Source organism: Amborella trichopoda, chromosome 7, assembly GCF_054954075.1.
Source record: "Amborella trichopoda isolate Santa Cruz 75 chromosome 7, AtrichopodaSantaCruz75HAP2 v2.0, whole genome shotgun sequence".
In the NCBI taxonomy this organism is placed as follows: domain Eukaryota; kingdom Viridiplantae; phylum Streptophyta; class Magnoliopsida; order Amborellales; family Amborellaceae; genus Amborella; species Amborella trichopoda.
Window position 1 is genome coordinate 5,471,148 of NC_142342.1, and position 72,089 is coordinate 5,543,236.

Here is a 72,089-nt window from a genome sequence, read left to right on the forward strand (position 1 = left end):
TGGGTAAGGGCCTATTTTCCCTATTAATTACCCCCAAAAATATATATATATATATATATATATGAAAAGAGAGAGTTAAAGTATATACCAGTGCGTTTTGTACAAGGGAGAGAGAGAGGAATACCTTGAACTTTCCAAGCTTCTCCCAAGGCCATTGTGTGAGAGGACCAGGGTTGAATGCCATTTTCCCTGGACTGATCCTTTGCTTGTTGGGCACATAACATTTTCTTTTTTGATTGAGGGGTATTTAAAGTTGCCTGCTTTCGATTTGGACCTAAGTATTTGGTAACGGAGCATGTTCCTAATAAATTAATAGAAAATGTACCGAAAATACCTAGTGGGCTGATAGATATAGTGGTCCCCTTTCCCAATTTTTCTACGTAATAAGGACACCCAATTACTGGAATTCCATCCATTATTGTGTATATATTTGGGTAGATCCACAACAGGTCACTACAAAGATAAATAGAACAAAACATTTCAATGATATATAATTATGTGGTCCATCCCAAACGGGTACATCAACGGTCTCGGCAAGTAGAAATGTATAATCTCAACAAAAACTATAATCTTAAGTTTCAAGCAGTGCCTATGACTCAACCGCGCCCACTCCGCCTAACTATGAGTTTGGGGGAGAGTTTGGTACCAATTGTTCCCTATAAAAAAAAAAAAACCCCAATAAAATTTAAAAAAATGTTAAAAATCCAAAAAAATTAGAAATCAAATATTACAAAAAAGAAAAAAAAAATATCCCGACTCATGAAACTATGGGTTTTACTCCTTTTTCGACCACTTTCCAATCACCTGGATCTTTTTCTAGAGATTTTCTACCCCATCTTTCATTTTTTTTAGCGTTCTTTACGATTGGTTTTCCCAAATTTAGGCGAGAATGAATCAATCCTTTCTTGTAACATATTCACTAATTCTAGCGATACTATCCCTCGAGTTCTATCTCCCTCCTTGACACCCCTTCGCATGACCTCAAAAGGACTTCGAAGTTTCAGTATTATATTTTTATTGACCCTCTTGTACAGAGATCATTGTAGTTGAAGTTTCAGTATTTTATTTTTATTGGCCTTTTTATATAGAGATCATTATAGTTTTTTTTTTTCTCTAAAAAACCTATTTTTCCTTTTTATCAAAAACTGTATAATACCTTCTATCTTTTGGGAAAACAAGGAGTTCGCATGGAAATCTGGGTGCAGCAGGATATGGTGGGATAATTAGAAATTCTAATGGCGAAGTTCTCGTGTTATGGTGGTGCCTGTGGGGTGGCAACTGCGAATTGTACGGAGATGGTGGCTGTGCTTAGAGACATGCATATTTTGTTTAAGCAATTTAGGCCTTCCAGTGTATTGTTGAAGAGGATTCTATAAATATTATGAATTGGTACACAAACGAACCGAGATCACGATGAAATTTAAGGAGCAAGTTGATGGAAGTTATGGATATTAGTAGCCAATTAACAGTAACTTTCCAGCATGTATGCAGGGAGGCAAATGCAATTGCAGTCGGTCCCGTAAATAAAGGAATTTATTTGGGTGATTTGTTGATTGCCGAATATCTTTTTCTGTTATACCTATGTACATTTGTAATGCTTTTCAATTATTAATGAAGTAATTGTGCTTTTTCAGAAAAAGAAAAAAAAAGGTTGGCGATTTTGGCTATTACTCTACCTAACAATTTGGGATCTGAAGGCGATTTCATTCCTCCCTGATTCAACATATGCATTTATTTCGACTCTCTATCAGACAATATCCTTAAATAACCCTTAAAAATAGTCTTTTATGAACTTGTTAAGCGCATGAATAGATCTAGCTTTTCAAAAAATCAAAATCTCCTTTTTTTTTCCTTTCGAATTCTTCGGATGGTAACAATAAGATAGTCCATAAAATTTGGGGTTAAATACATCCCCGTAAAAGATCAATCTAACACAAATTTTTTTTTTCCAAAGATAGATCACCCATATTAATTATATCCTATCACTCAAATTATGTAATATGTTATTCCTTCTAACAGTACAACACTTGTTAGGAGATGTGAGTTAGTTCAAGTGGAAGACTAAAAAAAGGTAAAGGGTAAGCCCAAAAAGACATAACTGGAAGCAGTGATACAAGATACTGGTACTTATGACCTTACTAAGGGTATCACATTTAATAGAGCATAACGACAGACCATGATTTGTATAACCGACTCCAATTATTTGAGAAAAGGCTCTGATGATGATGATGATTTGGGCAAATGATGAATTGTTGAAGGGAAACCTTATGACGGTTAGAGAATCTACTTTTTCATTTTATGAACCTTACAAGTAGATTAAATGCGGTATCTCGAATTCCATTTAATGACGAGGTCTTTAGAAACGAAAAGAAATAAATATTGTAATTTGAACAATAAGAAATATAACGAGGGTTTAAACATCATATTTTCTTAATATGGAAGAAGCCTACGGGCTTTCCAGGAGCCCAAATGGTTATTCAGGAGTACGATTTTGATAAGGGAGTTGGCCATAAAATCTTGGAGCACAACTCAGATAGGAGACTAGTTTTTGCTACGCGATTTTCTATGAAGGGTATCAGGTTTCTCTTAAGAGATTCAATATCTATTCATCAATATGAATACAGAAGCTTGTCTTAAATAAACAAATACAAATGATAATAATAAAAATAAACCACAAACACCTATACTACATCTATAATATACCTAAACTTACCATAAAATATAAGATATTGTATTTATCGTTCTCATATATACCAATACAATATACACCTTCCAAATTGATCTGATAGACAATATGTACTTTCTTTTCACATATTAAATCTTCGAGTTCAACTCAAATAGGAGACTAGTTTTCTTCTACGCGCTTTTCAACAATGCACAGGATATTGACAAGCACTACGTCCTCCTTTAAGCAGGAGCATGAGATAGTGATTAATGGAGAGGTTTACCTACCTAACTGCCTAGTTATTAGTTTGTATTGAAGAAAAGGAAGCAAACGAGTACCAGACTTAGAAAGTGACAATTATTTGCACTCTCTTTGTTTCTAAAGAGAAAAATTGGAGTGGACAGGTACAACTTTTACTGCGTGTTTTGTTACGAAATAAAGAATAAACCTACCTAACTGGCTACTTATTGGTTTTTGTAGAGATCAACAGGGAACCAACTTAGAAAGTCACAAGTATTTGCACTCTTTTTGTTTCTAAAGAAAATCTAAGTAGAATTGGCCGGTAGAGCTTTTAATTGGGGCAGCTCTATGCACCAGTGTTAGAAACCACGAACCAGGAACCTAATCCGAGTAAGCCGGAACTGTTTCGGGTAACCTGCCCAGGCAGGTCCTAGCGGTGCAAAAAGGGGTTAAACAAATCCTCAAAAAATATCCAAAAAAATAGAAAGTATGTTTAAAGTGTAATTGAATAAGAAATTAAAAAAGTAGTGAACAAATGGATTTAAAAAAATCAATTTGTGCTTAGGAGTATTTTAGAAATAACCCAAAAAAGACAAAAAAAAAGAAAGAAAAGAAGTAAACATGAGTATTTAGGCCAAAATACTTTTAAATATTTTCAAAACAATTGAAAATATTAAAAAAAAAAAAGTTTATATAGAGCCAAGACCCTAAACTATAGTTTCTAAAACTCGATATGGTTTTTATCTCTAGTTTCTAAAACTCGATGTGGTTTTTATCTCTAAAATTTTAATATGTTTTCTCTCACCAAAATTTAAAATTTGAGATAGTTTCTATCTCTAAAAATTTCGAGATAGTTTTTCTTTCTAAAAATTATTAGGTACTTTCTCTTTCTAAAATTTGATATAGTTTCTCTCTCTCTCTTGATTTTTAACATACTTTGTCTCTCTAAAAGTTAAAATTTTGGGATAGTTTCTCTCTTTAAAATTTTTGAGATAGTTTCTTTTTAAAAAATTTCATAGGCTTTCTCTCTTTAAAATTTTCATATTTATCAAATGTGAAGTTTCGGATTGAGGGGGCCAACGAAATTAAAAACAAAAAAAGAATAAAATAAGTTTTGGTGTGGAAATGAAATTGTATAAAAGTTAAGTAATTTTCCACGATTTAATTTCCATATAATTTTAATATCCTAGCCATTGAGAAAATCAAGCGGTGTATTTCAGTACGGAAAATTTTTTCATGCGGGCTGGACCGCATTTCTACCTATGCGGTCCGAAAAGTTTAAAGAATCCATCTTAATGATGGTTCCAAGTAGGTGTTCCATCTAAAAACATTGGAAACTAACTGTCCAAACGTTTTCTTACTAGAATTACTATTTCTAGTTTTTAAAATTTATTTATATTTTTATATTCATGATCTCCATGTTAGAGATTGCATGTCCTTAAAAATTAATTCTTAAAATCCACCACAAAATTAGATTTATTAAGAAGCCCGTATTTCTACATATGCGGGCTTGGCCGCATAGAAACCGGGTCCGGATTATCTGAGATATTAAAAATTCATCCCCCAAAACCCATGTGCCCAAAACCGGTCTTAAAGGTTTTCTTATTTATCTCGGATGATCATGGATATTGACTTTGAGGCATCTGCCACCCTAATCACCAGTGCCCCAATACCTTTCCCTGGTCCAGTAATTTCACATGATAGAAATCATCCGTATACAAAAGTCCCCCTCAGTTAGACCACATGTGTATCAAATTCAAGACCATGTATACAAAGTGGTCTCATGAGGCCTCACTAGCTGCCGTCTTATTTTCATTAAATAAGATTCATATCACTCTAAAGGCTTGTTAACAAGAAGTGTATTTCTGAAAATGGGAACTTACCCAATACTGTTCATATTCTATGTTTGATAAAAAAGGGAAGTTCAATAGGGAACTTCATTTTATTGTTCATCTTCCCATCTTCGCGTGTAAAACAAGTTCCAACCAAAAGGTCGGAACTTGAAATTGGAACTTTTTTTAAAACCTCACCCTCGATAACCCTAGGTTCTTCTTCTTCTCTTCTCTTCTGCTCTTCTTCGCTATCAGCCGCTGAGCACCCCTCTCTTCGCACCACGACCCCTATCTTCACACTTAGCCCTTGCTAGGGTTTACTTATCTATCAACCGAAAGCCGTTGAGCCACCCCTATCTTGATGCAGCCATGCCCCAGCCGATAGTTCTTGGCTGGGCAAAGAAAGGTCATAGGACCCAAGAGGGGGCAATGATGTAATAAGGGGGATTATTAGGGTTATTTTAATTTTTATGTTATTTTATTTGTTTTTTAAAAATAGGGAGTGTGTAGGGAAAATTAAGTGGGCATGAGTTTATCTTGTGTTTGATATTGATTGATTGGGGTCGTTAGTTTAGGAATGTAAATAGGATAAGGTTAAATCTAATGAGAGTTTTGAATGTAAATAGGATAAGGTTAAATCTAAGGGAGTTTTATCTTTTGAAAAATAGGAAGGCTTTGGATAAAATGGTGGGAAGCAAATCTTTTTTGTACGTGAGGTTAAGAGATAGGGATGAGAGAGAAAATAGATAAAATAGAAAATATTTATCTTGTTTTTTTAAGTCTATTTAAGGGAGATCTCCCTTCATTGTAAAGCAGTGAATGAGTTGAATAGAATTTCGTCTCGTGGATATATAGTTTTAGGGTGGATTTCCATGCAGATTTTTGAGAGATGGTATATTCTCTCAACCTTTTTTTTTTAATTGTTAGTTAACTGGTTTTATTATCTCCTTACATCAATTGGTATCAAAGCGGGTTTCGATGGCTTCAAAAGAGATACCCCTCGATAGATTAAAGTTATTGACTGAAGTAGTTCAAGCCCTAGCAGAGAGAGTAAACAAATTCATGCGCGTAGCTGAGAACGTAGATGAGTTGTTGCAAAAATTTGCTCAGTTTCAGGATGGAAGGAATTTGGAGGCTGGTGTTGTAACTCAAAGCAACAGAGATGAAAGAGGTATGCATCTAGTTCTTAACCATCCTTGGGTGGGCCCAGTTAATGGCGAATTCAATGAACAAATTCTTCAGTTGTTGGAAAGATAAAGAGAACCTGGAACAAAAATTGATATTCCAGAGTTCCATGGTCGATTGCATGCATATAATTTTCTTGATTGGCTAAGTAAAGTAGAGAAAGTGCTTGAGTACAGAGATATTGCATGTCACAAAAAGGTAAAATTAGTAGCCACAAAATGTTTTGGCCATGCATTGGTTTGGTGGGATGATTAAATGTAACAAGATAGTCTTCGACAAGCCAATTAAAAAATTAATTCGTGGGAAAAGATGAAGATGAAGATGCGTCGAAAATTTACACCAATAAATTTTGCCCGAACTTTGTACTAAAGGTGTCAAAACCTCAAGCAAGGTGAAAACTATACTGAAGAGTTCTATATTTTGGCATCTAGGGCATATTTACAAGAGTATGAAGATAAAAAAATAAGTCGCTACTCGAATGAGCTAAATCAAGTCATTCAAAATGAATTGGCCTTCAAAGATGTCTATAAGATGTCTGATGCCTATACTGTGACCCTCAAAGCAGAGGAAATACTCAATTTGGGCCTTGGGAGAAACAACTTAGTGACAAGAGACACTACTTCAACACAGGGGCAACAAGATTTAACCTTTAGAAAACCACCTATGGGGAGTGGAAACCAAAACTCTCAGAGTTTCCCAACTAGGACAAACCCTAATAAGGGGAGAGGTGGTGTTGGGAGAGGGCTTGGAGCACCTAAAAGTCCTCGTGATGATACACAAATTGTGTGTTTTAAGTGCTAACAGCCTGAGCATAGAGCATTCAATTGCCTTTCACGTCAACCTCTTGTCAAAGTTAACTTAGCAGAAGAAAATTATGAAGTTGAAGTCGATGAAGGATGCACCTATGAACGTCAAGATGATATTAGGTCAAACACTTATTCTTCTATAAAACTGGACCAAACACTTATTCTTCTATCAAGGATGACCCTATGAAGTAACTTTCTACACCCAAATCCACTAAAGAGGAGGGGTTCAAAGTTGCTTAATATGCAAAAAATAAAAAGGGGCAGCAAGGATATGGATGTGATTTATGTGTTGCTTGCAAAAGAAAATTTTACATCGATTATAATTCTTAGGTCTCTTGAATCAAAGGCATTGAGAAATATAAAGATTTGATGCTTGAAGAATTACCTGATGGTCTTCCTCCAATGAGAAATATTCATCATCACATTGACTTGGTGCCTAGTTTTAGCCTACCAAATTTGGCCCATTATCGAATGAGCCCCATGGAACATGAAGAGTTGCATTGACACGTTGTTGATTTGCTTAAGAAGGGATTGATTTCAGAAAGCATGTCACCATGTGCTGTCCCTACATTACTGACTCCAAAAAAAGATAGGTCATGGAGGGTGTGTGGGGACAGTTGAGCAATTAACAAAATTATAATCAAGTACCGATTTCTTATACCCAGGCTCAATGATATTTAAGATATGCTTAATGGAGCCTATGTTTTCTCAATGATTGATTTTAAGAAGTGGGTACCATCAAATTCGGATTTGTCCTGGGGATGAATGAAACATCGCATTCAAAACTCGATATGGACTATATGAGTGGCTTGTGATGCCATTCCGGCTTTCTAATGCACCAAGCACATTCATGCACCTAATGATTGAGGTACTTTGTTCTTTTATTGGTAAATTTGTTGTGGTTTATTTTGATGATATCTTGGTTTTTAGTTCTAACCCACATGCTAATCTTTACCACTTGGAACAAGTTTTTGATGTGTTAAGGAAGGAATCATTTATTGTGAATTTGAAAAAATGCTCATTTAAGACGGTCAATGTCGTCTTTCTAGGGTATATTGTTTCGTCTGAGGGAATTAAGGTGGATCAAGAAAAGGTGAAGGCCATAGTTGAGTGGCCGGTGCTAAAGTCACTCACTAAGATGAGTTCGTTTCATGGCCTAGCAACCTTTTATCGTCGATTTTTCAGAACTTTCTGCACTTTAATAGCACTCGTGACTGATTGTATGAGGGTTGAAAAGATTTTATGGAGTCTTGCTTCTTAAAAGAACTTCAGTCTAATTAAACAAAAGATGATGCAAGCACCAGTACTTGCCTTACCAAAATTTTCTAAGGTGCTTGATGTTGAAACCAATGCATCAAATGTTGTCAAAGGGGTAGTTCTAAGCCAAGAGGGGAGACCAGTGGCCTTCTTTAGTGAAAAGTTGAATGAAGCATGTAAGAAGTATTCGGTCTATGACCTTTAGTTTTATGCAGTGGTGCAAGCCTTGCACTACTGGAGGCACTACCTGATTCATAGAGAGTTTGTTCTATACTTAGATCATGAAACACTCCAGTATTTGAGTTTCAGAAGAAGTTGAATGCACGACATACTAAGTGGATGTCCTTCCTTCAATAATATACCTTTTTATTAAAGCACAAGGCTGGAACTCAAAATAAAGCAGCTGATGCTTTAAGTAGAAGGGTAGTGTTACTTCGAACTTTGTCTATGGAAGTGTTGGGGTTTGAAGTGATAAAAAACCAATATAAAGTTGACTCAATTTTCAGCAAGCTCTTTGAAAGGTGTGTTGATGGGCGAGACCCTATGGGTGATTATCTCATGCATGATGGTTGTTTGTTTAAAGGTATGCGGTTATGTATACTTGATGCTCCCTAAGGGAGAAGATAATTATGGAGCTCCATGGTGGAGGCTTAGGTGGGCACTTTGGGAAAGACAAAACTATGACTATGGTTGGAGAAAAGTATTTTTCGCCAAGCATACGAAGGGATGTTAATCGATTTGTGATCCGATGTCGAACTTGCCAAGTATCTAAAGGTCACACACAAAATACAGGTCTTTATACACCTCTTCCTGTTTTAGATGCCCCATGGGTTGATATCTCTATAGACTTTGTACTTGGACTTCCACGTACCACACAAGGTATCGACTTTATTTTTGTTGTTGTTGATCTATTTTCCAAAATGACACATTTTATTCCATGTAGAAGAACTATGGATGCTGCACATATTGCTTATCTCTTTGTCAATGATATTGTAAGGCTACATGGTGTTCCTCAGTTTATTACATCTGATCGAGATACAAAATTCTTAAGTCATTTTTGGCTCACTTTGTCGAAACACATAAGAACTGAACTTCAATTTTCTAGCGCTTACCATCCTCAAACAGATGGGCAGACTGAAATAGTGAATAAGAGCTTTGGTAATCTCTTGAAGCTTATTGTTGGTGATAACATATCTCAGTGGGACCTCGTTTTGCCTCAGGCTGAGTTTGCTTACGATAGGTTAGTAACTCGGTCTACAGGAAAATCTCCATTTGAGATTGTCAATGGGCGGACTCCTGATCATGTGCTGGACCTAGTGCTACGTAAGATCAGTGATGATGTCAATGCTTTTGCTGAGCATATTCGAAATTACAAGCTCAAATCAAGAAGAAAATTGAGGAAAACAATGCAAAGTATCGAAAAGCCTTAAATGAGCATAAAAGAAAGATTTTTCAAGGAGGGTGACCAAGTAACAGTGTATTTGCGAAAGGAGAGGCTTTCATTGGGAACCTATAATAAACTCAAGTCTAAGAAAGTGGGCCTTTGCCGCTTTTGAAGCAATATGCGAACAATGCATGTATGGTGAAATTACCAAAGGCATTGGATATCTCCCCGAAATTTAATGTTGCTGATTTAGTTGAGTTTGATAGAGACCCTCTAGAAGTCGAAGAAGAAATAATTGATATAATGAAGCAATTACCAAGAAACAAAGATGAGGAAATTAAGCAAGTTTTGAAGACTGAAAGCTTTCAAACTCGAAAGAGTTCTTATTGCCAATATCTTGTCAAATGGAAGGGTAGGTCATACTTTGATAGCACATGGATTTTGGAGCAAAAGTTCAAAAGGGTGGATCCAGACTTATACCGCATCTATAGTGAAGCCAACTCATTGGAGTCAAGTTTCTTTCAACTGGGGGAAATGATGTAGCCATACCCCAACCAATTGTTCGTGGCTAAAAGGGCCAAGAAGGGTCGTACGATAGAAGAGGGATCGGCTGGGCCAAGAAGGGTCGTAGGACCCAAGAGGGAAAAAAAGGAGCAATGATGTAATAAGGGGATTATTATTTTAATTTTTTAATTTTATTTGTTTCTTAAGAATAGGGAGTGCGCAGGGATAATTAGAAGGACATGAATTTATCTTGTGCTTGGTATTGATCTAATGCTATTTTAAGAATGTAAATAGGATAAGGTTAAATCTAATGGGAGTTTGGAATGTAAATAGGATAAGGTCAAATCTAAGGGGAGTTTTATCTTTTCAACATTAGGAAGGCCTTCATTGTACAACACTGAATGAGTTGAATAGAATTTGATCTCATGAAGAGATTATTTTAGGGTGGATTCCCTTGCGAGAGGATATATTCTCTCGACCTTTCTTTTTTTTTAATTATTATTTTTCGGATTTTGTTTTCTCCCTGCATCATCTCTTTTATTCTTCGCTATCACCGTTGAGCCACCCCTCTCTTCACACTATCAAGCAGACCCCTCTCTTCGCACTCAACCCTCACTAGGGTTTATTAAGCTCTTCTTTAGCTCTTATCCTTGCTATTGAGCTCTGATCCTGACTATTGAGTATTGTACTTCTCTTCTCTATCACACTGGAGGGTCCAAGAAGATGGAGGAGGAAGCAAAGAGCTCTTATTCTTTCTATTTCATTCATCTTGAGGTATGCTATTGAGCTCTGATTTTCTTCATCTCTCTCTCTTTTCCTTGGATCTCTTCCTTGAGCTCTGATCCTTCCTATTGAGCTTTGATATGTGTTCTTCATATGTTTTTGAGGTATTTGCGTGCCCCCAACTTCCCTAACCACAGAGAAGAGACCATCTTGCACCTTCTCTTCTTTGTGCCTACGAGCCTCCTCACAAAGGTATATCTCAGTTTTTTCTCTCTCCGCTGGTTTTTTTTCTCTCTCTATTTTTTTCTGTATCCCATGGTTTTTATTGCTCTCTGATTTTTTTCTCTAGGTTCTGAACGTGGTAAAAATGGATACCAATTTTTCTCTATTTTTACAGATTTTTCATAAATGTTTCTATTTTTTTTGTGTTTATTTGGCTCATTAGGTTACTCAGCATAGACTTTGATGAGTTGATTATGATTTTTTTGAGTTGCAAAGGGGTGAGTTCTTTCTCCTGAGCTCCATTTTCAAACATTAGTCAAAGTAAAGTGATTCGGTCTTGTGAAATTTGTTAATAGATTGCATCTTACTTGAGTTAGGCATTTCATGTTTTTCTTCTTCATTTTCAAACATTTGTGAAAGCAAAGTGATTTGGTCTTGTGAAATTTGTTAATAGATTGCGTCTAACTCGAGTTAGGCATTTCATGTTTTTCGTCTTGGCGTATTTTGAGTTAATTTGCCGCATGTGTATTAAAATCAAAGGTTCTTGAAATGATTGCATCTTACTGAGTTATTTTGAGTTCCTTCTTGGCATGATTGCATCTTACTGAGTTATTTTGAGTTCCTTCTTGGAATGGTTGCATCTTACTGAGTTATTTTGAGTTCTTTCTTGACATAATTGCATCTTACTGAGTTATTTTGAGTTCCTTCTTGGAAGGATTGCATCTTACTGAGGGATTGCATCTTACTGAGTGAGTTATTTTGAGTTCCTTTCTAGCATAATTGCATCTTACTGAGTTATTTTGTGTTCCTTCTTGGCATGATTATATCTTATTGAGTGATTAGAGGTTCTTGTTGTTCACTTTTGTTTTTTTTTTTTTTTTTTTCTTATTCTTTCCTGCAAAGTGGCCATATAAAGATTCTATTTACAATGACTTTAGTTCGACTGTTTTGAGTAAATAGATTGAATATAGGATTGGTTTCAGAAAAATGACAGCAATTGATTTCTACTTGTATAAGAGGTTTGGTTTTCTTGGTTCTGATATATCTGTCAAGAAGGGAAAGTCCTAACCGCAAGGGGAAGGGGAAGGAGAAGGAGATATTTTTAAATCTCTAAGGGAAAGGGAACTCTCGATCCCACGATTATCGCCCTCCACCGAGACCATAGTGGAGGGAGGGGTATCACGGTGAGTTATCCCCCATAGTGGAGCGAGGGGTATCACGGTGAGGAGTGGGAGGGAGAGGGGGAGGGAAGGGGAACAACCTTGCGTTATCCCACCGGTAGAGGGAGGGGGAGAGAGAGGGGACGGGGAGGGGAATAACGTTCTCTTTAAAATTACAATTTAATTTTTTTTATATTTGGAAAAAAATTATATAAGGTTGCAACCTTAAAATGTAGAATTAATACACCTCGAATATCCATCATAAAAGGTTGTTTGGATGTTGGAAACCCTTTAATTGATCATCTCGACGTCGAGATGTATGAATATGAAAAGAAAAAAAGATTTTGAGTCCGCGAAATAGTGTATCTTACAAAACATTATCTAGACCATCTATTTTCAAGATTTTCATGTGTTTATGGATCTATTTGATTTGAACCATTTTTAGCGTTTAAAATTTTATAATAAGAGATAAAAATGGATTCTCAAGCATGATAAAATTTAGAGGCGTGCCTTAATTAAATTGCTTAAGGTTGCGCCAACCTCGCCCTTTATATTTTGATAGGACTGATCTTTAACTTAACCGATTTCAAAGGAAAGTTGTTTTATTACTTTGGATTTTGGATTTTAATGGTGATGATGACCTCTTGTTATTTCAGGAAACATTAGGCTATCATGTCAGAGACTATCTTGTCAGAGACTCAATTAGGCTATCTTGTCAGAGACTAAATCAAATCTTAAAAAAATTACTTCAAAAGTTACTGCTACTGCTAATATTTAAAAACACGCTCCGGCGCAATCAAATCTTAAAAAAATTACTTCAAAAGTTACTGCTACTGCTAATATTTCAAAAAACGCTCCGGCGCCGCGCCTAGGGAATCCACGGATTTAAAAAAGGCTAGGAACGCTAGGCCAACGCCTAACCTTAAACACTCCGTAATTTAAAAAAAACAAAAAATATCTATAATTTTTAAAAAAATATATCCATAATTTAAAAAAACAAAAAATATCCACCCAGGTACATCTGCTTAAGTGGGCACTCCGTAGTTTAAAAAAAAAACAAAAAATATCCACCCAGGTACATCCTGGCTGTGTGGGGGCCCCGTAATTTAAAAAGCTCTGAAATTTAAAAAAAAAACTAAAAATATTCTCCCTGGCCCACCCAGGTACCGTCGATCATCTAGGTACATCCACCCCGCCCAGGTGCCCAAGCGATACCTGGCCGACCCAGGTACTGCCTGGGCGCTCGTCTAGGTACATCCGTTTAGTTCAACTAGATACTGCCAGGGCGCTCGTCCAGGTACCCCCAGATCACCCGTCCAGGTACATCCGCCTGGCCCACCGGGTACCGCCTGGGCGCCCGTCTAGGTACATCCGCCTGGCCCACCTAGGTACCGCCTGTGGGCCCGTTCAGGTACATCCGCCTAGCCCACCCAGGTACCGTCTGCACGCCTATCTAGGTACATCCGCCTGGCCCACCCAGGTACCGCCTGGGTGCCCGTCCAGGTACATCCACCTGGCCCACCTAGGTACATTCTGAGGACCCGTCCACGTACATCTGCCTGGCCCACCTAGGTACCGCCTTGGCGTTCTTTCAGGTACATCCGCCTGGCCCACCCAGGTACCGCCTGGGCACCAGTCCAGGTGCATTCGCCTGGCCCACCCAGGTACCTCCTGAGTGCTCGTCCAGGTACATCCGCCTGGCCCACCCAGATACCGCTTGGGCTCCCATCCAGATACATCTACCTAGCCCGTCAGGCGCCTGTCCAGGTACATTTGCCTAGCCTGCCGGGCGCCCATCCAGGTACATCCGCCTAGCCTGCCGGGAGTGTCCAAAATCCGCCTGCAGACGCCGGGTGCCACATCCGCCTAGCTCGCCGGGTGCCCATCCAGGTACATCCGCAAGCTCGCTCAGTGCTCGTCCAAGTACATCCGCCTAGCCTGCTGGGCGCTCGTTCAAAAATCCACTTGCGGATGCCAGGTGCCACATCCGCTTAGCCCGCTAAGGCGCTTGTCCAGGTACATCTGCCGAGCCCGCCTGGGCACCTGGCGTCCTAGCCGGCCGGGCGCCCATCCAGGTACATCCGCCTAGCCCGCCTAGGCACCTGGCGTCCGCAGGCGGATTTTTGGACGCTCGCCCGCCAAAAAATCTGCCTTGCCCACCTAGACCCAAGGTGGATGGGTCTTTTAAAACATGTGGATTTTTTGACGCCCGCCCACCTAGACCCAAGGTGGATGGTAAACATTGGTTACTGCAAGCTCACTCTATCACTCTTTTAAAACAACACACTCTCTAACACACTCTATCACTCTTTTAAAAGACTCTATCACTCTTTTGCCCGCCGCCTAGACCCAAGGTGGATGGGTCTTTAAAACATTGGTTACTGCAAGCTCACTCTATCACTCTTTTAAAACAACACACTCTCTAACACACTCTATCACTCTTTTAAAACAATACACTCTATCACTCTTTTAAAACAACACACTCTATCACTCTTTTAAAACATTAGTTACTGCCAAGCTCACTCTATCACTCTAACACATTCAAAAGCTAAGCTTTCATAGGCGTGCCTTCTTACCATCTATGCAAATTCATTGTCTTTGCACATTTAAGCCCTTAGCGCTTAGTGCGTAATTTCTTCTTACCATTTGTGCAAATTCACTGTTTTTGCACATTTAAGCTCTTAGCGCTTAGTGCTTAATTTCGTTTTTTGCATATTTAAGCCCTTAGTGCTTAGTGCTTAATTTCTTTTTTTGCATAATTTCTACGCTTATGGGTTTATGAGAATGGGAACAACATGATATGATTTATTATTAGGGATTTATTATTTACACATTTAATCCCTTAGCGTTTAGTGCATAATTTCTTCTTACCATCTGTGCAAATTCATTGTTTTTGCACATTTAAGCTCTTAGGACTTAGTGCTTAATTTCATTTTTTGCATATTTAAGCCCTTAGCGCTTAGTGCTTAATTTCTTTTTTTGCATAATTTCTGCGCTCATGGGTTTATGAGAATGGGAACAACATGATATGATTTATTATTAGAGATGGAATGCTTGATGGAATACACTTAAAGGACAAAGGCTTAAGGCATAGATTGGGAACAACATGATATGATTTATTATTAGGGATGGAATACTGCTTATGGATTTAAACTTAGGGATGTGAGTGTCTTACCTCACATCCAATGAGTCTCTTGGAGAGAGACTAAGAGAGCTACTTGATATTTTGATATTTTTGTCCAAAACTCGTTCCTGAACCGTCATACCATAACCAAATTTATGTGTACTTTTTTTCCGATTTAGTCTATGCAAATATCTCAATTAACTCCTCATTTTTATGGACTTTCCTGCAGTAAAAAATACCGTGCTCATGGAAGCCAGCGAGGTTGATGCTGCTACTAGATTCCAACTTGATGCTGCTAGTAGATTCCAACTTGAAACAACCGGTTGCGTGGATCCCAGTGTAAATTTGGGAAGAGACATGAGAACAAATTATCTTCAATTTGTGCACAACGCAGGCTTGGGCAGAGAGATGAGAAGTAATGATTCTCAAAACATGTTTAATGCAGCAAACATGATTCGTGAAAACCCAACCACCAATAACCTTCAATTCATGCACAACACGGGCTTGGGCAGAGAGATGAGAATTAATGATTCTCAAAACATGTTTAATGCAAGCATGATTCATGAAACCCCAACCATCACAGGACAGACTTTGCCTAGATGCATTAAAGTCCCACCAACCCTACACATTCCACCTCCAACTTTGGCTATCCCCAACTTTGAAGTTCCAACAAATGGTACCCATGGGTACTCTTATTCGTACTCAGGCTATGGTAAGAGGGTCGAATCGAACCATGCTAGCAGTTACCACATAAACCATCCTGGCAGTGGGGCCCATGCCACCTATGGTGGAAGCAGGACCCACTCAAGTTTTCTAGACCTTGCCGGTTAAGACCACATGAGCTATGAAAGTGGAGCCCTCACTGCCTACACTAGTGGGGCCCACCAAGCAAGCTACAGTGGGGAGTCAAGTAATTATGAAAATGGTTTTATGCAAAGTTATCACAGAACGGAGGAAGGAAACATGGGATACTCCATGATAGGAAGCAGGGGAAAGTTCTATGGCGACAATGCAGCCCACAGAATCTACACCAATGGGGCCCACCAAGCAGACTATAATGGGGCACCAGGTAACAATGAATGGTCTCCAATTAACAATGGAAATCATTTCACTCTAAAAGATTTTAGATGGAGGAAGGAAACAAGGGATTATTGTATAGCCAGAATCCTATGATAGGAAGCAGTGGAGACCTAGGTAGCCAGAATCCCATGATAGGAAGCAATGGAGACCTGAATCCTGTGATACCATTATTTGAAAATGGCTCTGTGAAAGCCGAATTCGTCCAAGGAGGTTCATTTGGATTTCCTCGTAACGACTCACTCGATGACATTTGCTCTGGGATGCTTTATGATCAGGATGAAGATTTCAAGATTATGTGAATTGAGCACAGTTGTTATTGCAATTGGTCTCATTCTTTTCATGGTTAGATTCATTTTAATGGTGGGTTTGTGATTCTAGGGCTTTTTGAAGGTGGTTAAATTTGTTAGTATCTAGTGTTGCATCAAGCAGCCCTTGAATAACCCAAAAATGGAAGTCTTTATTTAAAAGGGAGTTTCATCCCAAAGATTTGATGGGTTTGGGAGTTTTACATTCACAGACATTGACAGGGCTATGAATAAGTTGTTCTGGTATGAATATCTTCCAAAATTGATAGTTGGAAGGCCGAGTAACACCGAGTTGTGTATGCAACTCAGGGTATATATAGAAAAGAAAAACTTTTAAAATTAAAAATTGTAATATGCTATGTAGTTTTTTTTCATATGATTTGGATGTTTCTAGCAAAGATTAATGAGTGGATGTTCTAGCAAAGATTAAAGAGTGTTTTTTCATAACATCTATTTTTCTAGATTGTGAACAAGCCATTCAATTGATCCTACTCATTAATATCGTATATACTAAAGTACAAATATATCCAAGTATACATATAGAATTTAAAGTACAGCTACCTCTCAACATCGCAAATAGTCTAACCATTCAGTAAACATATCCTAGTATACACATAGAATCAAAAGTACTGTAGGTAAAATTGAAATTTTTACTTAAAAAAAAATAGAGAGAGCATCACAAATAGCCTAACCATGAGAAGCAAACATATCCAAGTATACACATAGAATTAAAAGTACCCAATCCATAAAAAATAATAATAGAGAGAGCATCACAAATAGCCTAACCATGAGAAGCAAACATATCCAAGTATACACATAGAATTAAAAGTACCCAATCCATAAAAGATAAAACTGAAATTTTTATTTAAAGATAGAGAGAGTTGTGAACAGTGGATTTACTAGTTTTGTAGTATTTTTTTTAAAAAAAAACTATTTGTTTTTGTGATATCTTCATCATTAAGTAAGGGCAATTTTGTAAATATCACTACAAGACAAATGGTATGTTCGTCATCTCTATAAAAGGTAAAATTGAAATTTTTAATAAAAGACATTGTCACTTTACAAATAAACTTTCAGGACAATAACTTCCAAAATGTCATTGTACTTTTGTAAAAATTTCAAATTCGCCCTTACTTAATGGTTAAGAGACTTAACCATTAAGTTACCTATTAAATTAAGCAAGGGCATTACAAAAGTACAATGAAATTTTGAAAGTTAGTATCTTGGAATTTTATTTGTAGAGTGCCCTTGTTTTTTAGTAAAAAATTCAATTTTACCCTTTATGGAGATGACAAAAGTACCCATTATCTTGTAGTAATATTTACAAAATTACCTTTACTTAATGATGAAGCTATCACAAAAAGTAATTTTTTTTAAAAAATAGACTACATTAAATCTACCTGTCACAGCTCTTTCTATCTTTAACCTTTGTAATGTGAATGGTTGTGAAGTTTAGATTATATATATATATATATATATATATATATATATATATATATATATATATATATATATATATATATATATATATATAACATGACATTTAAATATATGTATTTTTTATTTTTGGGTGGGTTCAATCTGGTCTGGGTCTGGATTTTGATGGCATAATTGTTTTTCATAATTGTTTTCAAAGCCGGACCCAAACTCGACCCGACCCATTGCCGCTGCTACAAAAAATCCAAGATCTAAGGCCCAAGGGTCAGGCCAAGTCCAATAATCCATGTGCGGTCAACGAGCAGGTCCCACCCAGCCCTTAGTCTTGGTAGCCTGATCCTATAGGCCCAAGGCCCCACAGCCAGGTTATAAGAGCCATGCGTTGACTTTTTAATTCTAGGTCTCTTAGTAAGGGTAAGGGGTTTGATGAATTAGCCGATGAAAATTGCCAGAACTGATCTGGTCCTTCTTTATTTTCAATGGACATGCATCATTCCCTTTTGTAAGAAGACCTTTAATTCAGTTTCCAAACAGAATTAGGGTTTGAGTGTATTGCTCATGTGAATTAGGGTTACATGCATTTTCTCTTTTAAAATTTATCGTCTGCAATTTCTTCCCAAAACTTTTATCAATATTTTAACAGGGACCAAGAGAAAATGGGTTCAAATGGGGTAGAGCAGATATTGTTCTGTTTCGCGTTGCACAAACCAAATCTTTTTCCATTTATTAAACTCGGAAATCCAATTTAAATTTGCATTGAGAATCATTCTTGTTATTAAACAAGAAGAAGACAACTTTTATGAAATATATATATATATATATATATATATATATATATATATATATATATATATATATATATATATATATATATATATATATAAAGATATTCGAGAAGGAAGCCTTTTTCCATCAATTTGGTGCATTTTGCCAAATAACTGGAGGAATCTGCTATATGGTTGGAAAGAAGATTTGAGATGCAAGATAATAAGGATGCAATTTTAGGTCTGAGTAAAGATAAGGCACCGGAGGCATATGGTTTTCCATTGGCATTTTTTCACAACTTCTGGGATGTCCTAAAAGAATATTTGTTTGTACTATTGGAGGATTTTCAATGCTATAGGGAAGATTACTTTGGCCATAAATTCTACCTCCATTGCTTTTGTTTTCAAGAAAACAGTGATTGAACAAGTTAACGATATCATACCTATTAGTTTTCTGGGTAGTTAATATAAATTAATGAAAGTAGTATTAGCCATCAGACTATGATAGGTGCTTCATATAGTTATAGAAGGCCCTCAATCAATATTCCTTAAAGATAGAAAAATTATGGATAGTATCCTAGTTGCGCAAGAATGTATCTATTCTAGAACTAAAGAGCGCAAGCCAGATCTCATTTGCAAACTGGACATAGAGAAGGCATTTGACAAAGTTGATTGGCAGGTGTTTTACAAAATTATGGTCTGAATGGGCCTCCAATCGAAGGTGGAGATTATGGATTTTGGATTGTCTCTCTTCTATTCACTTCTCTATTTTGATTAATGGGAAAGCCTCTGGTTCCTTTAAAGCTTTGAGAGGATTAAGGCAATGAGACCCATTATCAACTTTTGCTTACACTACTGTAGTTGGAAGTTTTAGCGTTATGTTTAGATATGTGGTGGACTGAGGACTATTATGGATTTCAGATTGTTACAATGGCTTAATGGTGTCACACTTGGAATATCTAGACGTCACCATTATCTTTTGTAATACAAAAGAGGGGGAAATAAAAAATCTATGGATTTTTCTGAAATACATGGAGTTGGTCACGGGTCTTGAGGTTAATTTTTCAAAGACCTATTTGATTGGAATAGGGGGGTGCGCAGAAAACATGGTTGGAATAGGGGGGTGTGCAGAAAACTTGGTAAAACATTTGGCGAGGGTCTTAGGTTGTGAAGTGGAGAACTTGCCTTGTAAATATCTGGGAATTCCATTAATGGATGGTCATCTTTCTCACTCTATTTGCGATCTAACTATCAAGATATTTATTAAGAAATTAGACTTGTGGAATTCAACGTGCCTTTACCTATAGTGAGAGTGAAGTTAATTAAGTCCACCTTCTGCAACTCAATTGTTTATATAGCTTTGTTTAGCATGACTAGACAGGTTGCGAGGGGGTTGGAGGGTATCATGAGAACATTCTTACGAGGGAGGCTATGACAATTAAAGGAAGTTACATTTATCAAATGGGATCAATGTTGTGCTATTATAAAAAGAAGGAGGACTAGGGGTAAGGAAGATCAAAATCATGAATTCCAGCCTTCTCATAAAATGGTGGTGGAGATATCATGAAATAACCGGTCTTTCTGGTGACTTGATCTTAAAGAAAAATATGGTATTTATAAGACAAATGGTTTAATCAAATGCCCAAGTAATAGGTCATCTTTGTCTACAGGTTGGAAGTGGATCGACTATTGCAGGCCTATTTACCTTCCACAACATCACACGATACACGATGGTGGGAAATGGAGAAAATAAGTTATTTTGGTATGACAAATAGTTAGGGGATTTATCTCTGCGTTACCTCTTCCCTGAGGTCTTTTAAAAGGTAGTAATCCTTCGTTCACAGTCATGGAGAAAAAAGGGGTGATGGAGATAAAAGGGGTGAATAGCTCTAATGGGGCATGGTATACCCCTTGTAGATATGTGAAGAAGAAGATTGAAAACATGCCCTAATATTTTTACGAAGGACTGCTCGATTTGTTCTGTTGTGTGCCAAGCTGAGCACAGCTGCCCCTGCTCAGCTTGCCGGGGTATAAAGGGTAAGATGGAAAAGATTCCCATAATTTTATAAATAGCCCAATAATATCCCATTGTATCTTATTTGTAACAACCCAAACATATACGTTTGTAACTAATTAGCAGTAGGCCGTTATTGTCCCATTGCCACTAATTCATAAGAACGGGCGACAATGAGCATTCTTTCCTATCACCATTGTCTATGCTCAAAGTCAAAGAATCTTTCCCTCGCGAGCATTTTCAAATATCTGGCACACCCTAGTTGAAAGTATTCATGACTCTAAATGTAACAACTATTCATGAACCTAAATGTAACAATTTCTTTTTTATTGTTTACAAACCAACGAACAAATTATCATTGCTCATTACGATAATGAAAAACTTTCTATGTATTTTGAACTAAAACAATGGCAATAAGCACCAGGAGACAAGTTTTTCTAATATAATTTAAAAGAAAAAAAAAAGGAAAAGAAAAGAAAAGAAGGTGTACAAAAATCAATCCGTAAAAACATTTGTTAACTAATAAGGGATAAAAAATAAAATTAGCAATGTAATGCTCACTAATTGCTTCTCATATTATACTTAAGTTTTGAGGTTCTTTCCATTATTGTAGAATACTTATGAAGTAGATGATAAGAGATATCCATACACTAACACTATCTCTCAAACTCAAGATGTTTCTCCACAAAGCAGCAGAAGTTTGAACAAACCTACTTTTACTTTATGGCACAAAAGGCCCCTATTAAGGTTGTGAATTATGGTCGCTGTCAAATGGCAGGAAACCTCTATTTAGAGCAGAGGACCAAACTTTTTCTGGATCAAGCATTGTGTCCCCACATTCGTGTGTCGCCCATCCTTCCAAGGCGTTCAAAATCCCACCAACTCGCCATGCACTCATCACCCTCCTTGGAAGCCAATTCTGCATTACATATACACAGACCATAAGAAATGACAAGGAAATTTCACTAATGTGAATTTTTTTTGAAAATGAGTACAAATTGATATATTAAAATAGATAATCCAAGTGATTGTAGTGCGCGGAAGCTCTAAATCCGACAGGTTGATTTTTTGACAAATAAAGTACGAGAAGGGCTACATCCATGGGCATGGCAAACTGCAATCCACTGTACGAAATGAGATTTTGGAACAAACCTCGGTAAAAAACCCAAGTCGAGCAAACATTTTTAAATCACTATCTCTTCCTTCTCTTTACTTCTGGCAACCATTACCAGCAACACAAGATAGAGACGCGAGAACAACGGGAAACTGACTTTTTCTATGGGAACCGCTTCTCTACAAGAAACAAACAAACCTCTCAATCTTCGGAAGTCTAAAAGAGGCACCATCGCAATATCTAAATGAAGCTTTCTTCTCTCTAAGAGGAAATTGCATCTTATGCACAGGAGGCTCTAGTTCCCTCTCTCTCTGCAGAGGAACCACCATTCTCATATGGTGACCCAAATAGGGCACATAAATTCTCTGCACTTTCATCCCATCTATATAATATTTGGAGTCCATAGTAAATAGGAAATTTTCTATTTATGTTACAGATATCTCAATACCATGAGATAAATCCAAGAGTCCTAATCTTTTCGGATTATATTTCCTTTAGGAAACTTATCAATATAAATCTCAATCCCATAAAATATAGGAATATCTCAATCCCACATAGTATGAGAATATATCAATCAATACCACAAAATATGAGATTTCCTTACATGCACCAAATCCAATAGTGGTCTAGCATTCTAAATTAAATGTAAGTTGTGCTACAAATGTAATGTCTTATGATGGGTTTGGCAACACACCAAAACTTTACTATGTTTAAATGCAAAATTTGCGTCCTTAAACCACAAGATTTTTGGTTGTGGTTGGAGTGGTGGTGGGGGGATTGTATGGAATTGAGATGTGAATGTGTAAATGATGGTCAGCGCTCAAAGAGAGTGGTTTGAAAAGTACAGATTAATCACAACCAGTCAAGTGATATAGATTTAGAGAGCTTATTTTGAAGATCGTCAACTAGGTACTGATCGACTATTTTGGTTCAAAACTAAGAGCATTGATAGCTACTTGGTTTCTTGTGACCTCCTTGTACTAAAAGTACATAAGCTTGCTGTGTATATTTCCTTTATTTAATGAAATCAAATGGAAAACTTTTGAAAGATATAAAGTGTTGAAACCGCATATATGGACAACATGAGAAAGATTAATCATTATATGGCCTTTTTTTAATAATATTTTGGCCCATATCTTTCAATCAGAATTTCGGATTTGATTTTTCTTGGACCATGAGTGTTCTTACCATCTAATTTAAGATGGTTAAGGTCTTTGGATGATTTGGACAAGTTTCAAGGGTTTGGTGGGATACTCTAAGGTGTCAATCTAGGTCTCATAGGGTATATTCTCCAAAGGAACGGTCGGAACTTTAGGCGGTTGTAAAGGGGATACGAAGAAAGGAGTCGATTAATGGTGGTATTGACGTCGAAAACTACTCAATCGGAGATAAAATTGGGGTGAAAAATTTGAATTGTTACCTCACAAGCGTGCATGTTCTCCAAGTTGGATGGTACTATCATGGCTGGGGTGGACAAATAAATGCAGTCCTTGCGCATTATCTTGAGAGGGAACTGTGAGAAAGGAATAAAGATTGTACCCCTGAGGGCCTTTTTCTCATTATTCATTCTATCTCCCACTAACCATACCTGCAAAAACATTAATCTTCATAAGCTGTGCTCAATTTGGCTCTGTATTTAAGAAGAACTACTATTAAGGCTTTTGTCAGTGTACTGCTATATATCAGTATATTCTTACTATACTCAATATTTTCTTTGCACTTAATACCCTTACCTCATAGTTAATAGCTTTTTTGTCTAGGGGTATATTAGATAATTAATCATGAGTAAAATAGAATTTTTGATAAGAAAAATATTTATTAATTATATTGCCGAATTATATCATCTATATGAGGTGTGACACCACCCGCATGGAACAATTATTTATTTTTAACAACTAATAAAATACCATTTCTACGCATCTTAATGATGAAAAATGCGCTTTTGAAAAGTTTTATGGTACAAAAAAAAAAATACAAGGTGTCCAAAAGTATTCAGTGCAATAAAAAACTATTCGTCATAATACCCTAACAAAACCTTTCTAATATGAAAATTTTGGCTCTATAATTTGGTGAAGTTACAAAAATATGGGTGTCGAGCGATGTTCGAGTTTGGACCACCCTCTTAGGTGTAAGTATAATAGTGTTGTTCTATCATATGGTTAAAAGTTAAAACAAGTTCACATGTGCTCGTGCTATTCATGTTTAGGCCCTATTTCGACACAAACATGTTGCGAAAGTATTCATAGACAAGTGGAATGAAAGAAGCAATAGAATTTTCATTTAGTTCCTTTCGTTTGAATTTTACCAAACTTGAGTTAAAATTTTTGGTTTAACCAAGGAATCTAGCTGCTTCTTTTAATATTGGAACATAATTTTTGTCTCCATTTCCGGAATCTAGAAAAGAAAATAAGTAAATTCTTGAAGGTAAGGAAGTGAACCCTTTACGGTCCCTGGCCCCCACAAGACAGGGGCTCAGCCATGCGTAAATAAATAACTAAATAAAATAGGAAATTCTTTTCTTGAGTTTTTATGGAACAAAAATTATGCACCAAGATTTATTGTCTCCTAAATGAAGGAGCACGAAAGATCAAGAATTCTGTCACAAGAAAATAATAATAATAAAATAATAATAATAAGAAAATAATAATTATAAAATAATAATAAGAAGAAAATAATAATAATAATAACAACAACAACAGTTAGATGTATATATCAAAAGGTAGCAAGCACAACAACAACAACAATAACAATGAGATGTATATATCAAAAGGTAGCAAACAATGTTTTGGTCGATACCTTGCAATGACATCCGGGAGCATGAATAAGATTAGCTTGATGTTGTATGGAGATTTGCATTCTCAATTTTTCAAGATGATCAGGGCACTCAGTAATAACCTATATTCCACCATTATAAGCAAAATCTGCTAAGTTTGTAAATTATGAGAAAAACAAAAAACAAAAAACAACGAATGCATAAGACTTTATGGGAGAGAAAAATGGACTTACACACAGGATTTAACTCGAACCTATGAATTTAATACATACAAGATTAAAGATTAAGTGAGAAAAATTGAAACCTTTGTGCCTCTTCTGCACAAGGCCATGGCAACGGCATAGCCTGTCTTTGAAAGGGGACCTTGGATTAAGACTTCACTTGTGTTTGGAGGAATTGAGTTTAGTACGCATGCAGCAGCAAGTGTGCATCCATCCACTAGCTTAATTTTTAGACCCTTGAGCTTCTCAAAATAGAGCTCCCCATTTGCATTCAGAGTTTCATCCTGTGTTTCAATCAATGACATGAGTTAGAGAGATCTCTTCTTCCACCATATGTTTTTTCCATTACCATATTCAATGTAATATGCGATAAACAAGAAGGACCTCACTTGATTTAGAAGCCCTAGACTTAGCACTTTCACACCCCTTTTTTCTGCCTCAATTATGGCATCCTCTATCAATTTGTTGATTGCTTCATGTTGTGATTTCAAGGAATACTGCTTGTCAAAACACAATTGAAAGTTAACAGCCGTTCCATTAGTTGAGACTAACATATATATGATGTTTTATAGTAATATCACCTTTCATTGTGTGAAATGGACAGGAAATGCTTTTGCAATGCTCAAGTAATATGAGAATAAATATTCGAACGGATTACGATGGAAAATCTTTGTCAATCAATTAGTTTCTTTTCAATGGCTTGCAATTGTCTCCTATTAAATAGGTATAGGATTATATAAGTCCTAGTCCTTATTTTAAAAAAAAAAATATGTAAAGCCGCACTTCAAAATCCTGCCTAAGAAGGTTGTTATGATGATAGAAACCCCTCAAATCGATAATTTTGCATCGATAACCATGGATATGAAAAAAAATAGATTTTATATTGTAAGAATAGTGTATCTCGTAACATATTACCTAGATGGTTCATTTTCAAGTGTTCACGAACTGCACAACTTTTTGAGCTTTTTTGTTACATATTGTGCAGCAGAAATCGATGTTTTCCCCATCATATTACAGTAGTTTTCCTAGACTACAAAGAAAGTCAATTAATTGTTTGAAACATACCTTTTATCATTATATTGTTAGCATAGAAGAACTCATAAAGAAGATGCATCACCTGGAAGGTAAACCTGGGAATTGCCCATGTTTGAGTGTTGAGTTTCTCCAATCTGTTCTTCTCCACGGTGAACGTACGATCGAAAATCCACATTAGTGACATTAATCCAACGGTGATTGGCCAAAGTAACCATAGATACCATTTGCGATCTTGGGGTTGGGCAGCCAAACATGCAAATCCTAGGCGCATTTGGTAGATGGAGTGAAGGGTAGTTGGATGAGTGAGATGGACAACATCTATGGCCTCCTCTCTCCCCTCTATAGCACTCTCATATACCGCATCTGTAGACTTGTCAACTGTATTGTATATGTAATCATATATTGGCATGAAGAGAGAAAAGTTGGTGTGGACTCTTGAGTGATGAAGTGAATGGAACCTGTTATATATGAATAAAGAGAGCTCCTCTTGTAACTAAAATGAAGGGTTAGATCCAATATGAAAAACAAAGACCTAATGAAGAAATTATTATTTTTAAGTAAAGAAATACAATTAAGATTGTGTAGAAAGTATATCGTTCCAATCAATTGACTCATATTGTTTCTAGGGATAGTATATTATAGGGCTGTTCACTTTTGCTACAAGGTCACAATCATCTACTGCCATTAGAACTGAAATTAGGCTGTGTATGGCACAGAGCTCATGAAAATTTTTTTCCTCGACTTTCAAGTCTATCATTTGCACACCCCCAGCCTCCTTATTCCAGATCTAATGTCTCCGGATGATAATAATCTTCTTTTAGAATGAATAAACGATCTTACTGTATACTTTTCAAGGATTTGCTGAGCATCAACGTGAAATGGAACAAAGAAATTTGGAGCATAAAATTTTGCAATTTTATTGGGAATACAACACTTCATTATTTCCCAAGAACAATAACAAAAGTTTGAATTACAAAGTGAGGATTACGCCTCTTCGTTACAAAAAAAATGACCCCAAAAAAAAAAAAATCCCTTTGAGCCAAAATTAATTTAGACAAGTAAACTATTAGAGTCTAAAATTTTGCCCTTGAAGTATTAATGATTCATTAGAAAAGGACAAGGTGATTAACTCGTTTCCAGGGCTAGTAACCAGCCGGGCCAAGGCGGTGCTAGCCCTGGACCTAGCTCGGCCCTGTTCCCCTAAGGGCCAGACCAGGTTCAATCAGTAAAGAGATAAGGGCTGACTGGGCCGTCCATATATTGGCCATAGCCCAGCCCTCATGCTATATTTTGTGGCCTATGCCCAAGTTTTTTAGTGCCGGCGGCCTGGCCCGTTGGTATCCATACTCCTTTTAAGAAAATGACCTGTCTAATATTTATTTGAGCACCATTACCTCAAACTCATAAATTTGTTTTAAGAGGTATAGAACTTACGATGGAGTATACATGATGTAGTTGAGGAAGGGAAAATGTTGAAAGAGGCACTTTGGGATGAACTCGTAGTTGCAATGCCCCATATTATTCATGAAATCGATATATGTAATATAGGCAACCAAGGAAATAATAGAGGCGGTCCTTGTGTAGAGCGTTGTTAAAAGTGCTATTGCAAACAGGAAGGAGTATAAGATATGTTCTGCGAAGGGATGCACCACCGCTGCTCAAACAAACATCAAGCATTAGTCTATATGCATTCATGCGAGTGCCAAATTCATGCTCCTAAGGGAGCGCACTGTACGAATGTTACATAACTTTCCGGAGTCTTTTCGGACATACGGTTATTATTGTTTAGGCACATACCGGCTATTTCATTCTTTGTCGCAAGGTAGTGGAAGTCGAAGGGCTCTACCAAATTGAGTGAGGTGATTTTGGAGAGAGAGAGAGAGAGAGAGAGAGAACTTACATGTGATGGGCTCGGTGACCACGGAGGAATGGTGATGGGAGTGATAACGAGAATAAAGGAAGTGGTGGTGAAGTGCCCTGTGTGCCCAATAATATAAGAACTCAACAGGCCCAATGTGGCAAATAATGGTTATGATCACTCCTTTGATGTTCCACAGGGGCAGGTTGGATCCCCCTGGAAAATATAAGCTCCCCAAATAGAACAATATGCCATTGAATATAATCTGGTCATCCCTGCCAAATTCCAAAACAAATAAATTAGTAGCCCTCAACAGATTTAGAGTCTTGCAAAATGGAATTGTTTTATCTGGCGTTCCCGTGGGACCACACCTTATATATTTGGTCCTGCACACAAAACACCATGAGAGAGTGTTTGATTGACCCAAAACTCAAAAAACATCTTTAATGTCATTTTTTTAATATAAAATTGATATCATGAAATTTCTATAAATCAAATGCCACTCCAAGTTTGACCGTGGAATGTCCATTTGGAGAAATATCACATGCACATGATGTGTCGACGGGGTGGAAGCGTGCATAAGCACCCTTTTAAGATTTCACAAGCCTATATCTAATGGCCAATAATTGATTTAATATTTGACTTTTATTTTATGAAAGAAAATATTAATTTGATTTTTAAGTTGTCGGTTTAATTTTTAAAAAACTTAAGGTGTAGGTTTACTTTTACAAAAGTATGTTAAATAAAAATGACTAAAATACTCCTAAATTTATTTTGATTAATATTTTTTATACAAAATAGTTATTACTTTTTTATTTAATTTTAATTATAAAAATTAAGGTAAAACTCAAATTTCAGAATAATAGCATTTTAAATAAAAAATTAAAATCAAATTTATTTTCAGCTCTTGGATGAGGATGGTTCAATCTGAAACATTAAAGGTGCCTGTGAACCTTTTGTGTCCACTGCGGACGTAGAAGCCAGCTGTGTCCATTTTATGCGTGCTCATATTGCAGGTTTTATGAGGTCCAAATCAGTTCTCTTAACAAAGGAGATTTTAAAATTTTGAGTCATAAAATCCACTTTAGGTGTTCTACTCATCTGAACAAATTAACAATTTGGACCTAGGAGACCACGAGAAAGGCACCTGTCCACCTTAGCAACCTAAAAGGAAATAGAAAAAGATATGACGTAGAAATATAAATCTCAAGAGTGTATATATTGTATTCCCTGGTTAAAAAAGTTCGCGGCGGAAATGTTACTTTAAAATCACATGATGATTATTTTGGATTTCGAGTTTATAATTTATGCTCTTATAACGCATTTTTGGACGGTCAATTTTTAAGTTTTCAAAGATCTACTCGATCTACATTATTTTTGAAGCTTTAAAGTTTATAACTAAAGATGAAAATATAATTTAAGGCTATAACAAAAGTTTCCAATATTGAAACTATATTTCTAAACAGTATTTGAAAGTGGGCTCTAATTTGATTGTTTAGAGCCTCGGCTCTATACAAACCGCACCCATCATTCAAATGATAAAGCAATCAATATATTCAATATTTGACATTTAAATAAGTGTAAAAACTATCAACATCAAAATTAAGCCCTCAAGTACGTACACCAATTAAAGGAAAATTGAGATGGGGTTTTAGGCGCCATTAATTGCTTTCAATGTGAGATTTCAAATCCGAAATGTCAAGAAGAAACATCCAGGTTTTTAAAATATCAAAAATAGATACCATGTCCTTGGTGTGCTAACACACAAATCATACAGCACTCGAGTCTATATTGCACTAAAAACATGGAGTCAAAAAATGGGGGAAAGAAAAAAAAAGGACATGGCTAGTCTCCAAATAAACAGATACTAAAAGCATGATATTGAGTAATGTTTGCATACCAGTTTCTTTCTCTGTCAACCTGCTGAAACTCAAGGCCCTTGCTGAGTATTATATGTTTGCTCCTCGCAGTTTGGAAGCGGGAGAGAGAGATCCATAACTGGTTATGAGCCAGTCTGGATAACATGAGTGGAAGTATGAGAAAATTGGATAAATCCCTGTTCTTCTCTCCCCCCGGGAAGAAGCTATAGCAGCTTCCCAGCACCCACGGAGCCAGAACTACGTACTTTGCAAAAAAAAAAGAAAAAAAAGGAAAGAAAGGAAAAAGAACATATCAGCATTCTCGGAACCTCTTACTATAATAATTAAATGAATTATGCTCTTGAATAGTGTTTTGCAGAGTTGCCTAGAGCCAGCCATTCGGCCTTCGCCCAAAAAACTTAAAAAAAAAAAATTAAAATAAAATTAAAATAATATTCGTATAACACCAAAAAAGAACCTAACAATACAAATAATCTTAAAACTATATAAAATATACATTAAAAAAATCCAAATAATCTTAAAAATATATATATCAAAATATGGATTAAAAAATTAATTTATAGTTTCCGACATTTTTTAAAGAAATCTACAAAAAGAGGAAAATATAAAAGTAGGGTATATGTTAGAAAAACTCACTAATCTTTACCAAAAAGTCCAAACCACAAATAAAAATTTTACATATCAATTTCATTTGCTATGTATTTTGTAAATATTCTTTCAATTTTTCTTATATACCTTGAGTTATATGGGGACCGTCATAGTAACTCTATTCGCCAAGGAGGTGAGTCCGGGTAAGTCCGCTATGTTGTGTGGACTTGAGTCAAAAAACATTACTTTTAAAGGCCATTTTTAGACATATCTTTCTATCAATTGCTCTAGTAAATTTGGATCATTTTTTTACGTGATTGGTTTGGCACGTTATTATTCTTGAACAAATGATAAAATGGAACTCTTTGCACATGATTAGTTTGGCATGTTACTATTTATGAATAAGTGATAAAATGGAACCCCATTCTACAACCACAGGTACGGCAAATTGAAATGAAAGTTATATCAAAGATTTTGGAACAAACCTCGACAAAAGCATAGTCGAGCAAACCCTTTTAAATTACTATTTCATTACCAACAACACAAGATAGATATGCGAAAGCAACGAGAAACTTACTTTCTCTAATTAAAAGGAGAAACAACCCAAAATCTCCATGAGAATCGCTTCTCTACATGAAAACACCCTCTCACTCTGCAGGAGTCTTCAGGAAGTATCTCACTACGTAGGAGTCTTCAGGAGGTATCAACAATGTTTATCTTAATAGGAAACTCTCTTGTTTAAGAGGACCTTGCATCTTATGCACAGGAGGCTCTGCCCCCCTCTCTCTCTACAGGAACTACCATTCCCATATGGTGACCCAACCCAAATACGGTACATAAATTCTCTGCACTTTCATCCCATATATATAAGATTATGAATAAATAAAAAACTTCATTTAAATCTTACTTATATATCAAAAGACCAAGAGATATATCCAAGAGTCCCAATCCTTTTTGGATTTCTATTTCTATTCTACATAATATGAGATTTTATTATGTCGGTGATTTTGGATAGCACCCAATCCAACAATCTCCACCTCGATATCAAAATCACATGTTAACCATGCCAACATCCATTGGATAACTTTATATATTTTTCATCTTTTGCCAAATAAATTTATTCATCATTCTTGCTGAAAAATAGAATTTACCATCAAAATTTTCCACTTCGAACTTTGCATTCGAAACTTTTATTGCCATTCTGAAAGCCCCAAACCAGGCTATGATAAAACTTGTTATGTGCGGAAGCTCTAAACCCAATGGGTAATTTTTGAAAAGTAAAGTACAAAAAATAAAATATGAAACACATAACCACAAGAACACAAGTTTTACATGGTTCACCGCATAAGGGCTACAATCCATTATACCGATGAAAGTTACATCAAAGATTTTGGAATAAACCTCGACAAAACACAGTCGAGCATATCCTTTTAAACCACTCTCCCTTCCTTCTTCTTACTTCAGACAACTATTACCGATAGCACTAGATAGAGACGCGAAAGTAACGAGAAACTGACTTTCGATAACTAAAAATAGAAACAACCCAAAATCTTTATGGGAACTGCTTCTCTACAACCAACCAACATCTCTCTCTGCAAGAATCTTCAGGAGGCACCATCAATGTTTCTCTTCATTGGTAGCTCTCTTCTCTAAGAGGACCTTGCATCTTATGCACATGAGGCTCTACCCCCTCTCTCTTTAGAGGAACCACCATTCCCATATGATATCCTAAATAGGATACACAAATTCTTTGCACTTTCATCCCATATATATAAGATTAAGAATAAATAGGAAACTTTATATAATTCTTATATATATCTCAAAAGATCAAGAGATATATCCAAGACTCCTAATCTTTTTTGGATTTTTATTCTATTAGGAAACTTATCAATATCAATCTCAATTCCTTATAAAATGGGATTTTATTATGTGGGTGATTTTGGATAGCACCAAATCCAACAATGGCTAAGTAGGTGTGTTAGAGAAAATTATCATTAACCAGTTTTATCAAGGATTGTTTGGATAATTATGACATTTTAATATATTTAATTAGTATAGTATTTATTATGATTTACATTTTTTGCCACTGGTAACTATATTAACAACAAAAAGCCTAAATATGTTAAAAAATTTATGGGCAACAATGCTGACAATAAGTTCTAATGTATATCATAATTAGAATAATAAAACATTATTATCAACTTAATGGTTCTATGTTACATATCCATTACCAATTCCTTAATAATTCCTCATCATTTGACTTACTAAGTTCAGAGCTATTTTTAGGTAAATAACATGTGTTTTGGTCAATATTTGTATGTCTAAATATACTGTCAGTTTACGTGCAATTTATAGTGAAATTTTTTAGCATAACAAGAATGGGAAACCTAATATAGTGAAAATTTATTTTACTGGGATGTTACAGCAATAGCCTTATTGTGATGAAGCAGGGATAAATTATATAATTGTACCTAAACTACGACGTACAAAGACAGCCTTACTTTTTAAGTAGATGTTATGGCGCCGAATTTTGCTGTTTCACCCTCCATTGCTATTCAATTTTTGTAATATGGCATTCAAAAGCAACATTGAAAGAAGCATATTGTACTATGACGTAGAAATAAAAAGCTACCGTTGTATTTTTTAGGGCACGTATAGATGTACTTGTTAGAATTCAAGAACACTCTTAGATGTGGAAACATCAATCCCAAAACTTAGATCCCATCAGATTTGTGTATTTATCCAGCTAGAAACAAAATAGGAGAGAGCACGAGCCATTATATGATAAATAAAATATGAAGCACACACACCACAAAAACACAAAGATTTATGTGGTTCACTCCAAAAGGGCTACATCCACAGGGATGGCAAACTGAAATCCACTATACTAATGAAAGTTACATTGCAGATTTTGAGACAGAGAGTTACCTCTCTAATCCTCAATAAAACCTAGTCGAGCAAACCCTTTAAATCCGCTTTCCCGATTGAAATGACCCACCGATCTTTCATCTCTAATCCACAGCTAAACCACTGTCTAGGAAGAGGCACTTGAAAGCAACTAAGACTTTCTCTCACTAAAATGAGAAACCACCCAAAATCTTCAGGGGAACCGCCTATCTACAAGAAATCAGCCTATAGGAGACACATGGAGAGGTTTCTCTCTATAGGAAGCTCTCTTCTCTCTAAAGGAAGGCCTTGCCTCTCATGCATAGGAGGTTCCTGCCTCTCTCTCTAGAGGAAGTCACATTTTCCATATGGTAACCCAAATAAGGCACATAAATTCTCTGTACTTTTATCCCATATATAATAAGGTTAAGAGTCCACACCAGATAGGAAACTTTACATGTATATCAAGAAGATATATCCCAGAGTCTTAATCATTTTTTATTTCTATTTCCTATAAAAAAATTTCTAATATCAATCACAATCCCACATAATATGAGATTTCCTGGTGTTAGGTGATTTTGGATAATCACCATATCCAACAGCACTCACTATAACTAATAATTTACAATTGAAATAAAATTTTCTATAATGAGTTGTTTGTTGTTTGGCATTATCCATTATAAAGTTATTTTAGATACTTATAGGCAATTTTACATATGACTTTATTATTTTGAAAATTATTTTTAATTTATTCAATGTAATTTGTTGAAGAGAATTGACACTATGAGACCCTCCCACACCCATGTGAGTAGGACATCAAAGGATCACCATTAAATTTGGCATAGATCTCCAGAAAAGTTATCAGATGGGTGTAAGAGTTGACTTTTCTATAGATCTGTGCCAAATTTGATGGTGATCATTTGGGGTCCTACTCACATGGGTGTAGGAGGGTCACATAAGATTATTATTCTTTGCTGAAACTCACATATTTTAAGCTAGAATAGCTAAAAATATACAAAAAAGTTTAATAAACTTAAAGGAAAACACTATAAAACGCTTATAGGTAAAGTTCTACAGTACTTCACCTACAGCTTTATCATTGTTCAAAGTTGATCATATAGTCACATATGTCTGATAATGTTTGAATTTTAATATTTTTTTTACAATTCATAATGATCTAAAATTTTGTAAGTGTGTGCGCCTTAATGAGTTACACATAAAAAAAATATAAAACAAATAATTTGAATGACAAAAATTACACAAAATACCCCTATAAATTTTCAGGGGTAATTTCATCATTTTGTTTTATGACTATTATTTTTTAAATATTTTATTTTCGCATGACTTGGTCATATGTACACATGCTCTAAATTTTAGATAAATCTGGTTAGTACAATAATTATAAAAATTTAAATACTACCGGACAACTGTGACCGTGTGATGAATTTTGGATGGGGATGAGGTGTACGTGAAATACTGTAGAATTTACCTATAGGCATTTTGTAAATACTTCCAATTTTATATATAACAATAACTAACAAAATAATATTATCCAGAATGTATTAGTTGTAATAAGATGATCCCTATAGTCTCCTTACGCTTATAAAAAAAATACGTCTAAAAAGTTCATAAAAAAAAATTGTTTTAATGTTGAAAAACCTGAAATGTACAGATGTGAAAAAAAATAATTTAAAATTCGAAAAATGATATGTCTTGGAATACATTATAAAAACTGTTTATTCTCAAGATTCTCATGTATCTATATATCTTGATCAGTACCTTTTTTAAGTTTAAAATTTCATAATTAAATGTGAAGTATTTTTTCTAGTCATCGTTAAGATTTTGACACTAAAAATATATCATTAATATTTCGACACTAAAAATACATCATTTGATAAGCTTTGGAGGTACGCCTAACTTGAATTATTTAAAGTTGGTACCTTATATAAACAACACCCTATTTATTATCCCTGCACTATTTTTACTCTTGTTTTTAGAGTGTTAGGTGAGAATAAAAGCCTTTAACAGAGTGAGAATAAAAAGCCTTTACCGTATCTGAAGCATAGGTGGTACTACCGCAAGTACTCTAGGCCCATTCTGACCAAATGGAACTTGAGACAACGCGATTAAAGCCCGTTGATACTGTTTAAACCCACTTCCCGATTCGTACGCTCGCACTTTTTCTACTTATGTGACTTCCTCGGCACGTCTCTCTTCACGTTTGAACTATATCTTTATTATCCCTATACACTCTTCACTCTTGAGTGGGAGAAATCTATAATAGACTTCCCCTCAAATCCTCAACCTATAATTTCCTCATTTCAATCTTATTTTTCTTTTTCATTTTAATTATTTTTGGATCACTGGTTCAAATGGTTTGAAAAATTCTAGACTGATTTGGATCATCGATCCAGCAATTCGACATGGATATACAAGGTGAACATTCTACTGCACTAATCCAATTTTTGAAATATCTAGCCAAAACACTTCGGCCGTACCGCAGCCGGACCGGAAAGGAGGGGCACAACGAACCTCCTACCAAGAGGCCAAGGCATGCTTGCTTACGCACTTCCTCCTAACTAGGGGCTAGTGGCTGTGCTGCTTGATTTGCGGTTTAGTGGGGGACAATATTATCTGGGCATTTACAAGATGAGGTACCATGGTGGATGTTCTTCGTGGATGACATAATTTTGATCAATGAGGCTAGAAGTAACATCAATGCAAAGTGAGGGACGCTCTACAATCTAAAGGTATTAATATTAGCCGAACTAAGATATAATATATGGAATGTAAATTTTGTAATAATAGCAGTAGAAATGAGGAAGCAATAAAGTTTGATGGCCAATAAATACCTAAAAGAGTATTTTCGATGTCTTAGGTTGATAATCTAAGAAAATAGAGAGATAACGGAAGATGTTGTACCTATAATTAGAGCTAGATGGCTGAAGTAATAATGTGGAAATGGAGTTTTATGTGATCACCACATACCAATGAAGCTAAAAGGACAGTTCCATATGACAACTATAAGACCGACTTTGTTTTTTTTGAAAAAAATGTTAGGCAGTCAAGAAACAATATACTCATAAGATGAGTGTAGCTGAGATGAGAATACTGAGATAGATGGGTGCTAAGACAAGAAAGGATAGAGTATTTGAGGGAACTTAGGGGTAGCTCCAATAACAAGATGAGGGAAAGTAGACTTAGGTGGGCCGGCCATGTGCAGCACAAACCCATTAGAACACCAGCGAGGAGGTGCGATTTAATTCAAGTGGAAGGCTCTAAAAAGGCAAGGAAAAAACGCTAAAGGACATGAATAAAAGCAGTAGATAAAGATATGGGAACTTATGTTTTCATTGAGGGTATGACCCTTACTAGAGCAAAATAAAGGAAGAGGATTCATGTAGTGAACCCCAAATATTTGGGATAAGACTATCTTGATGATAATGAGGATGATGTATAGTATTTCATTAAAGGGTACTTTTCCTGAGGAACCAAACTCTACAATTTAGTTGACAAAGAGAAATTTAGTTTGGTGGGTACTTATGAATTGATAATTTTTAAAGGGAAAAGTTTATATAAGGTTATAACCTTAAAATGTAGAATCACATATGCACCTCAAAAATCTATTGAAAATGTTGTTTTAACATTGAAAAATCTCTCTAATCAATCATCTCGATATCGAGATCTATGAATATGAAAAAAAATAGTTTTTGAATCTCGAAAATAGTGCATCGTGTAACACTATATCTAGACTGTCCATTTTCAAGATTTTCATATAAATTTATAGATCTACTTGATTTTTACCATTTTTAGAATTTAAAATTTTCTAATTAATATGAAAATATATTTAAAGATAATACTAAGAATTTTTTACAACAAAATTACATGTTATAATAAAATTTTAAGGTGCGCCTTAATTGGTTTGTTTAAGGTGGCAACCTTATAGAAACCGCACCCATGTTTAAATGATCTTAAAATTGCCCTTTGTGTTAATTTTATAAAGAAGAAAAAATGAGGGATTTTGACATGATAAAGTCGACATTCATTTGGAGTTAAAAAAATTTCTTTAAGAAAAGGGAAAAACAACTTAGAGATGGTTCTCTCCATTTCAATTGTGCTGATGCAAAGCAACAATCTTCAAAAATCATGTTAGAGCCATTTGTTTGATCTAAATTTTAACATATACAATCTTTTCATTCTAATGAACAATCACAAAAAAGAAAAATTTGAAAAAAGAACCTAGAAAGTAATTTTTTATCTCAATTAACATAGACCGTTCATTTTAATAAGATGCTTAGATCTAGGCCTTAGAAGGATTTTTTCTTTTCCAATTTTTTTAGATGCCTTTATTATCATTAGATGAACAATGTTAAAAAAGAAAAAAATGATCTTGAGTTTGTTAATGCTGAGATCTTAAAATTCACCAAATGAATGGTGTATATTTATTGTAAGAAGGGACTCATTTTGACCTTATCTAAGATTCTAATTCAACTTTCTTTGTTTTGGATTGATTATTGAGATGAAGAGAGTGTGTGTGCAAAATTTTGGGTCATAAAAATACATCATATATTATTTTTTAGAATTATAGTTGTATTATACTATGTTACAACCGTTGCATCAAATCACTATATATATATATATATATATATATATATATATATATATATATATATATATATATATATATATATATATATATATATATATATATATATAACTGACATTAGAGATAAAAAAGGATTTAACTCTTATGTCGAAGAAATCCCTCTACTTAAAAAGTGCGCTACTAGACACACCTGCAACGCTACATGTATAATGATGAGCACAGCGTCTTATGGTGCAAGAACACCAACTATGCAACAGCATTAGCTATGTGCCCCACACACAGATGAAGCATGACCTTTGTGAGTTGTAGTATCTACCAAACTACCAGTGTGTGTATAAGAGAGAGAGAGAGAGAGGAATAGTACCTTGAAGTTTCCAAGCTTCTCCCATGGCCACTGCGTGAGAGGACCAGGATTGGATGCCATTTTCCTTGGACTGATACTTTGCTTTGCTTGCTAAGGGGTATATACATTTCTTTTTATTCAAGGGTATTTAAAGTTGCATGCATTTAATGTTGAAATGGACAAAATATACCCGGCCAAATCGGAATGGTTCAAAAACCCTAAAACGTAAAGCTCCAATAAATTAGGTCCATTTTGACAAGTTCCCCTTATATTTAATTCTAGAGAAAATTTAGGTAGAAAAAGGCCATTGTTAAAGCATCTGTGAGGAAGATCAAAAAAAAGGAAAAGGAAATGGGAACTTTTCCATTGCTTGGCAAAAACACAGGAAAAGTTGAAAGTGAAACCTACCGAGTCAGTCTTATTAAGTGGCACCTCTCTCTCTCTCTCTACCACCCTCCTATGATCATTCTCTGGTCATATGGATCATATTTCACTCCTCCATATGTTTACCTTAGAATTTTATTTTTTCTTTTTTTTTTCGGTCTTCCTCTTGATCGCAAACGTCCCGGTGAACGGCCTAAACAATTCCAACCACGCCTATTTATAGTGATGTCGATTCTCATGAACCTTGCAAATAGATTAATGCGGCATCTCTAATTCCATTTATATGATAGGGTTTTTAGGAAAGAAAAAAATAAATATTGTAATTTGGACAATAACAAAAAGTAATGAGCGGTTCAAACATTATTTTTTTTTAATTTGAAAGGGGTCTATGGGCTTTCCACGGGCCAAAATGGTTACTTATGATTTTGATAAGGGAGTTGGCCATTAAATCTTGGAGTTCAACTACGATAGAAGACTGGTACCAGCTTAGAAAGTCACAATTATTTGCACTCTTTTCTTTTTATAAAGAGAACCGAATTAGAATGGAGTGGTGGAGATTTTAGTTGTCCTTTAATTACGAGCCTGAGATGGTGAGTAAAGGGGAGGCTTACCTAGTTATTGGTTTGCTGAGGAGGTCAGGGAAAGGCATGCACGAGCTTAGAAAGTCACAATTATTTGCCCTCTTTTTGTTTCTAAAGAAAACGGAAATAGAGGTAGAGCTTTTAGTTGGCTCCACACCAGTGTTAGAAACCACGAACCGGGAATGGAACCCGGCTATGTGCCAGTTTTCATAGCCAGGTTTAAATATCCTGGAACTGTTCTGGGTAACTTGCCCAAACCGGTCAAATCCTGGCTGTTCAAAAATCGGTTAAACAAATCCTAAATAAATATTAAAAAATCCCAAAGGAATATGAAATATATGTTTAAAGTGTAATTAAATAAGAGTCCGATATTGTCGTTGCTGAAGTTGCTGTGCTGCTTCAAATTTTACAAGGATGTGATGATGATTTGGTCTGGGAAGCAGAAAATGATAGAATCTTTAGTGTTAGATCAGCCTATGGCTTGCTTTTTTTTTATGATCGTTTGAGATGGAACAGATATTCCTTAAACAAGCTATGGAGGTGGTCAATTTCTTTAAAAGTAATTTTTTTTTTTTGTGGATTTTATTTCAAGTAAAAACACTAACGGTGGACAATTTGGTGAAAAGAGGGAGAACCATAGTTAACATGTGTTTCATATGTAGGGATGATGAAGAAGATGTGAATCATTTATTTTTACCCTGTTTTTTTGCTTATCATATTTGATGTTGTATTTTTCAAACGTTGGGATGGTCTATGGTGTTTCCTAACTCTCATATGGATATCTTGAATAATTGGGATGGTGGATCTCTGTCAAAGGTTGGAAAGATGATTTGGCAAATAGTGATAAAATCAGTGTTGTCGGAGTTGTGGAAGGAGAGAAACTTGAGGATTTTTTTCAATTGGGTGGTTTGATTATTTCGGAGCCTTTAGAATTTTAATTTTTGTGTAATTTTGTAATGTGCACTATTACAAATTAATGAAATACTAGTAACATTTTCAATATATATATATATATATATATATATATATATATATATATATCCAAATGAAATTAAAAACGTAGTGAAAAAATGGATTTTGATAAATCAATTTGTGCCGAGGGTAATTTTAGAAATAACCCAAAAAAAATTCAAAAAATGTAAAGATAGGTATTTATAGCAAAAATACATCCCAGTCATTTGTTTTAGAAAGCATTAAAAAACTATTACAAACAAATATCTTATTTTTTTAGATTTTTATAGTTTTTTAAATTTTATTTTAAGCTAGGATGGTCTAGCCGGTTGACCACCCAAACCCGGTGAACCCTGGGGCCATGAGTGTTACATTGGCAACTGCATTGAGGCACGTACGCGTCAGTTGCTTCGACCACGCATTATCAACAAATAAAAAGGTGCAGTTTGTATAGAGCTGAGGCTCTAAACAATCAAAGCAACACGTACCTTCAAATAGTGTTGACAACTGTGGTTTCAATACTGGAAATTCTTGTGATAGGCTTAGAATATATTTTCAACTTTAATTATAAAAATTTAAAGCATCAAAAATTCCGTAGATCGAGCATATCTATAAAAACTTGAAAACTTTTAAGAAATGTTATTAGTTTTTGAGTTCTAAAACAAGGTGCAGTTTGTATAGAGCCGAGGCTCTAAACAATCAAAGTAAAGCACGTCTTCAAATAGTATTGAGAAATATAGCCAGAAATTGTTGTGATAGCTTTAAAATATATTTTCATCTTTAATTATAAAATTTAAAGGCTTCAAAAATATTGTAGATCAAACACTTCTATGAAAACTTGAAAATCTTGAAATTTGACAGCCCAAAAATGCATTACAAGATACACTATTTCCAAAATTTGAAATCCATTGTTTTCTCATGTCCATGCATCTTGAGGTCGAGATGATCGATTTGAGGATATTTGGACATCAAAACAACCTCTTCTAGTCAAATTTTTTAGGGAGGCCCTAATTTGATTATTTAGAGCATCGACTCTATATAAACTTTTCCCATTTATTATTCAGTGAAGAAAAGTGGCGGTTATAATATTTATAACTATTATTTTACCTCCATTTTTTTTTTAAAAAAAAGCGTGCTGGACTTGTAACTCGCCTCGGCCAGGTCTTGAGTACCTTGGCCGAGCCGATTTTTTTTTTAACACTGGGGATACATATACTTAAGAAAGAGGTGAAAATGCATCATTCTCTTTGGTTTGAAGCCCTTTAACTCAGATTCCAAACAGGTCCAAAAAGATTAACCTTTTCCTTGCTACTTATGACATGTTTGAGTGTATTGCTGATGTGAATTATGGTTACATGAATTTTCTATTTTAAAAGATGCGGTCTGTAATTTCTTCCTGAAACATTTTGGTCTGTAATTTCTTCCCAAAAATTTTAATAACCTTTTTTTGCAGGGACCCACAGAAAATGGGTTCAAATACGGTGAGCAGATATTGTTCCGTTCTGCCTTGGACAAACCAAATCGTTTTCTATCTATTAAACTTGGAAATCCAATTCAAATTGCCATTGAGAATCAGTTTTATTATTAACCTAGAAGAAGATAACTTTTATGAAACACAGAAAACAAAAAAAAAAAAGATTGAGAGATGCAGGAAATTAAGAATGCCTTTTGCCATCGATTTGGTGCATTTTGCCTAACAAGCAGATGAGACTAATATATGGCTGGAAAGAAGATTTGATATGTAGGAAATTAAGGATGCAGTTTTCGGTCTCAGGCTATCAGCAGAGATAAGGCACTGAGGCCAAATAGTTTTTCTTTGTTATTTTTTTAACACCTTCTGGGATCTCCTAAACGAAGATTTGTTTGCACCATTGGACGAATTTCATGCTAGGGGAAAGATTAATTTGGCAATGAATTTTACTTTTATTGCGCTTATTCTCTGGTAAACAGTGATTGAACAAGTAAAAGTATCATACCCATTACTTTTCTGGGTAGTCTATATAAAATAATAGCAAAAGTGTTAGCTAATAGACTACCACATGTGCTTCATATGATTATAAAAGGCCATCGAAGAGAGTTCCTTAAAAATAGGTAAATTATGGATAGTATCCTGGTTGCACAAGATGCATATATTCAAGAACTAAATAGTACAAGCTAGGTCTCATTTGCAAACTAGACTTTGAGACGGCGCATAACAAAGTTGATTGGCAGGTGTTATATAAGATGATGGGCAGAATGGGCTTTCGGTAGTGGTGGAAATTATGGATTTTAGATTCTCTCTCCCGTGCACTTCTCTATTTTTATTAATGGGAAGCCTCCGGCTTCTTTACAGCATCGAGATCATTGAGGCTTTTCTTTACACTATTGCAGCTCAGTGTTATGCTTAAGTCTTTGGTGGACAATGGACTATTCTAGATTTTAAATTGAATACAATGGCTTAATGGTTTCACACTTGTAATATGCAGACAACATCATTATCTTCTGCAATCTAGAAGAGGAGGTAATAAAAAATCTATAGATTTTTTTGAAATGCATGGAGTTGGTCACAAGTCTTAAAATTAATTTGTCAAAGACCTATTTTATTGGAGTAGGGTGTGCAGAAAACTTGGAAAAACATTGGCGAGGGTATTAGGTTGTGGAGTGGAGAACTTGCCTTCTAAATATCTTTGGTTATCTAGGGATAGAGCGACGTTAATTAAGTCCACCTTCTCCAATTTACTTGTTTGTTATAAGTCTTTGTTTCCCATGCCTAGGCAGGTGGTGAGAGAGTTTAATTCAAGGAAGTTGCATCTCGTCAAATGGGATCAATGTTGTGCTATTATAAAAGGAGGATTAGGGATAAGGAAAATCAAAGTCATGAATTCCAGCCTTCTCACAAAATTGTAGTGGAGATATCATGAAAATAACCAGTCCTGCTTTGTTCGTAAATAAAAAAAAAAAAAAAAAAAAAAGAAAAAAAAGAATGGTGTTGATGAGATAAATAGTTTATTCAAAAGCCCAAGTAATAGGCCATCTGTGTCTACTGTTTGGAAGGGGATCAACTATTGCAAGTCAATTTACCTTTGCCGCATCGCACGATGATGGGAAATGGCGAAAATACCTTATTATGGTATAACAAATAGCTAGGGGAATTTTTTCTGTCTTACCTCTTCCTTGAGGTCTTCTCAAATGCAGTAACCCTTTATTCACGGTCAAGGAGATAAAAGGGGAGTATAGTTCTAATGGGCGTGGTATATCTCTTGTAGATATGCAAAGAACAAGATTGAAAAAAGAATGCCCTAATATTTTTAAACAGGGTCTATCGGGGGCTCGGTTTGTTGTGCTGTGTGCCAAGCTGAGCACGCACCCCTGCCCAACTTGCCAGGGGTGTAAAGGGTAAGATTAAAAAAATTCCCATAAGTTTGCAGGTTAAGATTACAAAAATTCCCATAAGTTTACGGGGTAAGATTAGAAAAATTCCCATAAGTTTGCAAAGAACCCGATCATATCCCATTGTGTCTTATTTGTAACAACCCAAACTTAACCTTTGTAACAAATTAGGAGAAGCTGGCCGTTCTTATCCCATTGCAACTAATTTATAAGGGCTCGTTTAGCTCCACGAGTTAACAAACTCAGGTTTTGAATCGAAACCTTGTTATATTAAATGTTGGTTATGTTAAAATCTAGTTACTCGAACATGACTTCTTTTGATGGTTCCAAATGGTATCCATGTTATGCAAATCTCATGTTTGGATCGCTTTTTGTATCACCTAGTTTGCTATTGCATAGAGAGAACATATCAAACTTTAACTTTTTATACTATAATATATTTCATGATATAATATATTATTTATTTTATTGTATAATATATTTTATTTGTGTAATAGATATTTATAATACAATATATATTGCAGAAAAATATACAATGAGACCCTATTTATTTGGTACTAGGGGGTCACAATTAATCTTCACCATTGAATATGAAATTAGATGGCTACATGTATTCCATTGATAAACCTCAAACTTCAAAAGAAATTTTCTCGAACTTTGCTATCAGATTTTACATCAGATGGTTGTAAGTAATTGTGACCTTGTATCAAAGGTAAATGGTCTCATTGTATACAAACCCATATATTATATAATATTTTATATTAAATATAACAATAATATTTAAAGAATATTTGAATAATATTTAAATAGTATTTAAATTAATACAATTATATATTTTTAATAATATATTGCATGTATAGATTTAATATATTTACAAAACATATTTAAATACCCAACAAATTATTAAATATATGTAATTCATTACACTATACTTGTTAAACATGTTAACAAACATGGTGAAAATAAAGTTTGCAAAAAAACGTTTTGTAAAGTGTTTGTATATGTAAGTATGTTTTCTCAAAAAATATTTATGCTTCTACCTCATGCTATAAGTATCACCACGAATTCATTAAAAGATTTCCAAAAATCACCAACAATCATAGTTTGTCTCTCTAAACTTTTGGGATACTTTCTCACTCTAAAACTTAAAATGTGAGATATTTTCTCACTCTAAAAATTTTGAGATAGTCTTTTTCTAAAAATTTTTAGGTAGTTTATCTTTCTAAATTTTGATACAGACTATCTAAAACTTTAAGATACTCTCTCTCTCTCATTAACTAAAAACAACTTAAGATAGTTTCTCTCTAAAAAAATTGATATAGTTTTCCGCTCTAAGGATTTTCAAAACTCTCCCTAAAATTTGATATGGTTACTCTTTCTAAAACTTTAAGATGCTCTCTCTCTCTCTCTCTCTAAAACTAAAAACTTGAGATCATTTCTCTTTCTAAAAATTGATATAGTTCTCTATCTAAAATTTTAATATACATTATCTCTCTAAAATTGAAAAACTAAGGTAGTTTCTTTCTCTAAATTTTTTAACGTATTTTCTATGTCTAAAATTTGATATAGTTTTTCTTTCTAAAATTTTAATATGCTTTCTCTCTCTAAATTTACAATTTGAGATAGTTTTTCTTTAAAAATTTTGATATAGTTTATCTCTCTAAAAAATTTTAGGTATATTCTGTCTCTAAAATTTAGTACAGTTTTTCTCTCCAAAATTTTAATATATTTTCTCTTTCTGAAACTTAATATGTAAGAAAAATTATGTTTCTAAATTTTGAGATAGCTTCTCTTTATAAATTTTCAAGTAATTTCTCTATGTAAAATTCAATATAGGTTTCCATATTTGTTGTGTACCAAACATGAGTGGTGTAGAGTTGGGTTCATGTGGCCTTTAAAGGCCTTATGAGTGTTTATAAAATGAAATGATATAGTAGAACATACATTCAGTGGGAGTGTAGTCCCTTGTGGACCATACTAAGCAAACGATAGTTTGTTGGTAGCGATCTGTGCTTAATGATCTAGGCCAGTCGGTTGAGAAAAACCCATATTACCTGGGCATGAAGAACAAACCGATGAAGGTTTAAGATTAGCCCTGATTGAGGTCGGAGAATATGCTCGGATGAGTGAGTCGAGGGACTGTGTGACCCTTGTGTGTGATGGTGGCCTATAGATATAGGAGCCAAAACCTCATCCATGTACCATCACACGACATGTATATCGATAGATCGTTCGTAAAAGCTAGAAATCCACCTTCTAGGGTGAAGCGTATGCATGTGCAAGATATACCCATATGCACCATAGGTGCTATGGTCGCATCAGGTCTAGGTAACCTTTACTTGTCTCTAGGGGAGGACCTGAAATCCTCATACTGGGATTGCGATCCTTTGACTCATCGTCCTAACTTTGGTGACCCACTAATGAGCCTCTGCTTGGACTGTGGGTCATAGAAAATACCAGCTCGGTCTGTTAAAACAAGTGTGGTCTGTAGTCCACAGTTGAAGGTGGAGTGCCATGATTGTTGATTCCTAAACCATATAGATCATTTTCCCATCAAATTAATTTAATTGTGCCTGTTTTATGATGGAAATTATTTTAAGATGATTATTTGAATTTTTATGAACCCTTGGATATTTTATTTATAATATTTGGATTTATAAAATTAAAGATATTGATTTTAAAATTATTTAAATGTTCAAATAATATTCTAAAATCCTTTTATTAATTTTAAATAAATAAAAATATCATGGGGCCTATTATGCATATGGGCCCGCCATATCTTTAGAAGGTGGGGCCCATGAGTGCCTCCCTTGGTGGCACGCCCCACCCTTATTTTCTTTCCTATTTTTTGGTGATATGGCAAGTGGCTATATGGTTGGAAGATATTAACTAAATATTGACTTGATATATCTTTGAAAGATTTTGTGGAAAGATTGAGTAGACTTGTGCTATTTTATGATATGCACAATATTTTGATTAGATTTAATTTATTAAATTTCTATGGCCCATCTATGGAATGGATAGCTCAGATCTCTCACCCCATAAGTCACCCTTGATTGACGGACTATGTTCAATCTCACAAGAAGAGGCAAGCAAAAGAAAACTCTAAGAAACCCTAATCTTATTCAGAGCCTATAAAAAGGGATCGTCTGTACCCAAAATCTCTACACCTTATATTTCTATTTCTCTCTCTTAAGAAAGTTTCTCTCATGTTTGATCTCTCTCTCCCACATTGTGAAAGAACCTAAGGGTTTAGGTTATGGAGTTCTTCTCTCTATTATCTCTCAAATATGGATTTATGGCTAAATATTTTAGGGTTTAGCAATAAGAGAATCCATCTCTCTCAAACTAGGTTGCTAAGAGAATTCAACTAGGGTTTGAGTTTATGATCAAAGAGGTTTGTGTTTCAATAGTGTGGCTTGACCGAAATTTGTTTTCACGGTTCGTGATTGAAGCTAGACCGTTGATCCCGTGCCATCGGATGGTGGTGACTCTGTGTGGGGTGTAATAAAACCGGTTGAGGTAATCTTCAGTATTCTTCCTTTTGTTTCTTGCAATATTATCTTTTATTCTCAAGCATAGTGCATAGTTGTTTTAATAGCATCAAGTTATTAAGATCTTGGTTTTATTGTTATGTTAATTTTATTTTAAAATTTATCTTATTATAATAGAGACCACATGTAAGTGATTTTTTACCAAAAGAAAGGGGTGAAGAAAAAAAAAATGTGTTCCCCAGAAAAAGATCACATGGATCTTTCTTTCATTGGTATCTGAGCTAGTGATACTTGATGTCATTAGTTATCTTTTCTCTTTATTGAGTTTAGATCAAGCTTGTGAATGAGATATAAGAAAGCTAATGACCTTTGTGGTCAAGAAATATACCCACGGTTAAGTAATTAATATTCCAACACCGAAAAGGTACTCTGCATAATAAGTATTCTAGGCTATTTTGGAGTAGAGATATCAAGAATATAATGAGGTTTTTTCTATACTCTAGTGATATTTTGTGTATTTAAGAGTAGGATTTACCTGCAAAATTTCAGTAGCAGATTCTATAGGAATTGAGAGTTATGGACTCAACAATGAAGGGTGTCAGTTCTGACTATGCAAAATTCAGGAACTGTCCATTGAGTTCCGTGATTTTTCTTACCAATCATAGTATTTTATTTCTAGTTAAAATTGGATTGGGACATATATAATTGAGTCTACTTTCCAACAAAAAAAGTTTCATCAAGAAATTCCTTATGGTTTGAAAGATATGATCAACTTATTGAAGGATGCGCAAGTACTAGTTTCTGCAACGAAAATTATTTTCATGACTTCAAAGTTAAGATTTTATTTCTATTCTTAACATAATGTTTTATAGTTTACTCTAAGTTTTTAGACATCCACTCTGATTCTAATTTGTAATAAAATTTATTTGAGAGATAAATATCTACGGGAAGAGAGGAATAAAAATTTTAGATTGAAAAAATGTCATCTTGAATTTTCTGTTCTTTGGTATGTCTTTCATTGAAGACATGAATAACTACATTTATCAAGCGTATTTAATAGAGTGATATAATGCTTGTGAAAATATATGTGTTTCTATTATATGTCTAATTTTAAACAAAATTGGTTTGAAAGGGAAACTCCATGATGGTAGAGAGAAAAGATAATTTTACTAAATAAATATTGTAATTTGAACAATAACAAATATAACGAGGGTTTAAACATCATATTTTCTTAATATGGAAGAAGCCTACGGGCTTTCCAGGAGCCCAAATGGTTATTCAGGAGTACGATTTTGATAAGGGAGTTGGCCATTAAATCTTGGAGCACAACTCAGATAGAAGACTAGTTTTGCTACGCGATTTTCTATGAAGGGTATTAGGTTTCTCTTAAGAGATTCAATATCTATTCATCAATATGATTACAGAAGCTTGTCTTAAATAGACAAATACAAATGATAATAATAAAAATAAACCACAAACACCTATACTACATCTATAATATACCTAAACTTACCATAAAATATAAGATATTGTATTTATCGTTCTCATATATACCAATACAATATACACCTTCCAAATTGATCTGATAGACAATATGTACTTTCTTTTCACATATTAACTCTTCGAGTTCAACGCAAATAGGAGACTAGTTTTCTTCTACGCGCTTTTCAACAATGCACAGGATATTGACAAGCACTACGTCCTCCTTTAAGCAGGGGCATGAGATGGTGATTAATGGAGAGGCCTACCTACCTAACTGTCTAGTTATTAGTTTGTATTGAAGAAAAGGAAACAAACGAGTACCAGACTGAGAAAGTGACAATTATTTGCACTCTCTTTGTTTCTAAAGAGAAAAATTGGAGTGGACAGATACAACTTTTACTGCGTGTTTTGTTACGAAATAAAGAATAAACCTACCTAACTGGCTACTTATTGGTTTTTGTAGAGATCAACAGGGAACCAACTTAGAAAGTCACAAGTATTTGCACTCTTTTTGTTTCTAAAAAAAATATAAGTAGAATTGGCCGGTACAGCTTTTAATTGGGGCAGCTCTATGCACCAGTGTTAGAAACCACGAACCAGGAACCTAATCCGAGTAACCCGGAACTGTTTCGGGTAACCTGCCCAGGCAGGTCCTAGCGGTGCAAAAAGGGGTTAAACAAATCCTAAAAAAATATCCAAAAAAATAGAAAGTACGTTTAAAGTGTAATTGAATAAGAAATTAAAAAAGTAATGAACAAATGGATTTAAAAAAATCAATTTGTGCTTCGGAGTATTTTAGAAATAACCCAAAAAAGACAAAAAAAATTAAGAAAAAGAAAAAGTAAACATGAGTATTTAGGCCAAAATACTTTTAAATATTTTCAAAACAATTGAAAATATTAAAAAAAAAAAAGTTTATATAGAGCCAAGACCCTAAACTATAGTTTCTAAAACTCGATATGGTTTTTATCTCTAGTTTCTAAAACTCGATGTGTTTTTTATCTCTAAAATTTTAATATGTTTTCTCTCACCAAAATTTAAAATTTGAGATAGTTTCTAACTCTAAAAATTTCGAGATAGTTTTTCTTTCTAAAAATTATTAGGTACTTTCTCTTTCTAAAATTTGATATAGTTTCTCTCTCTCTCTTGATTTTTAACATACTTTGTCTCTCTAAAAGTTAAAATTTTGGGATAGTTTCTCTCTTTAAAAATTTTGAGATAGTTTCTTTTTAAAAAATTTCATAGGCTTTCTCTCTTTAAAATTTTCATATTTATCAAATGTGAAGTTTTGGATTGAGGGGGCCAATGAAATTAAAAACAAAAAAAGAATAAAATAAGTTTTGGTGTGGAAATGAAATTGTATAAAAGTTAAGTAATTTTCCACGATTTAATTTCCATATAATTTTAATATCCTAGCCATTGAGAAAATCAAGCGGTTTATTTCAGTAAGGAAAATTTTTTCATGCGGGCTGGACCGCATTTCTACATATGCGGTCCGAAAAGTTTAAAGAATCCATCTTAAAGATGGTTCCAAGTAGGTGTTCCATCTAAAAACATTGGAAACTAACTGTCCAAACGTTTTCTTACTAGAATTACTATTTCTAGTTTTTAAAATTTATTTATATTTTTATATTCATGATCTCCATGTTAGAGATTGCATGTCCTTAAAAATTAAGTCTTAAAATCCACCACAAAATTAGATTTATTAAGAAGCCCGTATTTCTACATATGCGGGCTTGGCCGCATAAAAACCGGGTCCGGATTATCTGAGATATTAAAAATTCATCCCCCAAAATCCATGTGCCCAAAACCGGTCTTAAAGGTTTTCTTATTTATCTCGGATGATCATGGATATTGACTTTGAGGCATCTGCCACCAGTGCCCCAATACCTTTCCCTGGTCCAGTAATTTTCACATGATAGAAATCATCCGTATACAAAAGTCCCCCTCAGTTAGACCACATGTGTATCAAATTCAAGACCATGTATACAAAGTGGTCTCATGAGGCCTCACTAGCTGCCGTCTTATTTTCATTAAATAAGATTCATATCACTCTAAGGGCTTGTTTGATAACAAGAAGTGTTTTTCTGAAAATGGGAACTTACCCAATACTGTTCATATTCTATGTTTGATAAAAAAGGGAAGTTCAATAAGGAACTTCATTTTATTGTTCATCTTCCCATCTTCGCGTGTAAAACAAGTTCCGACCAAAAGGTCGGAACTTGAAATTGGAACTTTTTTTAAAACCTCACCCTCGATAACCCTAGGTTCTTCTTCTTCTCTTCTCTTCTGCTCTTCTTTGCTATCAGCCGCTGAGCACCCCTCTCTTCGCACCACGACCCCTATCTTCACACTTAGCCCTTGCTAGGGTTTACTCATCTATCAACCGAAAGCCGTTGAGCCTCCCCTCTCTTGATGCAGCCATGGCCCAGCCGATAGTTCTTGGCTGGGCAAAGATAGGTCATAGGACCCAAGAGGGGGTAATGATGTAATAAGGGGGATTATTAGGGTTATTTTAATTTTTATGTCATTTTATTTGTTTTTTAAAAATAGGGAGTTTGTAGGGAAAATTAAGTGGGCATGAGTTTATCTTGTGTTTGATATTGATTGATTGGGGTCGTTAGTTTAGGAATGTAAATAGGATAAGGTTAAATCTAATGAGAGTTTAGAATGTAAATAGGATAAGGTTAAATCTAAGGGAGTTTTATCTTTTAAAAAATAGGAAGGTTTTGGATAAAATGGTGGGAAGCAAATCTTTCTTGTACGTGAGGTTAAGAGATAGGGATGAGAGAGAAAATAGATAAAATAGAAAATATTTATCTTGTTTTTTTAAATCTATTTAAGGGAGATCTCCCTTCATTGTAAAGCAGTGAATGAGTTGAATAGAATTTCGTCTCGTGGATATATTGTTTTAGGGTGGATTTCCGTGCAGATTTTTCAGAGATGGTATATTCTCTCAACTTTTTTTTTTTAATTGTTATTTAACTGATTTTATTTTCTCTCTACATCAATTGGTATCAAAGCGGGTTTCGATGGCTTCAAAAGAGATACCCCTCGATAGATTAAAGTTATTGACTGAAGTAGTTCAAGCCCTAGCAGAGAGAGTGAACAAATTCATGCGCGTAGCTGAGAACGTAGATGAGTTGTTGCAAAAATTCGTTCAGTTTCAGGATGGAAGGAATTTGGAGGCTGGTGTTGTAACTCAAAGCAACAGAGATGAAAGAGGTATGCATCTAGTTCTTAACCATCCTTGGGTGGGCCCAGTTAATGGCGAATTCAATGAACAAATTCTTCGGTTGTTGGAAAGATAAAGAGAACCTGGAACAAAAATTGATATTCCAGAGTTCCATGGTCGATTGCATGTATATAATTTTCTTGATTGGCTAAGTAAAGTAGAGAAAGTGCTTGAGTACAGAGATATTGCATGTCACAAAAAGGTAAAATTAGTAGCCACAAAATGTTTTGGCCATGCATTGGTTTGGTGGGATGATTTGTAACAAGATAGTCTTCGACAAGCCAATGAAAAAATTAATTCGTGGGAAAAGATGAAGATGAAGATGCGTCAAAAATTTACACCAATAAATTTTGCCCGAACTTTGTACTAAAGGTGTCAAAACCTCAAGCAAGGTGAAAACTATACTGAAGAGTTATATATTTTGGCATCTAGGGCATATTTACAAGAGTATGAAGATAAAAAAATAAGTCGCTACTCGAATGAGCTAAATCAAGTCTTTCAAAATGAATTGGCCTTCAAAGATGTCTATAAGATGTCTGATGCCTATACTGTGACCCTCAAAGCAGAGGAAATACTCAATTTGGGCCTTGGGAGAAACAACTTAGTGACAAGAGACACTACTTCAACATAGGGGCAACAAGATTTAACCTTTAGAAAACCACCTATGGGGAGTGGAAACCAAAACTCTCAGAGTTTCCCAACTAGGACAAACCCTAATAAGGGGAGAGGTGGTGTTGGGAGAGGGCTTGGAGCACCTAAAACACCTCGTGATGATACACAAATTGTGTGTTTTAAGTGCTAACAGCCTGAGCATAGAGCATTCAATTGCCCTTCACGTCAACCTCTTGTCAAAGTTAACTTAGCAGAAGAAAATTATGAAGTTGAAGTCGATGAAGGATGCACCTATGAACGTCAAGATGATATTAGGTCAAACACTTATTCTTCTATAAAACTGGACCAAACACTTATTGTTCTATCAAGGATGATATTAATATCACACTCCACCTATGAAGTAACTTTCTACACCCAAATCCACTAAAGAGGAGGGGTTCAAAGTTGCTTAATATGCAAAAAATAAAAAAGGGGCAAGGATATGGATGTGATTTATGTGTTGCTTGCAAAATAAAATTTTACATCGATTACAATTCTTAGGTCTGTTGAACCAAAGGCATTGAGAAATATAAAGATTTGATGCTTGAAGAATTACCTGATGGTCTTCCTCCAATGAGAAATATTCATCATCACATTGACTTGGTGCCTAGTTTTAGCCTTCCAAATTTGGCCCATTATTGAATGAGCCCCATGGAACATGAAGAGTTGCACTGACACATTGTTGATTTGCTTAAGAAGGGATTGATTTCAGAAAGCATGTCACCATGTGCTGTCCCTACATTACTGACTCCAAAAAACGATAGCTCTTGGAGGGTGTGTGGGGACAGTTGAGCAATTAACAAAATTATAATCAAGTACCGATTTCTCATACCCAGGCTCAATGTTATGTTAGATATGCTTAATAGAGCCTATGTTTTCTCAAAGTTTGATTTTAAGAAGTGGGTACCATCAAACTCGGATTTGTCCTAGGGATGAATGAAACATCGCATTCAAAACTCGATATGGACTATATGAGTGGCTTGTGATGCCATTCCGGCTTTCTAATGCACCAAACACATTCATGCACCTAATGATTGACGTACTTTGTTCTTTTATTGGTAAATTTGTTGTGGTTTATTTTGATGATATCTTGGTTTTTAGTTCTAACCCACATGCTAATCTTTACCACTTGGAACAAGTTTTTGATGTGTTAAAGAAGGAATCATTTATTGTGAATTTGAAAAAATGCTCATTTATGACGGTCAATGTCGTCTTTCTAGGGTATATTGTTTCGTCTGAGGGAATTAAGGTGGATCAAGAAAAGGTGAAGGCCATAGTTGAGTGGCCGGTGCCAAAGTCACTCACTAAGATGAGTTCGTTTCATGGCCTAGCAACCTTTTATCGTCAATTTTTCAGAACTTTCTGCACTTTAATAGCACTCGTGACTGATTGTATGAGGGTTGAAATGATTTTATGGAGTCTTGCTTCTGAAAAGAACTTCAGTCTAATTAAACAAAAGATGATGCAAGCACCAGTACTTGCCTTACCAAAATTTTCTAAGGTGCTTGATGTTGGAACCAATGCATCAAATGTTGTCAAAGGGGTAGTTCTAAGCCAAGAGGGGAGACCAGTGGCCTTCTTTGGTGAAAAGTTGAATGAAGCATGTAAGAAGTATTCGGTCTATGACTTTTAGTTTTATGCAGTGGTGCAAGCCTTGCACTACTGGAGGCACTACTTGATTCATAGAGAGTTTGTTCTATACTTAGATCATGAAGCACTCCGGTATTTGAGTTCCAGAAGAAGTTGAATGCACGACAAACTAAGTGTCCTTCCTTCAATAATATACCTTCTTATTAAAGCACAAGGCTGGAACTCAAAATAAAGCAGCTGATGCTTTAAGTAGAAGGGTAGTGTTACTTAGAACTTTGTCTATGAAAGTGTTGGGGTTTGAAGTGATAAAAAACCAATATAAAGTTGACTCAATTTTCAGCAAGCTCTTTGAAAGGTGTGTTGATGGACGAGATCCTATGGGTGATTATCTCATGCATGATGGTTGTTTGTTGAAAGGTGTGCGGTTATGTATACTTGATGCTCCCTAAGGGAGAAGATAATTACAGAGCTCCATGGTGGAGGCTTAGGTGGGCACTTTGGGAAAGACAAAACTATGGCAATGGTTGGAGAAAAGTATTTTTGGCCAAGTATGTGAAGGGATGTCAATCAATTTGTGATCCGATGTCGAACTTGCCAAGTATCTAAAGGTCACACACAAAATACATGTCTTTATACACCTCTTCCTGTTTTAGATGCCCCATGGGTTGATATCTCTATAGACTTTGTACTTGGACTTCCACGTACCACACAAGGTATCGACTTTATTTTTGTTGTTGTTGATCTATTTTCCAAAATGACACATTTTATTCCTTGTAGAAGAACTATGGATGCTGCACATAATGCTAATCTCTTTGTCAATGATATTGTAAGGCTACATGGTGTTCCTAAGTCTATTACATCTGATCGGGATACAAAATTCTTAAGTCATTTTTGGCTCACTTTGTCGAAGCACATAAGAACTGAACTTCAATTTTCTAGCGCTTACCATCCTTAAACAGATGGGCAGACTGAAATAGTGAATAAGAGCTTTGGTAATCTCTTGAAGCGTATTGTTGGTGATAACATATCTCAGGGGGACCTCGTTTTGGCTCAGGCTGAGTTTGCTTACGATAGGTTAGTAACTCGGTCTACAGGAAAATCTCCATTTGAGATTGTGAATGGGCGGACTCCTGATCATGTGCTGGACCTAGTGCTACGCAAGATCAGTGATGATGTCAATGCTTTTGCTGAGCATATTCGAAATTACAAGCTCAAATCAAGAAGAAAATTGAGGAAAACAATGCAAAGTATCGAAAAGCCTTAAATGAGCATAAAAGAAAGATTTTTCAAGGAGGGTGACCAAGTAACAGTGTATTTGCGAAAGGAGAGGCTTTCATTGGGAACCTATAATAAACTCAAGTCTAAGAAAGTGGGCCTTTGCCGCTTTTGAAGCGATATGCGAACAATGCATGTATGGTGAAATTACCAAAGGCATTGGATATCTCCCCGAAATTTAATGTTGCTGATTTAGTTGAGTTTCATAGAGACCCTCTAGAAGTCGAAGAAGAAATAATTGATATGATGAAGCAATTACCGAGAAACAAAGATGAGGAAATTAAGCAAGTTTTGAAGACTGAAAGCTTTCAAACTCGAAAGAGTTCTTATCGCCAATATCTTGTCAAATGGAAGGGTAGGTCATACTTTGATAGCACATGGATTTTTGACCAAAAGTTCAAAAGGGTGGATCCAGACTTATACCGCACCTATACTGAAGCCAACTCATTGGAGTCAAGTTTCTTTCAACTGGGGAAAATGATGTAGCCATACCCCAGCCAATTGTTCGTGGCTAAAAGGGCCAAGAAGGGTCGTACGATAGAAGAGGGATCGGCTGGGCCAAGAAGGGTCGTAGGACCCAAGAGGGAAAAAAAGGAGCAATGATGTAATAAGGGGATTATTATTTCAATTTTTTAATTTTATTTGTTTCTTAAGAATAGGGAGTGTGCAGGGATAATTAGATGGACATGAATTTATCTTGTGCTTGGTATTGATCGATTGGGTTGGTTATTTTAAGAATGTAAATAGGATAAGGTTAAATCTAATGGGAGTTTGGAATGTAAATAGGGTAAGGTCAAATCTAAGGGGAGTTTTATCTTTTCAACATTAGGAAGGCCTTCATTGTACAACACTGAATGAGTTGAATAGAATTTGATCTCATGAAGAGATTATTTTAGGGTGGATTCCCTTGTGAGAGGATATATTCTCTCGACCTTTCTTTTTTTTTAATTATTATTTTTCGGATTTTGTTTTCTCCCTGCATCATCTCTTCTGTTCTTCGCTATCACCGTTGAGCCACCCCTCTCTTCACACTATCAAGCAGACCCCTCTCTTCGCACTCAACCCTCACTAGGGTTTATTAAGCTCTTCTTTAGCTCTTATCCTTGCTATTGAGCTCCGATCCTGACTAATGAGTATTGTACTTCTCTTCTCTATCACATTGGAGGGTCCAAGAAGATGGAGGAGGAAGCAAAGAGCTCTTATTCTTTCTATTTCATTCATCTTGAGGTATGCTATTGAGCTCTGATTTTCTTCATCTCTCTCTCTTTTCCTTGGATCTCTTCCTTGAGCTCTGATCCTTCCTATTGAGCTTTGATATGTGTTCTTCATCTGTTTTTGAGGTATTTGCGTGCCCCCAACTTCCCTAACCACAGAGAAGAGACCATCTTGCACCTTCTCTTCTTTGTGCCTACGAGCCTCCTCACAAAGGTATATCTCAGTTTTTTCTCTCTCCGCTGGTTTTTTTTCTCTCTCTATTTTTTTCTGTATCCCATGGTTTTTTCTGCTCTCTGATTTTTTTCTCTAGGTTCTGAACGTGGTGAAAATGGATACCAATTTTTCTCTATTTTTACAGATTTTTCATAAATGTTTCTATTTTTTTGTGTTTATTTGGCTCATTAGGTTACTCAGCATAGACTTTGATGAGTTGATTATGATTTTTTTGAGTTGCAAAGGGGTGAGTTCTTTCTCCTGAGCTCCATTTTCAAACATTAGTCAAAGCAAAGTGATTCGGTCTTGTGAAATTTGTTAATAGATTGCATCTTACTTGAGTTAGGCATTTCATGTTTTCTTCTTCATTTTCAAACATTTGTGAAAGCAAAGTGATTTCGTCTTGTGAAATTTGTTAATAGATTGCGTCTAACTCGAGTTAGGCATTTCATGTTTTTTGTCTTGGCGTATTTTGAGTTAATTTGTCGCATGTGTATTAAAATCAAAGGTTCTTGAAATGACTGCATCTTACTGAGTTATTTTGAGTTCCTTCTTGGCATGATTGCATCTTACTGAGTTATTTTGAGTTCCTTCTTGGAATGGTTGCATCTTACTGAGTTATTTTGAGTTCTTTCTTGACATAATTGCATCTTACTGAGTTATTTTGAGTTCCTTCTTGGAAGGATTGCATCTTACTGAGGGATTGCATCTTACTGAGTGAGTTATTTTGAGTTCCTTTCTGGCATAATTGCATCTTACTGAGTTATTTTGAGTTCCTTCTTGGCATAATTGCATCTTACTGAGTTATTTTGTGTTCTTTCTTGGCATGATTATATCTTATTGAGTGATTAGAGGTTCTTGTTGTTCACTTTTGTTTTTTTTTTTTTTTTTTTTCTTATTCTTTCATGTAAAGTGGCCAAATAAAGATTCTATTTACGATGACTTTAGTTCGACTGTTTTGAGTAAATAGATTGAATATAGGATTGGTTTCAGAAAAATGACAGTAATTGATTTCTACTTGTATAAGAGGTTGGGTTTTCTTGGTTTTGATATATCTGTCAAGAAGGGAAAGTCCTAACCGCAAGGGGAAGGGGAATGAGATATTTTTAAATCTCTAAGGGAAAGGGAACTCTCGATCCCACGATTATCGCCCTCCACCGAGACCATAGTGGAGGGAGGGGTATCACGGTGAGTTATCCCCCATAGTGGAGCGAGGGGTATCACGGTGAGGAGTGGGAGGGAGAGGGGGAGGGAAGGGGAACAACCTTGCGTTATCCCTCCGGTAGAGGGAGGGGGAGGGAGAGGGGACGGGGAGGGGAATAACGTTCTCTTTAAAATTACAATTTCATTTTTTTTATATTTGGAAAAAATTTATATAAGGTTGCAACCTTAAAATGTAGAATTAATACACCTCGAATATCCATCATAAAAGGTTGTTTGGATGTTGGAAACCCTTTAATTGATCATCTCGACGTCGAGATGTATGAATATGAAAAGAAAAAAAGATTTTGAGTCCGCAAAATAGTGTATCTTACAAAACATTATCTAGACCATCTATTTTCAAGATTTTCATGTGTTTATGGATCTGTTTGATTTGAACCATTTTTAGCGATTAAAATTTTATAATAAGAGATAAAAATGGATTCTCAAGCATGATAAAATTTAGAGGCGTGCCTTAATTAAATTGCTTAAGGTTGCGCCAACCTCGCCCTCTATATTTTGATAGGACTGATCTTTAACTTAACCGATTTCAAAGGAAAGTTGTTTTATTACTTTGGATTTTGGATTTTGGATTTTGGATTTTAATGGTGATGATGACGTCTCGTTATTTCAGGAAACATTTTCTTAGAATCCCTGACTTCCAGCAGCACTATGATAAGCTTTTACAATAAGGACAAAGCCTCCGTGATCTCAGCTTTAAAAGCTTTCCAAGCTCGGAGAATTTGTACTTTGGATCCTTCACATATGAAAGACTTCGGTATGGTGGCTTTGAGCTTGTATTTGTAGTTGAGCATGAATATGGATGTGGAGCAGAAAATATGTGTTACCCAACTCAGTATGCCGTCGGCCATCAAGTCATAAATCCAGTATTACCAGCTTGTCTGGAAGTTCAAAATATAGAATCAACTTCCTGTACCATGCTTTATCCAAAAAAAAGTTCAAAATATAGAATCAACTTCAGGTACCATGCTTTATCCAAAAACAAATGTCAATAACGGTATCTACATTTTTGAGTATGAGTCAGGAGACTCAATTAGGCTATCTTGTCAGAGACTAAATCAAATCTTAAAAAAATTACTTCAAAAGTTACTGCTACTGCTAATATTTAAAAACACGCTCCGACGCAATCAAATCTTAAAAAAATTACTTCAAAAGTTACTGCTACTGCTAATAATTCAAAAAACGCTCCGCGTCGCGCCTAGGGAATCCACGGGTTTAAAAAAGGCTAGGAACGCTAGGCCAACGCCTAACCTTAGGCACTCCGTAATTTAAAAAAAACAAAAAATGTCTATAATTTAAAAAAAAAAAAATCCATAATTTAAAAAAACAAAAAATATCCACCCTGGTACATCCTCTTAAGTGGGCACTCCGTAATTTAAAAAAAAAACAAAAAATATCCACCCAGGTACATCCTGGCTGGGTGGGGGCCACGTAATTTAAAAAGCTCTGAAATTAAAAAAAAAAACTAAAATATCTGCCCTGGCCCACCCAGGTACCGTCGATCGTCTAGGTACATCCACCCCGCCCAGGTGCCCAGGCAGTACTTGGCCCACCCAGGTACTGCCTGGGCGCTCGTCTAGGTGCATCTGTTTTGTTCAACTAGGTACCGCCAGGGAGCTCGTCCAGATACCCCTGGATCACCCGTCCAGGTACATCCGCCTGGCCCCCCGGGTACCTCCTGGGCGCCCGTCTAAGTACATCCGCCTGGCCCACCTAGGTACCGCCTGTGCGCCCGTTCAGGTACATCCACCTAGCCCACCCAGGTACCGTCTGCACGCCTATCTAGGTACATCCGCCTGGCCCACCCAGGTAGTGCCTGGGTGCCCGTCCAGGTACATCCACCTGGCCCACCTAGGTACATTCTGAGCACCCGTCCAGGTACATTCGCCTGGCCCACCCAGGTACCTCCTGATTGCTCGTCCAGGTACATCCGCCTGACCCACCCAGGTACCGCCTGGGCGCCCATCCAGATACATCTGCCTAGCCCGTCAGGCGCCTGTCCAGGTACATTTGCCTAGCCTGCCGGGCGCCCATCCAGGTACATCCGCCTAGCCTGCCGGGAGTGTCCAAAATCCGCCTGCAGACGTCGGGTGCCACATCCGCCTAGCTCGCCGGGTGCCCATCCAGGTACATCCGCAAGCTTGCCCAGTGCTCGTCCAAGTACTTCTGCTTAGCCTGTCGGGCGCCCGTCCAAAAATCCACTTGCGGATGCCAGGTGCCACATCCGCTTAACCCGCCAGGCGCTTGTCCAGGTACATCTGCTGAGCTCGCCTGGGCACCTGGCGTCCTAGCTCGTCGGGCGCCCATCTAGGTACATTCGCCTAGCCCGCCTAGGCACCTGGCGTCCGCAGGCGGATTTTTGGACGCTCGCCCGGCAAAAATGTGCCTTGCCCACCTAGACCCAAGGTGGATGGTTCTTTTAAAACATGTGGATTTTTTGACGCCCGCCCACCTAGACCCAAGGTGGATGGTAAACATTGGTTACTGCAAGCTCACTCTATCACTCTTTTAAAACAACACACTCTATCACTCTTTTAAAAGACTCTATCACTCTTTTGCCCGCCGCCTAGACCCAAGGTGGATGGGTCTTTAAAACATTGGTTACTGGAAGCTCACTCTATCACTCTTTCAAAACAACACACTCTCTAACACACTCTATCACTCTTTTAAAACAATACACTCTATCACTCTTTTAAAACAACACACTCTATCACTCTTTTAAAACATTAGTTACTGCCAAGCTCACTCTATCACTCTAACACATTCAAAAGCTAAGCTTTCATAGGCGTGCCTTCTTACCATCTATGCAAATTCATTGTCTTTGCACATTTAAGCCCTTAGCGCTTAGTGCGTAATTTCTTCTTACCATTTGTGCAAATTCACTGTTTTTGCACATTTAAGCTCTTAGCGCTTAGTGCTTAATTTCGTTTTTTGCATATTTAAGCCCTTAGCGCTTAGTGCTTAATTTCTTTTTTTGCATAATTTCTGCTCTTATGGGTTTATGAGAATGGGAACAACATGATATGATTTATTATTAGGAATTTATTATTTACACATTTAATCCCTTAGCGCTTAGTGCATAATTTCTTCTTACCATCTGTGCAAATTCATTGTTTTTGCACATTTAAGCTCTTAGCACTTAGTGCTTAATTTCGTTTTTTGCATATTTAAGCCCTTAGCGCTTAGTGCTTAATTTCTTTTTTTGCATAATTTCTGCGCTTATGGGTTTATGAGAATGGGAACAACATGATATGATTTATTATTAGGGATGGAATGCTTGATGGAATACACTTAAAGGACAAAGGCTTAAGGCATAGATTGGGAACAACATGATATGATTTATTATTAGGGATGGAATACTGCTTATGGATTTAAACTTAGGGATGTGAGTGTCTTACCTCACATCCAATGAGTCTCTTGGAGAGAGACTAAGAGAGCTACTTGATATTTTGATATTTTTGTCCAAAACTCGTTCTTGAACCGTCATACCATAACCAAATTTATGTATACTTTTTTTTCGATTCAGTCTATGCAAATATCTCAATTAACTCCTCATTTTTATGGACTTTCCTGCAGTAAAAAATACCGTGCTCATGGAAGCCAACGAGGTTGATGCTGCTACTAGATTCCAACTTGATGCTGCTAGTAGATTCCAACTTGAAACAACCGGTTGCGTGGATCCCAGTGTAAATTTGGGAAGAGACATGAGAACAAATTATCTTCAATTTGTGCACAACGCAGGCTTGGGCAGAGAGATGAGAAGTAATGATTCTCAAAACATCTTTAATGCAGCAAGCATGATTCATGAAAACCCAACCACCAATAATCTTCAATTCATGCACAACACGTGCTTGGGCAGAGAGATGAGAAGTAATGATTCTCAAAACATGTTTAATGCAAGCATGATTCATGAAACCCCAACCATCACAGGACCAACTTTGCCTAGATGCATTAAAGTCCCACCTACCCTACACATTCCACCTCCAACTTTGGCTATCCCCAACTTTGAAGTCCCAACAAATGGTACCCACGGGTACTCTTATTCGTACTCAGGCTATGGTAAGAGGGTCGAATCGAACCATGCTAGCAGTTACCACATAACCCATCCTGGCAGTGGGGCCCATGCCACCTATGGTGGAAGCAGGACCCACTCAAGCTTTCTAGACCGTGCCGGTTAAGACCACATGAGCTATGAAAGTGGAGCCCTCACTACCTACACTAGTGGGGCCCACCAAGCAAGCTACAGTGGGGAGTCAAGTAATTATGAAAATGGTTTTATGCAAAGTTATCACAGAACGGAGGAAGGAAACATGGGATACTCCATGATAGGAAGCAGGGGAAAGTTCTATGGCAACAATGCAGCCCACAGAATCTACACCAATGGGGCCCATCAAGCAGACTATAATGGGGCACCAGGTAACAATGAATGGTCTCCAATTAACAATGGAAATCATTTCACTCTAAAAGATCTTAGATGGAGGAAGGAAACAAGGGATTATTGTATAGCCAGAATCCTATGATAAGAAGCAGTGGAGACCTAGGTAGCCAGAATCCCATGATAGGAAGCAGTGGAGACCTGAATCCTATGATACCATTATTTGAAAATGGCTCTGTGAAAGCCGAATTCGTCCAAGGAGGTTCATTTGGATTTCCTCGTAACGACTCACTCGATGACATCTGCTCTAGGATGCTTTATGATTAGGACGAAGATTTCAAGATTATGTGAATTGAGCACAGTTGTTATTGCAATTGGTCTCATTCTTACTTCATCTTCTTTTCATGGTTAGATTCATTTTAATGGTAGGTTTGTGTTTCTAGGGCTTTTTGAAGGTGGTTAAATTTGTTATTATCTAGTGTTGCATCAAGCAGCCCCTGAATAACCCAAAAATTGAAGTCTTTATTTAGAAGGGAGTTTCATCCCAAGGATTTGATGGGTTTGGGAGTTTTACATTCACAAACATTGACAGGGCTATGAATAAGTTGTTCTGGTTTGAATATCTTCCAAAATTGATACTTGGAAGGCCGAGTAACACCGAGTTGTGTATGCAACTCAGGGTATATATCGAAAAGAAAAACTTTTAAAATTAAAAATTATAAGATGCTATGTAGTTTTTTTCCATCTGATTTGGATGTTTCTAGCAAAGATTAATGAGTGGATGTTATAGCAAAGATTAAAGAGTGTTTTTTCATAACATCTAGTTTTCTAGATTGTGAACAAGCGATTCAATTGATCCTACTCATTAATATCATATATACTAAAGTACAAATATATCCAAGTATACACATAGAATTTAAAGTACAGCTACCTCTCAACATCGCAAATAGTCTAACCATTCAGTAAACATATCCTAGTATACACATAGAATCAAAAGTACTGCAGGTAAAATTGAAATTTTTACTTAAAAAAAAAAAAGAGAGCATCACAAATAGCCTAACCATGAGAAGCAAACATATCCAAGTATACACATAGAATTAAAAGTACCCAATCCATAAAAAAAAAAAATAGAGAGAGCATCACAAATAGCCTAACCATGAGAAGCAAACATATCCAAGTATACACATAGAATTAAAAGTACCCAATCCATAAAAGATAAAATTGAAATTTTTACTTAAAGATAGAGAGAGTTGTGAACAGTGGATTTACTAATTCTGTAGTATTTTTTTTAAAAAAAAACTATTTGTTTTTGTGATATCTTCATCATTAAGTAAGGGCAATTTTGTAAATATTACTACAAGACAAATGGTATGTTTGTCATCTCTAAAAAAGGTAAAATTGAAATTTTTAATAAAAGACAGTGTCACTTTACAAATAAAATTTCAGGACAATAACTTCCAAAATGTCATTGTACTTTTGTAAAAATTTCAAATTCGCCTTTACTTAAAGGTTAAGTGACTTAACCATTAAGTTACCTATTAAATTAAGCAAGGGCATTACAAAAGTACAATGACATTTTGAAAGTTAGTATCCTATAATTTTATTTGTAGAGTGCCCTTGTTTTTTAGTAAAAATTTCAATTTTACCCTTTATGGAGATGACAAAAGTACCCATTGTCTTGTAGTAATATTTACAAAATTATCCTTAGTTAATGATGAAGCTATCACAAAAAGTAATTTTTTTAAAAAAATAGACTACATTAAATCTACCTTTCACAGCTCTTTCTATCTTTAACCTTTGTAATGTGAATGGTTGTGAAGTTTAGATTATATATATATATATATATATATATATAACATGACATTTCAATATATGTATTTTTTATTTTTGGGTGGGTCCAATCTGGTCTGGGTCTGGATTTTGATGGCATAATTGTTTTTCATAATTGTTTTCTAGGCAGGACCCAAACTCGACCCGACCCATTGCCCCTGCTACAAAAAATCCAAGATCTAAGGCCCAAGGATTAGGCCAGGTCCAATAATCCATGTGCGGTCAACGAGCAGGTCCCACCCAGCCCTTAGTCTGGGTAGTCTGATCCTATAGGCCCAAGGCCCCACAGCCAGGTTATAAGAGTCATGCGTTGACTTTTTAATTCTAGGTCTCTTAGTAAGGGTAAGGGGTTTGATGAATTAGCCGATGAAAATTGCCAGAACTGATCTGGTCCTTCTTTATTTTCAATGGACATGCATCATTCCCTTTTGTAAGAAGACCTTTAATTCAGTTTCCAAACAGAATTAGGGTTTGAGTGTATTGCTCATGTGAATTAGGGTTACATGCATTTTCTCTTTAAAAATTTATCGTCTGCAATTTCTTCCCAAAACTTTTATCAATATTTTAACAGGGACCAAGAGAAAATGGGTTCAAATGGGGTAGAGCAGATATTGTTCTATTCCGCGTTGCACAAACCAAATCTTTTTCTATTTATTAAACTTGGAAATCCAATTTAAATTCACATTGAGAATCATTCTTGTTATTAAACAAGAAGAAGACAACTTTTATGAAATATATATATATAAAAAGATATTCGAGAAGGAAGCCTTTTTCCATCAATTTGGTGCATTTTGCCAAATAACTGGAGGAATCTGCTATATGGTTGGAAAGAAGATTTGAGATGCAAGAAATTAAGGATGCAATTTTCGGTCTGAGTAAAGATAAGGCACCGGAGCCATATGGTTTTCCATTGGCATTTTTTCACAACTTCTGGGATGTCCTAAAAGAATATTTGTTTGTACTATTGGAGGATTTTCAATGCTATAGGGAAGATTACTTTGGCAATAAATTCTACCTCCATTGCTTTTGTTTTCAAGAAAACAGTGATTGAACAAGTTAACGATATCATACCTATTAGTTTTCTGGGTAGTTAATATAAATTAATGAAAGTAGTATTAGCCATCAGACTATGATAGGTGCTTCATATAGTTATAGAAGGCCCTCAATCAATATTCTTTAAAGATAGAAAAATTATGGATAGTATCCTAGTTGCGCAATAATGTATCTATTCTAGAACTAAAGAGCGCAAGCCAGATCTCATTTGCAATATTGTCTTTTATTGCAATATTATCTTTTCTTGCAATATTATCTTTTATTCTCAAGCATAGTGCATAGTTGTTTTAATAGCATCAAGTTATTAAGATCTTGGTTTTATTGTTATGTTAATTTTATTTTAAAATTTATCTTATTATAATAGAGACCACATGTAAGTGATTTTTTACCAAAAGAAAGGGGTGAAGAAAAAAAAAATGTGTTCCCCAGAAAAAGATCACATGGATCTTTCTTTCATTGGTATCTGAGCTAGTGATACTTGATGTCATTAGTTATCTTTTCTCTTTATTGAGTTTAGATCAAGCTTGTGAATGAGATATAAGAAAGCTAATGACCTTTGTGGTCAAGAAATATACCCACGGTTAAGTAATTAATATTCCAACACCGAAAAGGTACTCTGCATAATAAGTATTCTAGGCTATTTTGGAGTAGAGATATCAAGAATATAATGAGGTTTTTTCTATACTCTAGTGATATTTTGTGTATTTAAGAGTAGGATTTACCTGCAAAATTTCAGTGGCAGATTCTATAGGAATTGAGAGTTATGGACTCAACAATGAAGGGTGTCAGTTCTGACTATGCAAAATTCAGGAACTGTCCATTGAGTTCCGTGATTTTTCTTACCAATCATAGTATTTTATTTCTAGTTAAAATTGGATTGGGACATATATAATTGAGTCTACTTTCCAACAAAAAAAGTTTCATCAAGAAATTCCTTATGGTTTGAAAGATATGATCAACTTATTGAAGGATGCGCAAGTACTAGTTTCTGCAACGAAAATTATTTTCATGACTTCAAAGTTAAGATTTTATTTCTATTCTTAACATAATGTTTTATAGTTTACTCTAAGTTTTTAGACATCCACTCTGATTCTAATTTGTAATAAAATTTATTTGAGAGATAAATATCTACGGGAAGAGAGGAATAAAAATTTTAGATTGAAAAAATGTCATCTTGAATTTTCTGTTCTTTGGTATGTCTTTCATTGAAGACATGAATAACTACATTTATCAAGCGTATTTAATAGAGTGATATAATGCTTGTGAAAATATATGTGTTTCTATTATATGTCTAATTTTAAACAAAATTGGTTTGAAAGGGAAACTCCATGATGGTTAAGAGAAAAGATAATTTTACTAAATAGTGTTCGTCCTGGAATTCTGCAGTATTTATTTTGTGACATGAATGTCACTTATTTATTTCTCTGAAAAAAAGTATTATTTGGGATTCAAACTATGATGTTATGATTTAGTTTTGAGTCTAGTTTTCAACACAAAAGATTTCATGAAGATATTCTTTGAGGATTGAGAGAATCAATTTTTTTATTGAGAAGTGCTCAACTTGATTTTCAACTGAAAAGATTGCTTTGTGACGTAAATGTTACTAAAATAAATATTCACTAAATGGTATGATTTAGGAATGGAACTGAGCACTATTTTATATTTTTTTTAGTCTATTTCAATACTCAAAAGAATTCGAAGATTAACACTTTATTAGTTGAGAGATATCATATTTTTATCATGGGATGCTCAAGTTCTATTATTAAATTAAAAAGATGTGGCATGTTAAGACATGTCTTTGGATTCCTAATTATGAAGACCTTTTTTTTTAGCTCATTTTAAAAGGTTTTATAGTGTGTTATGAGTATGGTTTATTATAATAAAACTTCAGAGAGAGATAATACAGAGTTGACAAGATATGACACTCTATGTGAAGAGTATTCGATTTGTGAATAACAGAAAGAAGAAGAAACACAATTCTTATAAAAATATCTCGGTTTCTTCGAAATGAAGGGATATATAGAAAGACTTGGTGGTAGCATAGAAAAGCTAAAGATCAGTAGGAAAATCAACATTGTGATATTTGAAATAATGGGATGAAGAATATATTTTCTTCACGATGTAAGATAGGAGAATCCAAGTGCCAAAGAGATGGACACTTCGTGATATATGAAACCAATGACAGATATTCTCCATCAGTTGCGTGTACTTCCAAGATCACAAAAGCTTGCCAAACAAGTAAAAGCGATGAATCAAGAAAGCCCAGGTACCACATTACATGGTTTTGAGGTATGAAATATATCCCACATTATATGGTAAGGTCATATACGGAAAGGTCATATAGGGAAAGAGGATTCAATAACTTTGTTTATTGTGCCTTGGCTATATTTTGGCTAATTGTTTTATTAATATGTATGGAGTGTAAGGACATTAAGTGATTAGTGCTAACAAATTTAAAAGTGGCAGTTTTGAATACGTTGTGTTTTTGTGCCTCTTTGTGCTTGAGTATGAACTACTTAAGGAAGTAATTTACATGGAGATGTGATTTGATCAAGGGCTTTGAACCTTAAGGATGAAACACGAGAGATGGGTGTGGCTCATTCAAATATGTAAGCACAAAAGAAGTATTCTGATGGAACTTGGTGTTTGTGACCATCCTTTTAATAATGTCTATAATATGATGTGTTGCTTGAGATGATGATCTCTTGATAAATTCTCGATAATTGCTAAAAAGAAAATATTTTGTCAAGCCTTTAATAGATATTATTTAGTCGTGCTTTATTTTGGATAAAATTATAAGATGGTATATATGATTTGTTTTTATGGCCATAAACTAGACTTGATAGGAAATTAAAGGTGAATGCGATAAAATGATTTATGAAGGATAAACATGTATTTTATAATTAAATTGGATAATTTGATAAAAGCCTAAGTCTATGAATATGGTTTTGAGAAAACTACATAGTCTTGCAAGGTCCATTAAGTTTTTATGAAAATCATTTTAAACTGTCATACTATTATATAACTATTGCTTGTGAATACATATATATATATATACCAAGTCAATTTTTTTATTAAAAAGAAAAATATTCTGTCTTGAAGGTATTTATAAAAGTGGGAGAAAAACTATCATGCACTGTTTTTTTAAATACCTATATGCCTTGACCTATGTTTCTAGTTATTTAGAATCATCAATTACCTATGACTTTGAACCATAGGGAATGTTGTAGGAATGTCATCATGCTGGGCTTCCCTAACGCATATTATGTTGATTAGATAACTTAGTTTGTATGAATTTACTACCAAGATGTCTAGTGTGGTTTAACCTTTGTGGTTCATGAAAGTTTTTGCATATTGTGAAACCAACATGTATTGAATTATATATTGCATGAGACTTGATATGCAACCTCATGATTTATGCATAAGAATATTGAGACTGTATATGTTGTATGTGCAATAATTGAGTGGGAGCTGCTACAGTCCCACATTTTTTTTAGCTGCTTGGATATTCAGATATACAGGTGCAAGCTATCTCACAGATCCAGATGATGTGAAGTCTACATCTGGATATGTGATCATGCTTGGAGGGGGTGAAATTTCTTGGAAATCAAAGAAACAGAATGTGACGAAATTGTCCACCATGAAGGCAGAGTACGTGGCGTGCTATTTGGTGATCGAGGAGGCTGTATGGATTAAGAAATTTCTTAATCGACTTGACTTTCATCTCATGCGTTGTGAGGCAGTAAGAATTTTCTGCGACAGCACAGTGACGATATGCGTGTCAAAGGAGCCACGATTCCGTAAGAACTCCAAGCATATAAAACCATGTTTTTATCACCTAAGGAATGAGGTGAGATTGAAAAAGATCGAGATCCAAATAAACTAAATATTCCAGTGGGAGCACCTGCTAGTATTTTGCATACCAAATGGAACAACAGACTATAATGATATTCACTCATGGAACCCAAATGTTTGGTGCTGGCTGTATGGCTACAAAAGGGAGCAGCTTATTTGAAGAACTCTTTTGAGCCTATGAACATACAACCCATGCGATGAGGGTATGTGATGGTCTTTTGTGACAACAGGTCCATGATTCGCGTTGTGATGTGAAAGATGACCTACGACCATTTTTGGGATGAGATCCGAGCAACAAAGACAAAAATGTGTTGCCTCTATAAATCCTTTTGTGAAAAGATTGATAGCGAAAGCCATGATTAATGTATTAAGAGAATAAGTAAAAATGCTAAAGAGAGAATGTAATTGGGAGAGAGAGATGGGAATGAGAGAAAGTGAAAAAGAGAGAAGGTAAACTTTTCAAAGGCCAAGTGGGAGATGCTGGGTTCATGTGGCCTTTAAAGGCCTTATGAGTGCTTGTAATATGAAGTGATATAGTGGAACATGAACTCAGTGGGAATGTGGTCCCTCGTGGACTATATTAAGCAAACAATGGTTTGCTGATACCGATCTGTGCTTAATGATCTAGGTCAGTCGCTTGGGAAAAACCCATGATACCTTGGCATGAAGAACAAACAGATGAGGGTTTATGGGTTAGCCCTTGATGAGGTCGGAGAACATGCCCCGGATGAGTGAGCCGAGGGACTGTGTGACCCTTGTGTGTGATGGTGCCCTATAAAGACAAGGCCCAAAACCTCATCCATGTATCATCACACGGTATGCATATCGATAGATTGTTCGAAAAAGCTAAAAATCCACCTTTTAGGATGAAGTGTATGCATGTGCAAGAGATACCCCTATGCACCATAGGAGCTATGGTCACATCAGGTCTAGATGACCTTGACTCGTTTCTTGGAGAGGACCTGAAATCTATAAACTGTGATTGCGATCCCTTGGCTCATCGGCCGGACTTTGGTGACACGCTAATGAGCCATTACTTGGACTGTGGGTCATGGGAAACACTCGGTCTGTCAGATAAAGCAAATGTGGTATGTAATCCATAGTTGAAGGTGGAGTGCCCCATGATTGTTGATTCCTAAACCATATGGATCATTTTTCAATTAAATTAATTTAATTGTGTTTGTTTTATGATGAAAATTATTTTAAAATTATTATTTGAATTTTTATGAACCCCTGGATATTTTATTTATAATTTTTGGATTTATAAAATTAAAGATATCCATTTTACAATTGTTTAAATATTCAAATAATATTCTAATTTTTTTTTATTAATTTTAAATATATAAAAATATCATGGGGGCCCATTGTTCACATGGGCTCGCCATATTTTTAGAAGGTGGGACCCATGAGTGCCACCCTTGGGTGGCACGCCCCACCCTTATTCTCTTTCTTATTGTTTGGTGATATGGCATGTAGCCATATGTTTGGAAGATATTAACTAAATATTGACTTGATATATCTTTAAAAGACTTTGTGGAAAATTGAGTAGACTTGTGCTATTTTATGGTATGCACAATATTTTGATTAGATTTAATTTATTTAATTTATGTTGATGAGAAAATGGTTTAGGAAAAGGGGATAATGGTTCATGCACCTTCCATAATGTTGATGGCCCATCTATGAAATGGATGGCTTAAATCTCTCACCCCATATGAACATATGAACCCAACAGCCCAGATTGAATCTGGGCCGATCTAACGATCGCGAATGTCCGGTAGTGTTTGAATTTTAACTTTTTTTAAAAAAATCCAAATCATTTAAAATTTTAGGAGTGTGTTCGTAAAAAATAGGTGAATCTTCGAAAAAATATCAAAAAAATATTTTAGATGAAATAAATTGATCAAAATACCCTTGCAAAGTTTTGGGGCTATTTTGGTCATTTTGTTTTACAAATAATTTGTTTTATATTCTTATTTTGTGCTTATTAATGAGAAGAACACACGCCTAAAATTTCAAGTGATTTAAATTTGTAAAAAAAAATTAAAATTCAAACAAGAAATGAGATCGTGACCGTCAGATTGGTCTAGATTCAATCTGGACCATTGGGCTCATATGTTCGTAAGTGTTAGTGGGCTAATCCCAGCTTATATATATATATATATATATATTCGAAAAGTCGACTTTGAAATTTTTAATCTCTACACTGATTAATATCTTGAATTTTGGTTTAGGGATTTCCATAAAAAATTTCCTAGAAAAAGTGTATTAAAAAAACAAGTGACCACTATTTCAAGATATGATTCGAATATTTAGATCTACTGAAGCATTTTATTACTTCATTGGTGTAGAACACAACATTTTGAATGGATCACTATTTCAATTTTTGTTTTTCTAACCGTAATCTATGCATTGGGTTACAGTTCTTGTTAATTGCTACTGCAGCTCTTGTGCTAGTATTGTTATTTCATTATGTGCTAACAATAGGTATATCATTTGTTTTGTGTCATGACACTAAAGTAAGCATTGTTCTATATGATTTGGCGATATTTAAAATCACCTACATAAGGAAATATCATATTATGTGGATTGATATTGATAAATTTCCTAAAGGAAATAGTAATCCAAGAAGATTATGAGTCTTGGATATATCTCCTTATTTTTTAGATATATGTAACATCCATAGGGAATTTCCAATTTAGTGTGGATCCTTAACCTTATATATGTGATGAAAGAAAAAAAAAATATGTGTGCCCTATCTTCTAGGAAAGGTAGAGAGAGAGAGAGAGGCAAGGGCTTCTTGTGAATGAGAGGCAAGGCCTCCCCATAGAGAAAATAGAGCTTCTTATGGAGAGAAACGTTGTGATGGTGCCTCATGTAGATTGAGAGGCTAATTTTTTATAGAGAAGAGATTTCATATAAAGAAGTGGTTCACATGGAGATTTTAAGTGGTTTCTCCTTTTAGTTAAAGAAGTCTCAGTTGCTCTCAAGGATATTTTCCTATGGAATAGAGATAAGAGATTGGCAGTTATACCAGTTGAGAGAGTAGGTTTTAAAAGAGTTTTCTCGTCTGGGTTTTATCGAGGGTTAGAGAGATAACTCTTCCCAAAATCTATAATGTAACTATCATTGGTATAATGGATTTAAGTTTGTCATGCCCATAGACGTAGTCACATATATGACAAACTACGTAAATTTTAGTGTTCTTCTTTATTTTGTGTACGGAGATAACTTTATTTTGCCTGCTTGTTACTTGTTCTACTTTTCTCATAATTTATTTGCCAAAAATTAACCCAACGGGTTTAGAGCTTC

At 35.4% G+C, this 72,089-nt stretch overlaps 2 protein-coding genes across 8 annotated transcripts in view; both read right to left on the reverse strand.

Annotated features, from left to right (window-relative positions):
* The window catches only part of LOC18447310 (very-long-chain aldehyde decarbonylase GL1-5), a 14,077-nt gene extending 13,801 nt beyond the window's left edge, over positions 1-276 (reverse strand). For both annotated transcript variants that reach the window (XR_002283227.2, XM_020675314.2), the window contains exon 1: positions 125-276. Coding sequence is in view for 1 of the 2 variants with exons in the window: in XM_020675314.2 (XP_020530973.2) it covers positions 125-184 (60 nt within the window). In the remaining variant the exon portion in view is untranslated. The remainder of the gene's footprint in view (positions 1-124) is intronic.
* A 20,980-nt stretch (positions 277-21,256) lies between these two features.
* Positions 21,257-38,530, reverse strand: LOC18447313 (very-long-chain aldehyde decarbonylase GL1-4). 6 transcript variants are annotated; one of them, XR_016059579.1, is made up of 10 exons: positions 38,028-38,112; positions 29,604-29,827; positions 27,746-27,978; positions 27,280-27,499; positions 25,726-26,303; positions 25,200-25,307; positions 24,894-25,094; positions 24,613-24,711; positions 23,237-23,404; positions 21,257-21,621 (listed from the first exon to the last, which is right to left on the reverse strand). XR_016059579.1 is itself a non-coding variant. In XM_088872438.1 (10 exons), exons 2-10 carry the CDS (start codon positions 38,132-38,134, stop codon positions 21,445-21,447), a joined length of 1,689 nt encoding a protein of 562 aa, XP_088728564.1. In that variant the 5' UTR covers positions 38,135-38,224; positions 38,415-38,530; the 3' UTR covers positions 21,257-21,444. The 6 variants fall into 6 exon arrangements, 5 of the variants coding, with proteins under 5 accessions (XP_088728564.1, XP_088728563.1, XP_088728565.1 ...); XM_088872438.1 differs by lacking the exon at positions 29,604-29,827 and adding an exon at positions 38,415-38,530 and having other exon boundaries at positions 25,928-26,303; positions 38,028-38,224; XM_088872437.1 differs by having other exon boundaries at positions 25,928-26,303.
* Between the last annotated feature and the right edge of the window lie 33,559 nt (positions 38,531-72,089).

What these genes read in the sequence shown, in the direction of transcription:
- LOC18447313 (XM_088872437.1), bottom strand. Translation starts at nt 38,087, where the DNA reads ATGGCATCCAATCCTGGTCCTCTCACGCAGTGGCCATGGGAGAAGCTT. An exon ending in GGTCACCGAGCCCATCACAT is followed by an intron (nt 27,500 to 27,745) that starts GTAAGTTCTCTC and finishes TTGTTTGAGCAG; the next exon opens with CGGTGGTGCATCCCTTCGCA. An exon ending in GTCTAGGGCTTCTAAATCAA is followed by an intron (nt 25,095 to 25,199) that starts GTGAGGTCCTTC and finishes ATTGAAACACAG; the next exon opens with GATGAAACTCTGAATGCAAA.